Below are 72,089 nucleotides of genomic sequence, written 5' to 3' on the forward strand. Positions count from 1 at the left end.
GCTTGGCTTTTGCTTCCCTTAGAACCAAGAACTCAAGTGCAACATGGTCGCTTTCCCCCAGAGTTCCTGTAACTGCTGCTGTATCCACTAAGTCATCTCTGTTGGCTAGGATCAAGTCAAGGATAGCCGATCCTCTAGTTCCTTCCTCCACTTTTTGTACACAAGAGATGGTTTGTTAACCATGCCAAAAGCCTACCCTGGCTAGGTGCATGTGACATGACAAGCTGTGGTGCGCCCTGGCCTTGGCTTGCATTTTAACAGTGTTGCCCAGTGCATGACGATAAGCCCCGTGGGTAGATTAAGCCAGGGTGGCTTGACATCATGTGCAAACAACTCCATTGTGTGAGAAGAACTGGCTAAGACAACTCTCTGCTGCCCTCCCCTGAAACTTCAAGCAGCTTGGCCTTTCAGTCCCATGGGAGTGTGTGTGTTTGTCTGCACGTGTGCGTGTGTGTAATCTCTCTTGTTCTAATACCCCCCTTTGCATCACTCTGCCCTTGATAGGCAGGTGGACAGGCCACTGCCGGTTCAGCTCAGTCAGCTGGGGTGGGCGGAGGGACAGCCCTCAGCTTCCTCCACATGGCCTCTGTCAAGGATTCTCTGCTTTTTTACGAGATCTCTCAAGGTGAAAAAGCAGCTTCAGTCAATCGACGTTCAGATGACTTTCATCCCACTGAATGGGTTTTTTTTTGCATCAGAACATCTGTCTCCTCCACAAACTCCAAGATTCTCTAAAAATAGGCAGCAAGTATTTAATTGACGATCTTGGAAGAAATATGGGTTTTGCGCTAAAATACCAGGTTTGGGTTAGGGCTGAGCCACAACATCCCCTTCCTCTGCAGCCCTGTTGTGACTTTGAATAACGGGGAAATGCCAGCTCAGCTGTGGCCACTGGTCCCTCTGCTCCGGCTGGGCACCGTTTCACCCCTTCAGTACACGTTGCCAGAGGGAAAGGGCAAAGTGCTCCCCGCTTTCATCAGGCTTCCTTCCTTCCAACGTCGTGCAGCAGCCAGTCTGGTCTGGCCTCATACTGGCACAGGTGAACGGCAAAAGCGAGCCAAGTTCAGGGCTGGGGGGCTGGTTGGGCTGTCACTGCTGCTGAGACCATGAATAGGCAGTGGAAAAGGGGGCAAGTCTGGAGGGAGTGTCCTGGGTGAAATGTATTTTAAGATTTAGAGCCCATCCCATCTGGAAGGTCCAGGCCAGGACAAAATTAAAAATCCAGGAGAGCAAAATGAGACCAAACTGAAATTCCTGGAGGATTCCCCACCCTTTATCAGCTTACCCCGGCACCCCAAAGTAGACTCAAGCAGCTTAGGCCTTATTGCACTTAAGGATGGGGTTTGGCTAGTCTGCAGTGGAGGGGGGGATTCCACTGTTGGGGAGGGGGCACACAGGGGATGCATGTTCTCTGTGTGTTCACTCCTTCCCTGAGAATGGGTGTGGTGGGGCAGGGGGCCGAGCCCAGCGGCAGAGCCCTGCTCTGCCTGCCAAAGGTCCCAGGCTCTATCCCCGGCAGCATCTCCAGGCAGGGCCAGGAAGGGCTCCGGCCTGAAACCCTGGGGAGACACGGCGGCCAGTCCATGTTGACAGTGCTGGTCTAGGTGGGCCCAGGGTCTGGCTCCGAACAAGGTGGCTTCCGATGCTTCTCTGTGTTTTGACGCCCTTGCGGGCGAACCCTGATGGACAGAGGGCGGAAGGGAGACGCACTGCAAAGCAGCCCATGGTTGTTTGGCCCACAGCCCTGGGAGGGGAGTGCCGTGCAACAGCGCTGGCCCCCAACTGCAGTCCAGTCTGCTGGCTTGTGTGTGCGTCTTCTAAGAGAAACGCAGGCGGGGCAGGGGGAGGCACCGTGGAGGATATTTTCCTTCAACAAGTATTTCCTGCATTTATAGAATCATAGAATCATAGATCATAGAATAGTAGGGTTGGAAGGGGCCTACAAGGCCATCGAGTCCAACCCCCTGCTCAATGCAGGAATCCAAATCAGAGCATCCCTGACAAATGGCTGTCCAGCCTCGTCTTGAAGGCCTCCAGTGTGGGAGAGCCCACCACCTCCCCAGGTAATTGGTTCCATTGCCTTTTAATTTCCTTTTGACCTCACTGTTCATAATCCCACCACCCCCAACCCCCACAACACAAACCCCACATGTGCTGTATGTGTGCCTGAAAATCCCTATAATACTCCATGCATCTGATGATGTGGGCGAGCACAGTCCACGAAAGCTTATGCCAGACTCTTTATTGTTAGTCTTCGGGGCGCCACAAGACTCTTGGTTGTTTTTGCTGTTGAAGTTCTTTGAGTGGATGCTCATGCAGTCAGCGGAGGCATGTGAGAAGGCGCATGGGTCAGGCACGTGACAAGCAAGGGGATGGGTGTGTTTTCTTCTCTTCTTCGAACGTTGAGCATCTAATAGATGAGAGTTGGTGTCAGTTTTCAGGCTGCCTCCCCAGGGTCTCTATAAGATCCATTTCCAAGGGGGGTGCTGGATGCATTTCTTTTCTTGTGCACATGCCAGTAAAGAAGTGCACAGGGTAATGTGATGCACAAATGCCCATTTACGCTCTAGGGAGGCTTATTATGAACATTTGTTGTTCAGTCGCTAAGTCGTGACCCCATGGACCAGAGCACGCCAGGCCTTCCTGTCCTCCGCTCTCTCCCAGAGCGTGCTCAAGTTCATCTTCATTGCATCGGTGATGCTATCTAGCCATCTCATCCTCTGCCGTCCCCTTCTCCTTTTGCCTTCAGTCTTTCCCAGCATCAGGGTCTTTTCCAGGGAGTTTTCTCTTTGTATTAGGTGGCCAAAATATTTGAGCTTCAGCTTCAGTATCTGTCCTTCCAATGAGCACTCAGGGTTGATTTCCTTTAGGATGGACTGATCTGACCTCCTTGCAGTCCAGGGGACTCGTAACAGTCTTCTCCAGCACCACAGTTCGAAAGCATCGATTCTTCGGCGCTCAGCCTTCCTTATAGTACAGCTCTCACAGCCATACGTTACTACTGGGAAAACCATAGCTTTGATTAGACGGACCTTTGTCGGCAAGGTGATGTCTCTGCTTCTTACTATGCTGTCTAGGTTTGCCATAGCTTTCCTCCCAAGGAGCAAGCGTCTTTTAATTCCATGGCTACAGTCACCGTCTGCAGTGATCTTGGAGCCCAAGAAAATAAAATCTGTCACTGCTTCCATTTCTTCCCCTTCTATATGTCAGGAAGTGATGGGGCCAGATGCCATGATCTTCGTTTTTTTAATGTTGGGTTTCAGACCAGCTTTTGCACTCTCCTCTTTCACCCTCAACAAGAGGCTCTTTAGATCCTCTTCGCTTTCTGCCATGAGGGTGGTATCGTCTGCGTATCTGAGGTTGTTGATAATTCTCCCGGCAATCTTAATTCCAACCTGTGATTCATCCAAGCCGGCGTTCCTCATGATGTACTCTGCATATAAGTTAAATAAGCAGGGTGACAATATGCAGCCTTGTCGTACTCCTTTCCCAATTTGGAACCACTCGGTTGTTCCATGTCTGGTTCTTACTGTTGCTTCTTGACCCTCGTACAGTTTTCTCAGGAGGCAGGTAAGGTGGTCTGGTACTCCCATCTCTTTAAGAATTTGCCAGAGGTTGTTGTGATCCACACAATCAAAGGCTTTATTATTATTATTATTATTATTATTATTATTATTATTATATTTATATCCCGCCTTTTTCCCAATACTAGGACTCAAGGCGGTCTTACAACGTTAAAACTGCTACAATTAAAACCTATAAATAGAAATATAAATACAACTGTATAAAAGTTAAAAATATAATTAAATCATCAATATTAAAATTGTAAAGATATTAAAACATTAAAAGACAACCAGAACAACAAAAATGGTATCCATACGTTGCATTTTCCCAGGTCCAGATTAGTTATCCCCAAAGGCCTGCTGGAACAAAAAAGTTTTTGCATGCCTGCGAAAACATATCAAGGAGGGTGCCACTCTTGCCTCCCTGGGAAGGGAGTTCCAGAGCCTTGGGGCAGCCACCGAGAAGGCCCTCTCCCACGTTCCCACCAGGTGTGCCTGTGATGATGGCGGGATGGCGAGAAGGGCTTCCCCTGAAGATCTCAGGGCACGAGTAGGCTCATAAGGGAGAATACGGTCTTTCAGATAACCAGGACCCAAGCCGTATAGGGCTTTATAGGACATAACCAGCTCTTTGAATTGTGCCCGGAAACAGACTGGGAGCCAGTGAAGCTGTTTTAGCAGGGGAGTGGTATGCTCCCTGTACACAGTCCCAGTCAGCAGTCTGGCAGCAGCTCTTTGAACCAGCTGAAGTTTCCGAGCACTCTTTGGAGGCAGCCCCATGTAGAGCGCATTACAGTAATCCAAACGGGACGTAACTAAGGCATGTATCACTGGGGGCAAGTCAGACATCTCAAGGAACGGGCGCAGCTGGCGCACTCGCTTTAACTGTGCAAATGCACTCCTGGCCACCGCTGAAGTCTGGGCATTCAGGCTCAGGGCTGAATCCAGAAATACACCCAAGCTGCGAACCTGTGTCTTCACGGGGAGTGCAACCCCATCCAGCACAAGCTGTATCCCTATTCCCTGATCTACCTTTCGACTGACCAGGAGCACCTCTGTCTTGTCTGGATTAAGCTTCAATTTGTTTGCCCTCATCCAGTCCATTACTGCCGACAGACATCGGGTCAGCACCCCAACAGCTTCCTTGGAATTAGATGGAAAGGAAAAGTAGAGTTGGGTGTCATCAGCCAATGATGACAGCCCCACAAGCCAATGGCCAGGGAGTCGAACATGAGTCCCCCAGCACCACCTTCTGGGTCCGCCCCTCCAAGAAGGAATGGAGCCACTGTAAAACAGTGCTTCCAAATCCCATCCCAGCGAGGTGGCCCAGAAGGATACCATGGTCGATGGTATCGAAAGCCGCTGAGAGGTCCAGCAGAACCAACAAGGACACATTCCCCCTGTCTAGTTCCTGGCGTAGGTCATCCATCAAGGTGACCAAAGCTGTTTCTGTCCCATAACCGGGTCTGAAGCCAGATTGAAATGGATCTAGATAATCTGTCTCATCCAGGAATCTCCGGAGTTGGGAGGCCACCACGCACTCCAATATCTTGCCCAGAAATGTAATATTGGAGACTGGCCGATAATTATCAAATATAGTGGGGTTCAGGGAGGGCTTTTTAAACAAAGGTCTCACCACCGCCTCCTTCAAGCAGGCTGGAATTCTGCCTTGCCTAAGGGAGGCATTAGCCACTCCCCTTACCCACTTGGCCAGTCCACCTCTGGCTGCTTTTATGAGCCAGGAAGGGCAAGGATCTAGCGCAGTCAATGAAGCAGAAATAGACATTTTTCTGGAATTCTCTTGCTTTCTCCATGATCCAGCAAATGTTGGCGATTTGATCTCGAGTTCCTCTGCCTCTTTGAAACCCAGCTTGTACTTCCGGTAGTTCTCGGTTCACATGCTGCTGAAGCCTAGCTTGTAGGATTTTGAGCATCACCTTGCTGGCATGTGAAATGAGCGCAATGGTGCGGTAGTTTGAACACTCTTTGGCGTTGCCCTTCTTTGGAATTGGAATGTAAACGGACCTTTTCCAGTCTTGTGGCCACTGTTGAGTGTTCCAAATTTGTTGGCATATTGAGTGCAGCACTTTAACAGCATCATCTTTTAGGATCTTAAATAGCTCAGCTGGAAGACTGTCATCTCCGCTAGCATTGTTGTTAGCAATGCTTCCTACGGCCCACTTGACTTCACTCTCTAGGATGTCCGGCTCAAGTTCAGTGACCGCACTATCATGGCTATCAGGCACATTCAAATCTTTCCTGTATACTTCTTCTGTGTATTCTTTCCACCTCTTCTTAATCTCATCTGCTTCTGTTAGGTCCCTGCCTTCTTTGTCCTTTATCATGCCCGTCTTTGCACAAAATGTTCCCTTGAGATCTCCGATTTTCTTGAAAAGATCTCTAGTCTTTCCCATTCTATTGTTTTCTTCGATTTCTTTGCATTGTTCATTGAAGAAGGCCTTCTTGTCTCTCCTTGCTATTCTCTGGAACTCTGCATTCAGTTGGATATAACTTCCCCTTTCTCCCTTGCTTTTTGCTTCCCTTCTTTCCTTAGCTACTTGTAAAGCCTCATCAGACAGCCACTTTGCTTTCTTGCATTTCTTTTGCTTTGGGATGGATTGGGTTGCTTCCTCTTGAACAATGTTACGGACCTCCGTCCATAGTTCCTCAGGCACTCTGTCTATCAGGTCTAATCCCTGAAACCTATTCCTCACCTCCACTGTATATTCATAAGGGATATGATTTAGGTCATACCTGAATGGTTTAGTGGCTTTCCCTACGTTCTTCAATTTAAGCCGAAATTTTGCAAGAAGCAGCTCATGATCTGAGCCACAGTCAGCTCCAGGTCTTGTTTTTACTGACTGTATAGAGCTTCTCCATCTTTGGCTGCAAAGGACATAATCAATCTGATTTCGATATTGACCATCTGGTGATGTCCATGTGTAGAGTCGCCTCTTGTGCTGTTGGAAAAGAGTGTTTGCTATGATCAGCGTGTTCTCTTGGCAAAACTCTATTAGCTTTTGTCCTGCTTCATTTTGTACACCAAGGCCATGCTTGCCTGTTATCCCAGTGATTTCTTTCAGTGATTTCAACCTTTCAAGTACTTGAAGAGTGCTATCATATCTCCCCTCAGTCTTCTCTTCTCAAGGCTAAACATGCCCAGTTCTTTCAGTCTCTCTTCATAGGGCTTTGTTTCCAGTCCCCTGATCATCTTTGTTGCCCTCCTCTGAACCCTCTCCAGTTTGTCTGCATCCTTCTTAAAGTGTGGTGCCCAGAACTGGACACAGTACTCCAGATGAGGCCTAACCAGTGCTGAGTAGAGGGGAACTTGTACTTCCCGGGATTTGGAAGCTATGCTTCTATGAATGCAGCCCAAAATAGCATTGGCCTTTTTTGCAGCCACATCACATTGTTGGCTCATATTCAGCTTGTGATCGACAACAATTCCAAGATCCTTCTTGCTTGTAGTGTGGTTGAGCCACGTATCCCCCATCTTGTAACTGTGCATTTGGTTTCTTTTTCCTAGGTGCAGAACTTGGCATTTGTCCCTATTAAATGTCATTCTGTTGTTTTCTGCCCAGCACTCCAGTCTATCCAGATCACTTTGAATTTTGTTTCTGTCTTCCAAAGTATTAGCTATCCCTCCCAATTTGGTGTCATCTGCAAATTTGATCAGCATTCCCTGCACCTCCTCCTCCAAGTCATTAATACAAATGTGGAAGAGCACTGGGCCCAGGACTGAGCCCTGCGGTACCCCACTCGTTACCTCTCCCCAGTTGGAGAAGGTCCCATTGAGAAGCACTCTTTCAGTCCGATTCTGTAGCCAACTGTGGATCCACCGGATCGTTGTTTCATCTAGCCCACTTTGAGCTAGTTTGCTCATCAGGATATCATGGGGCACTTTGTCGAAAGCTTTGCTGAAGTCGAGGTATATGATGTCTACAGCATTCCCACCGTCTACAAGGGAGGTTACTTGATCAAAAAATGAGATCAGATTTGTCTGGCAGGACTTGTTTTTGACAAATCCATGTTGGCTCTGAGTAATCATGGCATTGTTGTCAAGGTGCTTCCAGATGGATTGCTTTATGATCTGCTCCAGAATTTTCCCAGGGATTGATGTCAGACTGACTGGTCTGTAGTTCCCAGGTTCCTCCTTTTTGCCCTTTTTGAAGATAGGGACAACATTAGCCCTCCTCCAGTCATCTGGCACTTCCCCCGTCCTCCATGATTTCTCAAAGAGAATAGACAGCGGTTCTGAGAGTTCTTCTGCCAGTTCCTTTATGACTCTAGGATGGAGTTCATCTGGCCCTGGAGATTTGAACTCATTCAAAGTAATGAGGTATTTCTTGACCATATGCCTGTCGATCTCCAGCTGCAATCCTGCCCCTTCAGCCTGTACTTCACCTTTGCCAGGGGGGTCATAGACCCTCTTTTGGGAGAAGACTGAGCCAAAGTAGGAATTGAGCACCTCTGCCTTTTCTTTGTCATCTGTTATCGTTTTGCCATCCTTATTTAATAGCTGAACCACCATTTCTTTCCTCTGCCTTTTACTATGCACATAGCTGAAGAAAGCCTTTTTGTTGTTTTTAACATCCCTTGCTAACCTCAGCTCATTCTCAGCTTTAGCCTTCCTGACGCCATCCCTGCAATTCTGTGCTATCTGCCTGTACTCTTCCTTTGTTACTTGGCCTTCCTTCCACTTCCTATATGTGTCCTTTTTTGTTTTCAGGTCATCCCTAAGCTTTTTGTGAAGCCACATTGGCTTCTTCTGTTGTCTTCCACCTTTTCTTCTTGTTGGAATTGCTTATGATTGTGCCTTGAGAATTTCCTTTTTTAAAAGCTCCCACCCATCTTGGACTCCTTTTCTTGCTAGCATTGCTTGCCATGGGACCTTACTGATCATTGTTCTGAGTTTATGAAAATCAGCTTTCCTAAAATCCAGGGTTCGCGTTTGACTACACTCGGCTTTTGCTTCCCTTAGAACCAAGAACTCAAGTACAACATGGTCACTTTCCCCCAGAGTTCCTGTAACTGCTACTTTATCCACTAAGTCATCTCTGTTGGTTAGGATCAAGTCAAGGATAGCCGATCCTCTAGTTCCTTCCTCTACTTTCTGTAGGAGGAAGTTATCCGCCACACAAGTCAGGAATTTCCTGGAGGGGCCATGTTTTGCAGAATTTGTCTCCCAACAAATATTGGGGAAATTGAAGTCCCCCATTACTACTACATCATGCTTCCTTAAAACATTGGCTATTTGCTTTTCAAAAGTTTCATCCTTGTCATCTCCTTGATTGGGTGGCCAGCAGTAGACTCCGACCACCAGGTTCCTTTTATTCTTTGCTCCATTAATTTCAACCCAGATGCTGTCGATGGGGCTACCAAGCTCCTCCTCCTGTATTTCTGTGCAGAGAGATGTATTTTTCACATACAGTGCAACCCCACCTCCCTTTCTGTTCCTCCTGTTCTTTTTGAACAAGTTATATCCTTCAATTGCTGTATTCCAGTCATGAGAGTCATCCCACCAAGTCTCAGTTATACCTTGTTGTTGTTGTTCAGTCGTTCAGTCGTGTCCGACTCTTCGTGACCCCATGGACCATAGCACGCCAGGCCTTCCTGTCCTGCGCTCTCTCCCGGAGCGTGCTCAAGTTCATATTCATTGCATCCGTGATGCTATCTAGCCATCTCATCCTCTGCCGTCCCCTTCTCCTTTTGCCTTCAGTCTTTCCCAGCATCAGGGTCTTTTCTAGGGAGTTTTCTCTTCGCATTAGGTGGCCAAAATATTGGAGCTTCAGCTTCATTATCTGTCCTTCCAATGAGCACTCAAGGTTGATTTCCTTTAGGATGGACTGATTTGACCTCCTTGCAGTCCAGGGGACTCGTAAGAGTCTTCTCCAGCACCACAGTTCGAAAGCATCAATTCTTCGGCGCTCAGCCTTCCTTATAGTCCAGCTCTCACAGCCATACATTACTACTGGGAAAACCATAGCTTTGATTAGACGGACCTTTGTCGGCAAGGTGATGCCTCTGCTTCTTACTATGCTGTCTAGGTTGGCCATAGCTTTCCTCCCAAGGAGCAAGCGTCTTTTAATTTCATGGCTACAGTCACCATCTGCGGTGATCTTGGAGCCCAAGAAAATAAAATCTGTCACTGCTTCCATTTCTTCCCCTTCTATATGCCAGGAAGTGAGTGGGCCAGATGCCATGATCTTCGTTTTTTTAATGTTGAGTTTCAAACCAGCTTTTGCACTCTCCTCTTTCACCCTCAACAAGAGGCTCTTGAGATCCTCTTCGCTTTCTGCCATTAGGGTGGTATCGTCTGCATATCGGAGGTTGTTGATAATTCTCCCAGCAATCTTAATTCCGACCTCTGATTCATCCAACCCGGCATTTCTCATGATGTACTCTGCATATAAGTTAAATAAGCAGGGTGACAATATGCAGCCTTGTCGTACTCCTTTCCCAATTTGGAACCAATCGGTTGTTCCATCTCTGGTTCTTACTGTTGCTTCTTGACCCTCGTACAGGTTTCTCAGGAGACAGGTAAGGTGGTCTGGTACTCCCATCTCTTTCAGAATTTGCCAGAGTTTGTTGTGATCCACACAATCAAAGGCTTTAGCGTAGTCAATGAAGCAGAAATAGACGTTTTTCTGGAATTCTCTTGCTTTCTCCATGATGCAGCGAATGTTGGCGATTTGATCTCTAGTTCCTCTGCCTCTTCTAAACCCAGCTTGTACTTCCGGTAGTTCTCGGTTCACATACTGCTGAAGCCTAGCTTGTAGGATTTTGAGCATCACCATGCTGGCATGTGAAATGAGCGCAATTGTGCGGTAGTTTGAATACTCTTTGGTGTTGCCCTTCTTTGGAATTGAAATGTAAACTGACCTTTTCCAGTCTTGTGGCCACTGTTGAGTGTTCCAGATTTGTTGGCATATTGAATGCAGCACTTTAACAGCATCATCTTTTAGGATTTTAAATAGCTCGGCTGGAATACTGTCATCTCCGCTAGCTTTGTTATTACTAATGCTTCCTAAGGCCCACTTGACTTCACTCTCGAGGATGTCCGGCTCAAGTTCAGTGACCGCACTATCATGGCTATCAGGGACATTCAGATCTTTCCTGTATAGTTCTTCTGTGTATTCTTGCCACCTCTTCTTAATCTCATCTGCTTCTGTTAGGTCCCTGCCTTCTTTGTCCTTTATCATGCCCGTCTTTGCACAAAACGTTCCCTTGATATCTCCGATTTTCTTGAAGAGATCTCTAGTCTTTCCCATTCTGTTGTTTTCCTCGATTTCTTTGCATTGTTCATTTAAGAAGGCCTTCTTGTCTCTCCTTGCTATTCTCTGGAACTCTGCATTCAGTTGGGTATATCTTCCCCTTTCTCCCTTGCTTTTCGCTTCCCTTCTTTCGTGAGCTACTTGTAAAGCCTCATCAGACAGCCACTTTGCTTTCTTGCATTTCTTTTTCTTTGGGATGGATTTCGTTGCTGCCTCCTGAACAATGTTACGGACCTCCGTCCATAGTTCCTCAGGCACTCTGTCTATCAGGTCTAATCCCTGAAATCTATTCCTCACCTCCACTGTATATTCATCAGGGATATGATTTAGGTCATACCTGAACGGTTTAGTGGTTTTCCCGACGTTCTTCAATTTCAGCCGAAATTTTGCAAGAAGCAGCTCATGATCTGAGCCACAGTCAGCTCCAGGTCTTGTTTTTACTGACTGTATGGAGCTTCTCCATCTTTGGCTGCAAAGGACATAATCAATCTGATTTCGATATTGACCATCTGGTGACGTCCATGTGTAGAGTCGCCTCTTGTGCTGTTGGAAAAGAGTGTTTGCTATGATCAGCATGTTCTCTTGGCAAAACTCTATTAGCTTTTGTCCTGCTTCATTTTGTACACCAAGGCCATGCCTGCCTGTTATCCCGGTGATTTCTTGACTTCCTACTGTAGCATTCCAATCCCCTATGATGAAGGGGACATCTTTTTTTGGTGTTAGTTCTAGAAGGTGTTGGAGGTCTTCATAGAACCGATCAACCTCAGCTTCTTCGGCCTCAGTGGTTGGGGCATAGACTTGAATTACTGTGATGTTGAATGGTTTGCCTTGGATTCGTACTGAGATCATTCTATCATTTTTAAGATTGTACCCCAGTACTGCTTTTCCCACCCTTTTGTTGACTATGAGTGCTACTCCATTTCTTCTAAGGGATTCTTGGCCACAATAGTAGATATGATGGTCACCTGAATTAAATTCGCCCGTGCTTGTCCATTTTAGTTCGCTGATTCCCAAGATGTCGATGTTCAATCTTGCCATCTCATGTTTGACCACCTCCAGCTTACCTTGATTCATTGATCTGACATTCCAGGTTCCTAAACAATATTGTTCTTTACAGCATCGGATTTTCTTTTCACCACCAGACACATCCACAGCTGAGTGTCCTTTCGGGTTTGGCCCAGCCGCTTCACTCTTTCTGGCGCTACTTGGAGATACCCTCTGCTCTTCCCCAGTAGCATATTGGACACCTTCCGACCTGAGGGGCTCATCTTCCGGCGTCATCTCTTTTAGCCTTGTGATACTTTCCATGGGGTTTTCTTGGCAAGAATACTGGAGTGGGTTGCCATTTCCTTCTCCAGTGGACCACATTTTGTCAGAACTCTCTGCCATGACCTGTCTGTCTTGGGTGGCCCTGCACGGCATAGCTTATGGCTTCACTGAGTTAAGCAAGCCCCTTCGCCACAACAAGGCAGTGATCCATGAAGGGGCAGTTATACCTATCAGGTCATAATTTCCCTCCTGTATTAAGAGTTCAAGTTCGTTCTGTTTGTTTCCCATACTCTGGGCATTAGTATATAGACATCGAAGACCATGTGCTTCATAGTCTGGCTTTCTTCCTACATGTGTCTGAAGACTATTACTGGGCGCTATCAGAGCTGTTCTCTCCATTGCAGTGCATGCGCCTATGTCCATTGTTAGCCCCAACGTTACATCTCCCTTCCCCGTAGGATTCAGTTTAAAGCCCTCCAGATGAAGTTCTTCATGCTGTGGCCAAACACATTCTTCCCATCCTTTGTGAGGTGCAACCCATCCCTAGCCAACAGCCCATCTTCCAGGAAGTATAGGCCGTGGTCCCAGAATCCAAATCTCTCTCGTCGGCACCACCTTCGTAGCCAGTCATTCACCCGGAGTATTTTTCGTTCCCTTTCTATCCCTCTTCTAACTACAGAGTGCAGGACACGAAGTAATGGGCTCAAGTTACAGGAAGCCAGATTCCGGCTGAACATCAGGAAAAACTTCCTGAGTGTAAGAGCAATACGACAATGGAACCAATTACCTGGGGAGGTGGTGGGCTCTCCCACACTGGAGGCCTTCAAGACAAGGCTGGACAGCCATCTGTCAGGGATGCTCTGACTTGGATTCCTGCCTTGAGCAGGGGGTTGGACTCAATGGCCTTGTAGGCCCCTTCCAACCCTACTATTCTATGATTCTATGATTCTATGATTCTATGATTCTATGATTCTATGATTCTATGATTCTATGATTCTATGATTCTTGACTTTCTACTTTAGCATTCCAATCCCCTATGATGAAGAGGACATCTTTTTTTGGTGTTAGTTCTAGAAGGTGTTGTAGGTCTTCACAAAACCAATCACCCCAGCTTCTTCGGCATCAGTGGTTGGGGCATAGACTTGAATTACTGTGATGTGGAATGGTTTGCCTTGGATTCGTACTGAGATCATTCTATCATTTTTGAGATTGTACCCCAGTACTGCTTTTCCCACCCTTTTGTTGACTATGAGTGCTACTCCATTTTTTCTAAGGGATTCTTGCCCACAGTAGTAAGATATGATGATCACCTGAATTAAATTCGCTCATGCCTGTCCATTTTAGTTCACTGATTCCCAAGATGTCGATGTTCAATCTTGCCATCTCATGTTTGACCACCTCCAGCTTACCTTGATTCAATGATCTTACATTCCAGGTTCCTAAACAATATTGTTATTTTCAGCATCGGACTTTGTTTTCACCACCAGACACATCCACAGCTGAGTGTCCTTTCGGCTTTGGCCCAGCCACTTCACTCTTTCTGGCACTACTGGGAAATTCCCTCTGCTCTTCCCCAGTAGTATATTGGACACCTTCCAACCTGAGGGGCTCATCTTCCGGCGTCATCTCTTTTAGCCTTGTGATACGTTCCGTGGGGTTTTCTTGGCAAGAATACTGGAGTGGGTTGCCATTTCCTCCTCCAGTGGACCACATTTTGTCAGAACTCTCCGCCATGACCTTTCCGTCTTGGGTGGCCCTGCACGGCATAGCTTATGGCTTCACTGAGTTACACAAGCCCCTTCGCCACAACAAGGCAGTGATCCATGAAGGGGTATTATGAACATAGTGTAAGACAATTATGTCTGTTTATGTTTCGCCTTTCCTCAAGGAACTGAAGCTCTCCCCATTTTTACCCTCACAACAACCACGTGAGGTAGGCTAGGCTGAGAGATAGCGGCTGGCTCAGATCATCCAGTGAGAAATGGGAGGCACTCATTTCCTGCTCCGCCTCCGGCAACAAAATGTCTTGGGGCGCTGCTGGCCGCGAATGCGTGTGTCTTGCTTGGCTGCTGTGTCAGTGAGTCAGTGAGTCCTTCAGCATCAGTGAGTCTCTCTCTTTCTCTCTCTCTCTCTCTCTCTCTCTCGAGTGTGTGTGAGAGCACCACAGATGTGTGTTCATGTTTCTGTGTCTGTGTGCTGTATGGTGTAAAAGGGGAAGTTGGTGCTGGTATTTGAATGCTCTGTCATGGAAAGTGTATTAGTCTTTTGCTTCCAGGAAAGCATGGAAGATGATTTCCACTGAAATATGTAGAGAAAAAAGTTTTTGCATTTTTACTGTATGTTGTTGTCTGTGTGTGTGTACGTGCACAAATGTTGGGGTGCTGGGGCAAAGTGAGGGACCCACTACAGATGGCTAGCGTCAGGGCCCATCATGGCCTTGATGCAGCCCTGGTACTGATGTGGATGACAAAGGCACTCTGCAAACCTCACGTCTGCAGACGCAGGCATCAGCTTCAAAGCAGCACAGGGGCTGCCTAATGCCTGGTCCGTTGGAGCACTGGCCGGCCACAGTTCTCCAGAGTCTCAGGCACAGACATTTCCCATCCCCAGCTACCTGAAGCCCTTTGCATTCATGGTCGCTGCTGGGGCTTGATCCTGGCCCCTGGTACAGGCAGAGCATGTGCTCTGACCCTGAGCTTCAGTCCCCTCTCCTCTGCCACCACCCCACTCTCCTTCTCCTTCTCATGATCCTTGTGGAGCTCTCTACATTTACCCCCTTTTGAAAGATGGGGTTGGATGCTGTTTCCTCTCGTTGGTGGTCAACTCACCTTGGCCCCAAAGGCTGAATGTCCCAGCAGCTGATTCCTTCCAGGCATGTGCACATGTGTGGAGAGGGGGCACTGGCTGCTCCGTGGTGGACAGAAATCCATCTGTGCGCACTCAGAGCCAGTCTAGCTTCTTGGCTTGCTCTTCCCACAGATGGCCACCTTGAGAGGGTGCAGCCTGTAATGGTGGCCTAAAGATCAGTCTGAATGGAATAAATCAATCAATACGTCTATCCCCGCCTTCTCATCCCCCCCCTCCCCCTCACACACATAGACACTCTCCCTTGCAGCTTGTTTCTTCCTGGAAGGAAGTCGTGGTCTTGAGGGGGCAGAATGGGGTAGCCACTGTGGCCAGACGGAAGAGCCAAGCTCCTCCAAGAGGCTCCCGCCTAACTAGAAGAAGCATTTCATTGCTTTCAGCTCGTTTGACTCCTGCTTCTATCACAGAATATAACTCTTCGTTCTTAATAAACACTCCTTTGATTTTGTCTGAATGTCTAAATGTTCTGACATTTAGAAGCCTTCCTCAAACTCATCTCTTCACACAGGCTTTCCCTGAAGCACGAGCCAGCCAGTCATGGCTTGCAGCAGCACATGGTAGAGTGTGCGGTTTTGCTGCGTGTTAATTTTGTATTATGTTGTTTTATTGTTATATTTACTGCTCTTTTGTTGCCCTTGCATTTGTATGTTCATCATATAGTGGGGTTGTTGTTGTTGTTCAGTCGTTCAGTCGTGTCCGACTCTTCGTGACCCCATGGACCATAGCACGCCAGGCCTTCCTGTCCTGCGCTCTCTCCCGGAGCGTGCTCAAGTTCATATTCATTGCATCCGTGATGCTATCTAGCCATCTCATCCTCTGCCGTCCCCTTCTCCTTTTGCCTTCAGTCTTTCCCAGCATCAGGGTCTTTTCCAGGGAGTTTTCTCTTTGCATTAGGTGGCCAAAATATTGGAGCTTCAGCTTCATTATCTGTCCTTCCAATGAGCACTCAAGGTTGATTTCCTTTAGGATGGACTGATTTGACCTCCTTGCAGTCCAGGGCACTCGTAAGAGTCTTCTCCAGCACCACAGTTCGAAAGCATCAATTCTTCGGCGCTCAGCCTTCCTTATAGTCCAGCTCTCACAGCCATACGTTACTACTGGGAAAACCATAGCTTTGATTAGATGGACCTTTGTCGGCAAGGTGATGCCTCTGCTTCTTACTATGCTGTCTAGGTTGGCCATAGCTTTCCTCCCAAGGAGCAAGCGTCTTTTAATTTCATGGCTACAGTCACCGTCTGTGGTGATCTTGGAGCCCAAGACAGTAAAATCTGTCACTGCTTCCATTTCTTCCCCTTCTATATGCCAAGAAGTGATAGGGCCAGATGCCATGATCTTAGTTTTTTTAATGTTGAGTTTCAAACCAGCTTTTGCACTCTCCTCTTTCACCCTCAACAAGAGGCTCTTGAGATCCTCTTCACTTTCTGCCATTAGGGTGGTATCGTCTGCATATCGGAGGTTGTTGATAATTCTCCCGGCAATCTTAATTCCGACCTCTGATTCATCCAACCCAGCATTTCTCATGATGTACTCTGCATATAAGTTAAATAAGCAGGGTGACAATATGCAGCCTTGTCGTACTCCTTTCCCAATTTTGAACCACTCAGTTGTTCCATGTCCGGTTCTTACTGTTGCTTCTTGACCCTCGTACAGGTTTCTCAGGAGACAGGTAAGGTGGTCTGGTACTCCCATCACTTTAAGAATTTGCCACAGTTTGTTGTGATCCACACAATCAAAGGCTTTAGCGTAGTCAATGAAGCAGAAATAGACGTTTTTCTGGAATTCTCTTGCTTTCTCCATGATGCAGCGAATGTTGGCAATTTGATCTCTAGTTCCTCTGCCTCTTCAAAACCCAGCTTGTACTTCTGGTAGTTCTCGGTTCGCATACTGCTGAAGCCTAGCTTGTAGGATTTTGAGCATCACCTTGCTGGCATGTGAAATGAGCGCAATTGTGCGGTAGTTTGAACGCTCTTTGGCGTTGCCCTTCTTTGGAATTGGAATGTAAACTGACCTTTTCCAGTCTTGAGGCCATTGCTGGGTGTTCCAGAGTTGTTGGCATATTGAATGCAGCACTTTAACAGCATCATCTTTTAGGATTTTAAATAGCTCAGCTGGAATACTGTCATCTCCGCTAGCTTTGTTGTTACTAATGCTTCCTAAGGCCGACTTGACTTCACTCTTGAGGATGTCCGGCTCAAGTTCAGTGACCGCACTATCATGGCTATCAAGGACATTACTATCATGGCTATCAAGAACATTAAGATCTTTCCTGTATAGTTCTTCTGTGTATTCTTTCCACCTCTTCTTAATCTCATCTGCTTCTGTTAGGTCCTTGCCTTCTTTGTCCTTTATCATGCCCGTCTTTGCACAAAACGTTCCCTTGAGATCTCCAATTTTCTTGAAGAGATCTCTAGTCTTTCCCTTTCTGTTGTTTTCCTCGATTTCCTTGCATTGTTCATTTAAGAAGGCCTTCTTGTCTCTCCTTGCTATTCTCTGGAAATCTGCATTCAGTTGGATATATCTTCCCCTTTCTCCCTTGCTTTTTGCTTCCCTTCTTTCCTCAGCTACTTGTAAAGCTTCATCAGACAGCCACTTGGCTTTCTTGCATTTCTTTTTCTTTGGGATGGATTTCGTTGCTGCCTCCTGAACAATGTTACGGACCTCCGTCCATAGTTCCTCAGGACCTCTGTCTATCAGGTCTAATCCCTGAAATCTATTCCTCACCTCCACTGTATATTCATAAGGGATATGATTGAGGTCATACCTGAATGGTTTAGTGGTTTTCCCTACGTTCTTCAATTTCAGCCGAAATTTTGCAAGAAGCAGCTCATGATCTGAGCCACAGTCAGCTCCAGGTCTTGTTTTTACTGACTGTATGGAGCTTCTCCATCTTTGGCTGCAAAGGACATAATCAATCTGATTTCGATATTGACCATCTGGTGATGTCCATGTGTAGAGTCGCCTCTTGTGCTGTTGGAAAAGAGTGTTTGCTATGATCAGCGTGTTCTCTTGGGAAAACTCGATTAGCTTTTGTCCTGCTTCATTTTGTACACCAAGGCCATGCTTGCCTGTTATCCTAGTTATTTCTTGACTCCCTACTTTAGCATTCCAATCCCCTATGATGAAGAGGACGTCTTTTTTTGGTGTTAGTTCTAGAAGGTGTTGTAGGTCTTCATAGAACCAATCAACCTCAGCCTCTTCGGCATCAGTGGTTGGGGCATAGACTTGAATTACTGTGATGTTGAATGGTTTGCCTTGGATTCGTACTGAGATCATTCTATCATTTTTGAGATTGTACCCCAGTACTGCTTTTCCCACCCTTTTGTTGACTATGAGTGCTACTCCATTTCTTCTAAGGGATTCTTGGCCACAATAGTAGATATGATGGTCACCTGAATTAAATTCGCCCGTGCTTGTCCATTTTAGTTCGCTGATTCCCAAGATGTCGATGTTCAATCTTGCCATCTCATGTTTGACCACCTCCAGCTTACCTTGATTCATTGATCTGACATTCCAGGTTCCTAAACAATATTGTTCTTTACAGCATCGGATTTTCTTTTCACCACCAGACACATCCACAGCTGAGTGTCCTTTCGGGTTTGGCCCAGCCGCTTCACTCTTTCTGGCGCTACTTGGAAATATCCTCTGCTCTTCCCCAGTAGCATATTGGACACCTTCTGACCTGAGGGGCTCATCTTCCGGCGTCATCTCGTTTAGCCTTGTGATACGTTCCATGGGGTTTTCTTGGCAAGAATACTGGAGTGGGTTGCCATTTCCTTCTCCAGTGGACCACATTTTGTCAGACTCTCTGCCATGACCTGTCCGTCTTGGGTGGCCCTGCACGGCATAGCTTATGGCTTCACTGAGTTATGCAAGCCCCTTCACCACAACAAGGCAGTGATCCATGAAGGGGATATAGTGGGGTATATAATAATAATAATAATAATAATAATAATAATAATAATAATAACAATAATACAAAAAAAACCACTTGTGCTTGATGTGTTGCTGGGTTGGGGTGGTGCAGTAGGAGATGAGCCAGTCAGCTCCTGAGTCTGAACACAAGTGCCCCCCCTTTTCTAATGCTCCTCATGTCCTCTGAAAGGTTTTTGATCTGGGGCAGGCAGCCAAGAAAGGCTGGGCACAGGAGAGAATTTCGTTTGGTTCACATCTCAGTGTCAACTTTTACATCTCAGTATGAATTTACCTAATTTCACACTTTCAAACGAATACAGTGTATTGATTATGTGACACGAAACTCAATTAACTTTCAAAATTCACACTCCACCAAAGTTTGAAATGGAGTTCTCCAATCCAAAAAATGCATTTAAAATATGTATATTAGTGAAAATAGCATCAAAATGCATTATATCAGGGAACTTGCTCGCAAAAAGTGTGTATATAAGGCAAAGTTGCCTGGATAAATGGACACAAATCTGCATTAAAATATTCTCAGTGTTTGGGATGAACCAATCCTAAAATTGGGAAAACGAGAAACTGAGAGAAACTGAAACTGACATTTTTGCCCATCCCTAGTCAAGGCTTGGTAGGAACTTGCTTCAGCTTCAGAGCAGCTGCGGCCGTGACCTGATGCTCAGCGGAGTGCAGGTAGAGTCCTGAGGGGCAGTGGAGTTCTCCCGGAAGCCTCAGTGGTGCCTGGCTTGTGTCAGCTTCCTCGCAAGTGCTTTTCTGACCCTGCCCCGCACGCCTCTTGCCACAGGTCATCCCCCCCCCCCCCAAGCTACCTCTGTGCATTGCTGCCCTGGCGCTAGACTCTGTTTCCATACAGGATCCCTTCCAAGAAATTTCATTTCTTCTCCCCATTCTTTCTCCTGGCCACCATATGCTTTTGTGTTGTATTTATGTTTCTCGATAAAACTGTCACTGTAACTCTAAAAACAGAGAGCGAAAATAGAAATCCCACACACTGCTAATCTCCACATTAAAATGTCAACGCTGCTCTTCAAATAAGACGGGAGTGATAAATATTTGTAGGTGCCTCTCAGTCCCCCTTGCTTGCACCTGCAGGATTAAGATCTGGCATTTCCCAAAGAACATACGGGGGTGGGGGGTGACTAAAAAAAGATCCCTGTGTGTGTTCTCAATCCTTTCAAAATGGAGTGGATCTCTTAACAAGCCATTATGAAACAGTTCCTCTTGCATGCTGGTGACCCCCATGTTTGGACTTGGGACCTTTTGAAGCTCACCTTTTTTTCCTACAGACATTTTCCCCCTTCCTGCACACAGGCATTGCTTGTCTGGAATGCCCAAGCAGAAGTGCCATCTCCACAGCAAATCTGAATCCTGGTTATGTATATTAACGTACTATCCACAGTCACTTGAAGTGCAGGTCACACTTTGAATGCACAGTGCAATGCAAATCTGGATCCCTGTGGCACATCTGCACCACGTTATCCACCGTTAGACCGATTCATGGAGGAGGAGGAGGCCATCACTGGCTACTAGTCCTGATGGCTCCATGCTGCCTCCAGCATCAGAGGCAGCATGCTGGGCCCCCCGAGCGGGAGGGTGCTGTGGCGTTCATGTCCAGTTGTGGGCTTCCCATTTGGGCGTCTGGCAAGCCACTGTGGGAGCAGAATTCTGATCCACACAGGCCTTGGTGTGACCCAGCACAGTACCTCTTAGATTCCTAGGGCAGGGCCTTGCCTTGCCTGCATTTCTCCTTTCCTCTCCCCTAGCCAAAGAGACCTTTTATCGGGTCCTTTTTCTTCTTGTTGTTCCTGCTGCAAGGAAAGGCATCAGCTTCCGAACGAGCTGCCTGCGTCATGGCCATACTGACTGGCATGTGCGTGTGCATTTCTGTCTGCTTTGGCTCCAAAATAACACCTCATAATAAAAAAAAGAAAAGAAAGGGCTGATGTGGGAGAGGAGAAATCAGAGTGGGGACGTAGGTTGTACAGTGGCGGCTGGTCTCCTGGCCGGCCGCAGCTGGGCGCAGCATACGCAAATGGCGGCAGTACAGTGGCCGCCATTTGCGTTCGCTATTTTTAGCCGTTCTAGCCTACGTAAATATTTACGTAGGCTAGAACGGCTAAAAATAGTGAACACAAATGGCGGCCGCCATAGCCAGTGCCATTTGCGTATGCTGTTTTTTTTTACTTTGCCGTGATAGGCTACGTAAATATTTACGTAGCCTATCACGGTTAAGTACAGGGACGCAAACAGCAGCGGCTATGGCCGCTGCCATTTGCATCCCTGCTGCCCAGCGGGCAGCGGCTGGATGTCTGGCTGTGGGCAGAGCCGGCCGGCGGCTCTGCGGAATCCCTGCAGAGCGGAGCCGGTCAGGCAGGATTCCGGGGGGAGGGACGGAGCGCCTCCCCCCCCCACCGCGAAGCTGATCCGCGAAACGGTAAGTGACTTTCGTACATCCCTAATTACTACTGGGTTTCCCTGGACATCTGGAGCCCCCAGTCGAAGCTTGGTCATCAAACCCTTTCGAGTTCAATTTAAAATGTAATAAGGAGCTTTAGCATTCCATCTTCATTATGGCTGTATTCCTTCATTGTCTTGCAGGTCCTGCCATGCTCAGGACCAACTAGATTAAATGAATTTCTTCAATTAAATTGGCATTTGGTACATCAGTTGGGTTAGTCTATTTCCATCTCATAGTGTGCAGAGTAATTTGTTTAGCAATTTAAGGGTAATGGAGTAAACATGCAGAAAATGGAAACTGGATCATTTTGGAGATATTTCATAGAGCAATAATATAGCCAGAAATCTGCTGAAGGTTGAGGGGATGTGCCGTTACACAGGTGTAACTTCTACTGGATCCTATCCCCATTCAGCCGGAGGGGATGCCCCCACCCAAGAAAAAAGAAAGGCAGCAAAATGGCAACCTAGCATATCCCGAAGAGACCTCCACAGTACTTGTTGTGACTCCAGGAACATGCCAGGGCTGCGGAGATACAGTAATGTTGTGGTGATGCATCCTGGCTGGTCCAAGACTTACAGCAAATACGACACGCGTTGCATCTGTGAGTTTCTGCCCCACATTCTACCTTCTCCATTGTCCACCTGGTGAAATGAAGAAGAAAAAATTTCAGGACAGTCTGTTTCCTGTCTCCTAGCTGAGCAGAGCAGAGGAAGCTGCTCCAGCTGGTCTAGGGGCTATACAAGCAAGCAAGCTCCCAGAGAGAGAGCTATCAGAGCGAGCACACAGGAGTTGGCCAGGGGAGATCTGCAGGGGAGGTCAAGGGAGAGGCCCCTAATGGTTTTTTTTTAAAATAATTCTTTTTCTCGTAACACACTCTTCCATACCAGTGGACTCTGGTGTTAACCTCCAGTGAATAGAGGACAAAGCACAGGCTATCCAGGTACAATCAGAAAGCTAGAAACATAAAGGGAATAGAGACTATGGAAGGAAAAGACCATGGTGGTGACCTGCAAGGTCATAGAATCATAGAATAGTAGGGTTGGAAGGGCCTACAAGACCAGTGATTTTAACCCCCTGCTCAATGCAGGAATCCAAGTCAGAGCATCCCTGACAGGTGGCTGTCCAGCCTCGTCTTGAAGGCCTCCAGTGTGGAAGAGCCCACCACCTCCCTAGGTCATTGGTTCCATTATTGTATTTCTCTGAGAGTCAGGAAGTTTTCCTGATGTTCAGCTGGAATCTGGATTCCTATCACTTGAGCCCATTATTCTGTGTCCTGCACTCTGGGATGATCGAGAAGAGATCCTGGCCTTCCTCTCTGTGACAGCCTTTCAAGTACCTGAAGAGTCCTATCCTATCTCCCCTCAGTTTTCTCTTCTCAAGACTAAACATTCCCAGTTCTTTCAGTCTCATAGGTCTTTCATAGGTCTTTGTTTCCAGTCCCCTGATCATCTTTGATTACTCTAGGATGCAGTTCATCATCTGGCCCTGGAGATGTGAACTCATTCAAAGTAATTCAGTGTTCCTTGACCATGTGCCTATCGATCTCAAGCTGCAATCCTGCCCCTTCAGCCTGTACTTCGCCATTGCCAGGGGATCATAGACCCTCTTTTGGGAGAAGACTGAGCCAAAGTAGGACTTGAGCACCTCTGCCTTTTCTTTGTCATCTGTTATCGTTTTGCCATCCTTGTTTAATAGCTGAACAACCATTTCTTTCCTCTGCCTTTTACTATGCACATAGCTGAAGAAAGCCTTTTTGTTGTTTTTAGCATCCCTTGCTAACTAGGGATGTACGAAAGGGACTTACCTTGTCCCGCAGCTTGCTTTGCGGTGGGGGGGGGAGGCGTTTCTCTTCTCCCCCTGAAGTTCAGGCGAGGGGGGGAGGTGCCCTGCCTTGCCCGGCCGAAATTCAAGCCGGGGGGGAGGCGCCCCGCCCTGCCTCGCCCGGCCGAAATTCAGGCCGGGGAGAAGCGCCCCATCTCCCTGGCCGTGAAAGAAAAAGTGAAAGGGAAAAAAAACACGTGATAGGCTACGTAACGATTAACGTAGCCTATCATGGCTAGATTTCCAAAGTCAGCCGTGATAGGCTACGTTAATCGTCACGTAGCCTATCACGGGTGACTTTGGAAAAAAAAAAAGCGCGTACGCAAATGGCAGCGGCCCATGGGAATGGCGTTCCTTATTTTGGCATGTCTAGTCTACGTAAAGATTTACGTAGACTACGGCGAAAATAAGGGAACGCTATTTGCGTTCATGGTCTTCGATGTCTATATACTAATGCCCAGAGTATGGGAAACAAACAGAACGAACTTGAACTCTTAATACAGGAGGGAAACTATGACTTGATAGGTGTAACTGAGACTTGGTGGGATGACTCTCATGACTGGAATGCAGCAAGTGAAGGATATAACTTGTTCAAAAAGAACAGGAGGAACAGAAAGGGAGGTGGGGTTGCACTGTATGTGAAAAATACATATCTCTGCACAGAAATACAGGAGGAGGAGCTTGGTAGCCCCATCGAGAGCATCTGGGTCGAAATAAATGGAGCAAAGAATAAAAGGAACCTGGTGGTCGGAGTCTACTACCGGCCACCCAACCAAGGAGAAGACGAGGATGAAACTTTTGAAAAGCAAATAGCCAGCGTTTCAAGGAAGTATGGTGCAGTAGTCTTCTCAGTCTTCTCCCAAAAGAGGGTCTATGACCCCCCTGGCAAAGGCGAAGTACAGGCTGAAGGGGCAGGATTGCAGCTGGAGATCGACAGGCATATGGTCAAGGAACACCTCATTACTTTGAATGAGTTCAAATCTCCAGGGCCAGATGAACTGCATCCTAGAGTCATAAAGGAACTGGCAGAAGAACTCTCAGAACCGCTGTCTATTCTCTTTGAGAAATCATGGAGGACGGAGGAAGTGCCAGATGACTGGAGGAGGGCTAACGTTGTCCCTCTCTTCAAAAAGGGTAAAAGGGAGGAACCTGGGAACTACAGACCAGTCAGTCTGACATCAACCCTGGGAACATTCTGGAGCAGATCATAAAGCAATCCATCTGGAAGCACCTTGAAAACAATGCCGTGATTACTCGAAGCCAACATGGATTTGTCAAGAACAAATCCTGCCAGACGAATCTGATCTCATTCTTTGATTGAGTAACCTCCCTTGTAGACCGTGGGAATGCCGTAGATATCATATACCTTGACTTCAGCAAAGCTTTCGACAAAGTGCCCCATGGTATTCTGATGAGCAAACTAGCTCAAAGTGGGCTAGATGAAACAATGATCCGGTGGATCCACAGTTGGCTACAGAATCGGACTCAAAGAGTGCTTCTCAATGGGACCTTCTCAAACTGGGGAGAGGTGATGAGTGGGGTACCGCAGGGCTCAGTCCTGGGCCCAGTGCTCTTCCACAGTTTTATGAATGACTTGGAGGAGGAGGTGCGGGGAATGCTGATCAAATTTGCAGATGACACAAAATTGGGCGGGATAGCTAATACTTTGGAAGACAGAAACAAAATTCAAAGTGATCTTGACAGACTGGAGCGCTGGGCAGAAAACAACAGAATGGCATTCCATAGGGATAAATGCCAAGTTCTGCACCTAGGAAAAAGAAACCAAATGTACAGTTACAAGATGGGGGATACGTGGCTCAACAACACTACAAGTGAGAAGGATCTTGGAATTGTTGTCGATCACAAGCTGAATATGAGCCAACAATGTGATGTGGCTGCAGAAAAGGCCAATGCTCTTTTGGGCTGCATTAATAGAAGCATAGCTTCCAAATCCTGGGAAGTACTAGTTCCCCTCTACTCATCACTGGTTAGGCCTCATCTGGAGTACTGTGTCCAGTTCTGGGCACCACACTTTAAGAAGGATGCAGACAAACTGGAGAGGGGACTGGATCAGGGGACTGGAAACAATGCCCTGTGAGGAGAGACTGAAAGAACTGGGCATGTTTAGCCTTGAGAAGAGAAGATTGAGGGGAGATATGATTGCTCTCTTCAAGTACTTGAAAAGCAAGAGTATTGGACTAGGAGCTGGGAGATCCGGGTTCTAGTCCCCACTCGGCCATGGAAGCTCACTGGGTGACTTTGGGCCAGTCACAGACTCTCAGCCCAACCCACCTCACAGGGTTGTTGTTGTGAGGATAAAATGGAGAGGAGGAGGATAATGTAAGCCGCCTTGGGTTCCTTGCAAGAGGGAAAAAGGCAGGGTATAAATGCAATCAATCAATCAATCAATCAATCATCCCAGATTACAGGACACAGAATAATGGGCTCAAGTGACAGGAAGCCAGATTCTGGCTGAACATCAGGGAAAACTTCCTGACTGTCAGAGCAATACGCCAATGGAACCAATGACCTAGGGAGGTGGTGGGCTCTCCCACACTGGAGGCGTTCAAGACGAGGGAAACAGCTGGATTGGGGGAGAATCTCCCCGCACACACATACACACATACGCACACATAATGGAAGAATGCAGTTCTTCATATTCCCTGGTATGTGTATTCCTTATTTTGTCCATTCCCTGAGTATGTGCAGAGTGTGCTTTTTATTCAAACAAAGAGAAGCTTGCTAATCTTTCCCTTCATGCTGCAATCATACAAGTGTGATTACTTCAGAAAGAACTTTCCATTATACTGTCTCTTTTTCATTAGTTTCATAACAGAAGTGTGGTCTAGTGGTTAGAGTCCAGCCCAAAGGGACCCAGTGGAATAACTAACAGGAGATTTGATCATGAGCTGGATGTGGCCTTGATGTTGTTAGCGATATGCTCTCCGAAATGCTTTTTTGCATTTCTTATTGTCTGCTTGCATCTCCTTTGTGCAAGCTTGTGCTCCCTTTTGTTCTCCTCACTTGGGCAAGACTTCCACTTTCTGAAAGAAGCTCTGTTTCCTCCAATAGCTTCCTTGATGCTGCTCGTTAACCATGCCGGAGACCTCTTGGACTTGGTGCTGCCTTTCCTAACCTGTGTTATACATTTTAGCTGGGCTTCTATTCTTGTGGTTTTGAGTAGGGCTGTGCACCACCTTGTTACGAAGCCTGAATAACAAGGCCAAGTGGGCTGTTTCGGAGCAAAAGCCTTGTGATACGAGGCAGTTCAGAGCAGTACCGAGGCGCCCCAGGGCGAAGCACCCCCCTGACGATGCACCTCCACTGCCTCATGTATTTGGAGCTATACTGAATGCCTCAACAGTCCAAAATGTATCAGCTTCTCAACACTCATGTGGAGGGGCATGAGGAGGAGGAGGAGGGAGGGAAGGACAGAGGGAAGGAGGGGGAAATCAAGAGGAGGCAGGAAGGTGAGCGCAGGAAGAGGAGGAGGGAGTATGCTTTTGCAAATAGGAACCCTCAGCCAGAACTGACGCTAGTAGTAGTCTCCAATCCAAGAGAGCAGTGGGGGAAGGGGGTATATATACTTCAGCGAAAGGCTGCGTTCAGTCACTGCACTAGCTAGGGATGTCAGAGAATTCTGCCACAGATCTCAGTGAGGCTGAATTCCAGTGCATTTGGCCCCCCGAAATCCGTGGCAGAAAGAAGCCCCCTGTCCCACCACCCCTCAAGAGGCACGCAAAAGGGAGCACTTACCTGGTGCTGTTCATGCTGCTTTGCGAATGGCGGCCGCGTCTGCGGCCGCCATTCACTTCCCCATTTTTGCCATGATAGGCTACGTAAATACTTACATAGCCTATCATGGCTAACGCAGGGATGCCATTTGATTTGACGTGAAAGGCTACGTAAATATCTAGGGATGTCGGAGAATTTCTCCACGAATCTCTGGGAGGCTGAATGCCAACGCATTCGGCCCCCCGAAATTGGTGGAGAAACGGTCCGCCCCCCCGCCCCCCCCAGATGGGACTTACCTTTGGCGAATGTCCCTGGCGGTGGCAGCTCCCGGCGGCGGTTCGGCAGCGGTTCGGCGGCAGCGGCAGCTGGTCTTCTGACCGGCCACCACCGCCGCCATTTCCAAGTAAAAACAACAACAACAAACGTGATAGGCTACGTAAAGATTTACGTAGCCTATCACGGCTAGATTTTCAAAAAACACCGTGATAGGCTACATAAATGTTTACGTAGCCTATCACGGCTGACTTTGTGGGGAAAAAAAAAAGCGTGTACGCAAATGGCGGTGCCCATGGGCGCCGCCATTTGCGTACACGCTTCCCCCCCCAAAGTCATCCATGATAGGCTACTTAAAGTTTTATGTAGCCTATCACGGCTGACTGCAGGCCAGGGACGCAAACGGCGGCGGCTACGGCCACCGCCATTCGCGTCCCGGCAGGAGAAGAACTTTCGTGGCTGGAGAGGTGGGGCACTCCCCCCCGGCCAGAATTTCGGCAGGGAGGGATGGGGCGCCTCCCCCCCGGCCAGAATTTCGGTGGGGAGGGACGCCCCCCCCTGCCCAGAATTTCGGGGGGAGGGACGGAGCGCCTCCCCCCCACCGCGAAGCAAGCTTCGGGATCAGGTAAGTGACTTTCGTCCATCCCTGAATTATGTAGCCTACCATGGCAAAAAAACAGGAACGCAAATGGCAGCTGCCGTAGCCACCGCCATTGGCTTCCGCAGGCTCCGCACGCCTGCAGATGCACCCAGCCGGCGGCTCCACGGAGTTGGAGCCAGCCAGGTTAGGATTTCGGGGGGAGGCGCTCCGCACTGCGAATCACCCCCATCTAAAAGGTAAGTGACTTTTGCACATCCCTAACGCTAGCTGTGTCTTTGGGAGAGAGTACTGGTGTGGGTGGATGATCGTTTGTGCGTGTGCGCATGTATTCCTAGGAGTTATTCCTTTAACTTATTCAATTTTGATTGCGATTAGGCTCTCCTCAGAACTGAAATTAAAAGGAAACAGCTTGGTTGTACTGGGAGTGTTCCCTTCCCTCACTCCTTGATTGCCCGTCCCCATTGGGACGGTGTCTTTTGCAGCACCTTGTCCAGCTGCTTTCTCCTATATCTTTGTACCTCCAATTTGTTTGTTATTTGTATTTGATTAGATTCATCTCTCCTTTCCATATTTTTTCAAACTAACATAGCTTTTCCTTGCAAGTTGCTGCTATGCCCCCCCCCCCATTCCTGTGTTTGTTTGTTTATCTCAATTTTGGACTCCAGAAAAGGCTGCGTTCATTGTGTAATGTCGACCCTCACTTCTGTTTTTGCCGTTCTATTTCCTCGTCATTTTTGTCAGTCAACTCTGTCTCTTTTAGATTTTTACAAACCCAGTCTTATTTTGATTCTAAAAACAAACACTGACTTCTGGGCATGTTTCTCCCCCCCCCCCCCTTTAGGTCATATTCAAGCATTTAGTTTTTTCTTGCTCTCTTAATTCCTAAAGAAAGGCAAATTATAACAGCCTATGTGTGTAGTGTTTGGTGTCTCCCCACCCCCCCATGCTGAAGTGAACCATCCATGTCTTCTCTCTGTGTTGATCCTCCCACAACAGAAATTAAAGAAGGGTTTAAAAAAAATAAAAATAAAAAATAGGGTTTGATTTGGCTGTTATCTAATCACCTGCGCTATCGCCCCGTATTTCTTGAAGTTATCCTGCCTTCTGTACAAGAGCATGACATATAAAACAATGAATTAAAGACACCCGTCATTTGCTTAGGTAGTTCTGCTTTTCTTTAGGTCTTGTATGTATTTGCCCGTGTGTGTGTGTGTGTGCTAGGTTGTAGTTTCACCAACACTGTACGTCTAAATTTCAAGGCAGTGTCGAAAAAGCATGAGACACATAGTATTTATATTAATTACCTTCTTATTCCACTAACAGTCTGCTGTGTGGCAAAGCAATTCAGCACAATATGAGGCATCTTTGAGGTGTGGGCAGGGGCAGAGGTGGGGAGAAGTTACAACTCTTTGCTTGGGGAGTTTTCCTGGAAAAAAATCATAGAATCATAGAACAGTAGAGTTGGAAGGGGCCTATAAGACCGTCCTGCTCAATGGAGGAAATTCAAATCAAATTTCACCTGTGCCTTGCAAACAAGCCAGTGGCCAAAGTGCCTGGAATTTGGCAAGTGGGATGCCCTCAAGGGGTGCTGTAAATGGCCCAGGTTTCACACACATCCATGGAAACAGGGAGAGGTTACGGCTCTTATTTATTATTTATATTTATTTATTACATTTATATCCTGCCATTCTTCCTCCTTAAGAAACCCAAGGCGGCGTACATAATTCTCTTCCTCTCCATTTTAGCCTTAAAACAACAACCCTGTGAGGTAGGTTGGGCTGAGAGTCTGTGACTGGCCCAAAGTCACCCAGTGAACCATGGCCAAGTGGGGATTAGAACCCGGATCTCCCGGCTCCCAGTCCAACACTCTAGCTGCCACACCATACTTGATCTTGGCTTTGGGATTTTTCTTGGAAAAACTCAAATTTCACCAGTGCGTAGCACTAGGGGTGTACAAACGCCACTCACCATTCCAGCTGGCAGCATTCATGCGGGGCGGGGGGGAGGTGAGCTGTCCCTTCCCCTGGAATCCTGCCTGGCTGGCTCCGCTCCATGGCAAGTCCGTGGAGCCACCGGCCGGGCCCATCCGCAGCCGGACTGCTCTCCGCTGCCAGGCTGCTGCGGCTGCAAATGGTGGCTGTTGTAGTGGCTGCCATTTGCGTCCCTGCCCGTGGCCGTGATTGGCTACGTATATATTTACGTAGCCTATCATGGCAAAGAGCAAGGACGCAAATGGTGGCCATTACGCCATTTGCGTCCCTGCTCTTTTCGTGATAGGCTATGTAAATATATACGTAGCCAATCACAAGCAGGGACACAAATGGCAGCTGCTACGACGGCTGCCCTTTCATTCTGCAGCCTGGCTGTGGAAGGAAGATGACGACGCAACCCGGAGCAGCAGCCGCCACCAGGTAAGGTCAGTCCTGGGGGGATTCCAGGGGGTGGCGATGGGGGGGTATTCCATTCCGCCACAGACTCACTGGAGTCCATGGCGGATTTCTCTGCCATCCCTACCTAGCACACAAGCCAGAGGGCCAAACTGCCTGGGCTTTGGGGGTTGCAATGCTCTGGACGGGGGGCTGGGAGAGGCCAAGGTGTCACGCACGTGTGTGGAATCAAGAAGAAGTTATAGCTCTTTGCTTGAAGAGTTTCTTTGGAAAACTTCAGATTTTAACTCCGCCTGGAAAAAACAACAAAACACTGGGCCAATGTGTCTGAAATTTTGCAGGTGGCCTCCTCTCCAGTGGGGTGGAGTGGTCCCTACTTTTCATGCCTGTATCTAGGGGTGGAAGAAAGTCCCTTACCTTTTGTCGAAGGACGTTCGCGGTGGGGGGGAGGCGCTTCGCTGCTCCCCCCACGAAGTTCAGGCCGGGGGGGGGAGGCTTCCCGCCTCGCCCCGGCCGAAATTCAGGCCGGGGAGGAGGCTTCCCGCCTCGCCCGGCCGCGAACGCGTTAAAAAAAAAAAAAAAGCCCCCTGATAGGCTACGTGACGATTCACGTAGCCTATCACGGCTAGATCTGCAAAGTCAGCCGTGATAGGCTACGTCAATCGTCATGTAGCCTATCACGGGTGACTTTGAAAAAAAAAAAAAAGCGCGTACACTAATGGCAGCCCCCATAGGGAGCCGCCATTCGCGTTCCTTATTTAGTCGCCGTAGTCTACGTAAATCTTTACGTAGACTACAGCGACCAAATAAGGAACGGGAATGGCGGCTCCCTATGGGGGCCGCCATTATCCGTACGCACTTTTTTTTTTTTTTAAAGTCACCCGTGATAGGCTACGTGACGATTGACGTAGCCTATCATGGCTGACTTTGCAAATCTAGCCGTGATAGGCTACGTGAATTGTCACGTAGCCTATCAGGGGGCGTTTTTTTTTTTTTCTTTGATTGCAATGGCGGCTGCAGCAGCCGGTCGAAAGACCGGCTGCCGCTCCCGCCCCGCTTGAACACCCGCCGAACCACCGGCCGGACCCGCCGCCGGGAGGGACATTCGGCGAAGGTAAGTCCCGTCCCGGGGGGGGTGCGGGGGGCGGGGGGGGGTTCGGAGGATTTCTCCCCGAAACTTGTTCGGGGGGCCGAACACGTTGGCGCTCGGCCCCCCGAAGTTTCGGGGAGAAATTCTCCGCCAACCCTACCTGTATCTTAAAAACTGGAAAGGTTATGACCATTTGTGTTTTCCCATGCAAGTCAATGGTAAAACACCCAAAATGTGCGATCCGGATTTCCAAATCCCGCTTCAGATTCGGATCCGAGTTGGATCAGAGGGGGTCCGAATTGGTCCAAGGCGGATCAGGGTCACTTCGGATGATCTGAAACGGGATCCGAAGTGGATCCAGGGGTCCATGCCCAGCCCTAGTTTTGAGTAAACTCCAAGCATTTTGGAGAGATTTAATCCCCTGGACACCCCCTTTTAACCTCCTTTTCACCAGTTCCCTCATTTTAGAGAAGTTTCCTCTTTTGAAGTCAGATGTGACTGTGCCGGACTTCCTGGAATCTGATAGCACTGTGGTCGCTGTTTCCAAGTGGTTCAACAACATTTGCATCTCATACTGCGTCTTGGGTGACACCACTCAGGATTAAATCCAAGGTTGCCTCCCCTCTGGTCAGTTCCTTGACCAACTGTTCCAGGGCACAATAATTTAGGGCGTCAAGAAATTTAACCACTTGGTTGTGACTGGAACATGCATGTATCCAGTCAATGTGGGGGTAACTGAAGTCACCCATTATTGCAACACTTCCTCGTTTGGAGGCTTCCCTGGTTTCGTTTTCCATCTCAAGGTCACCCTGAGCATTCTGGTCTGGGGGTTGATAGGACATTCTTAGCACTATACTGGTTTGGGAGCCCAGTATTGTCACCCACAGCGCTTCTGTGGAAGAGCCCACCTCTTTCAGGTGTTCTAGTCTGCTCTACACTCTGCCCTCTTTGATGTACAGGGCACCCACCCACCCCAGTACGCCCTTCCCTGTCCTTCCTGTAGATTTCATATCTAGAGGGATGTACGAAACTCACTTACCTTTTCGCGGAATCTTTTGCGGGGGGGGAGGTGCTCCGTCCCTCCATCCGGAATCCTTGATGGGGTGGGAGGCGATCCAGTCCTCCCCCCTGGAATCCTCGATGGCCGGCAGTTCCGGCGGCGGCAGCAGCAGTAATGGTGGCGGCGGTGGCGGCGGCGGCTGGTCTCCTGGCCAGCTGTGGCCGGGCTGCTGCCGCCGACATTGCCATCCTGGCTTGCAGCCGTGATAGGGTACATAAGAATTTACGTAGCCTATCACGGCTGGGTAAAACAAAAAAACACGCAACGTACGCAAATGGTGGCGGCTATGGCTGCCGCCATTTGCGTTCCCTATTTTTCGCCGATTTATCTTACGTAAATATTTACGTAAGATAAAACGGCAAAAAAAAGGGGAACGCAAATAGCGTAGTGGGCGCTATTTGCATTCTCCTTTTTTCACCGTTTTATCTTATGTAAATATTTACATAAGATAAATCGGCAAAAAATAGGGAATGCAAATGGCGGCCGCCATAGCCGCTGCCATTTGCGCACACTGGGTTTTTTGTTTTTTTACCCAGCCGTGATAGGCTACGTAAATTCTTACGTACCCTATCATGGCTGCAAGCCAGGACGGCAATGCTCCCTGCTTTGGCCGACAGGGAGCATCACCCTCCTTTGGCCTGCGATGGGATGGGGGGCTGGGTGGAGCCAGGCTCTCGAGCCCAGGCTTCCCGTGGCAGGACTGGGTTCTAGATCACTCTGCTCCAAGCCTGGATCAGAGTCTGACCCCAAGACTGCAGGCCCACAGCTGCGCCGGAGCAAGGCCTGGCACTAACTAAGATGTTTAAAATTGAGGAGGGAGGCGCTGTGGCCCTGGCGGGCCCCTGCTGGCCCAAGCGCTGACGCAGCGCCTCCTCGCCGCAGCCGCCATCCTGGCTGCTCTCTGGACGGCCATTTCTCTGGCAAAAGGGGCCCTGCACGTCATCCCTGAGGCCCAGCCCTGGCTGCACGGCTGGCAGTAGCCTCGGCTGAGGCTGGGTGACTCTCCCTGACACCTGAGCAGGTCCAAGGCTGAGCAAAGCATTGAAACTGGGTCTCAGTCTCCACCTCCTGGGTGCCCCGCGGCCCCACACTGGGTGGAACCACGGTGACTCTGTGCAGCCAGAACAGAGAATCTGCAAACCACTGAGCCGTGGCAGAAAGCAACAGGCTTCTCTAAGACTGCAGACTATCATTATTTTTGATGACAATTTTTGCATTCATTCTGCAACATATAATTAGAGCTGAAATCTCTTGCAAAGTCCTCCTCCATTTCTGTCTCATGCTCTTTCTTTCTTTCTTTCTTTCTTTCCTTTGTCAAGCAAAATGTTCCAATTTCCATAGCTAAGCTAACATTAAAGGCGGCATTGACAGGTGTGTGTCTTTCCTCAGGCAATGAGATTCATCCGGGATACTCCTAATGTGTTCAGTTCTCATAATACAGAAATTTCCCTCATTCTTTCCTTCCTGTTAATGATATGTATTGACTTTTTCAGTATATTGTAAATTATGCATAAAATGACTAGTTTCTGTCCAAGCAACAGAACAAATGCGGGCAGCAATGCTATGGAATTACTAGAACGCAATGCAGAACTATGCGCAGAAGATACAGAGTGGGCTGCCTGGGGGAGGCGGGGGAGAAAATAGAAAGAAAAGAGAGGCCAATTTCTCTAAATAACATGCTATGACTTAAAATGTGCATGGACAAGTTATCTTTTTTCACCATTAGGCCAAACATGTTTGCTTTTGAATGTTCAAAACCAGGGGGCAGAACTGAATAAAGGAAGTTGCATTTCATGAAGGGCGGGGGGGAGTGGAATGCTTCTCCATCTTTGCTCAGCAGGGAAAGAGACTCATTCCTATGCAAAATTAGAAGACAAAGCCAAGCATTTTGCCTTCAGTGTTACCTGCTAGCTTTGGGGAATGGTGTTTATCTCAGTAAGGGCATTTTCACCTGAGACTCGCCTGCAGCGCAGGAAGGGCTTTTGTTTTTTTTAAAAGTGCTTTGATAATCTTCAGAAGCTTTTATTTGGCAACCACAGTCATGAGAAACAATATTCTGAAGGTCCCCATTTTAATATAGGCTTTTTGCAAAAAGTTATTTGCAGTGAATTGCATTTCCACAAAGAATCATAGAATAGTGGGGTTGGAAGGGGCCTACAAGTTCATCGAGTCCAACCCCCTGCTCAGTGCAGGAATCCAAGTCAGAGCATCCCTGACAGGTGGCTGTCCAGTAGGGATGGGGGAGAATTTCTCCCCGAAACTTTGGAGGGCCGAGTGCCAACGTATTCGGCCCCCCGAAGTAGTTTCGGGGAGAAATTCTCCGCCCCCCCGCCCCCCGCCCCCCCCCCCGGGACAGGACTTACCTTTCCCGAATGTCGCTCCCGGTGGCGGGTCGCAGCGGCGGTTTGGCAGGGCTTCGACAGGGGCAGGGGCGGCAGCCGGTCTTTTGACTGGCTGCCGCCGCCGCCATTCCAAGAAAAGTAAAAAAAAAACAAACGCCCCCGTGATAGGCTACGTGACGATTAACGTAGCCTATCACGGCTAGATTTGCAAAGTCAGCCGTGATAGGCTACGTAAATCATCACGTAGCCTATCACGGGTGACTTAAAAAAAAGAAAGAAAAAAAGCGCGTACGGCTAATGGCGGCCTCCTTAGGGAGCCGCCATTCGCGTTCCTTATTTGGTCGCTGTAGTCTACGTAAAGATTACGTAGACTACGGCGAAAATAAGGGCAACGCTATTTGCGTTGCCCTTATTTTCGCTGTAGTCTACGTAAAGATTTACGTAGACTACAGCGACCAAATAAGGAACGCGAATGGCGGCTCCCTAAGGGGGCCGCCATTTGCGTACGCGCTTTTTTTTTTTCAAAGTCACCCGTGATAGGCTACATGATGATTTACGTAGCCTATCACGGCTGACTTTGTAGATCTAGCTGTGATAGGCTACGTAAATCATTACGTAGCCTATCACGGGGGTGTTTTTTTTTTTACTTTTTATTTCGTGGCCAGGCGAGGCAAGGCGCCTCCTCCCCAGCCTGAATTTCGGCCGGGCGAGGCGGGAAGCCTCCCCCCTGGCCTGAATTTCGGCCGGGCGAGGAGGGAAGCCTCCCCCCCCGGCCTGAACTTCGGGGTGAGCAGCGAAGCACCTCCCCCCCACTGCGAAGCAAGCTGCGAGACCAGGTAAGTGACTTTCGTGCACCCCTACTGTCCAGCCTCGTCTTGAAGGCCTCCAGTGTGGGAGAGCCCACCACTTCCCTAGGGAATGGGTTCCATTGTCGTATTGCTCTGACAGTAAGGACGTTTTTCCTGATGTTCAGCCGGAATCTGGCTTCCTGTAACTTGAGCTTATTATTCCATGTCCTGCACTCTGGGATGATCAAGAAGAGATCCTGGCCTTCCTCTCTCTGACAGCCTTTCAAGGACTTGAAGAGCGCGATCCTATCTCCACTCAGTCTTCTCTTCTCAAGGCAAAACATGCCCAGTTCTTTCAGTCTCTCTTCATAGGGCTTTGTTTCCAGTCCCCTGATCATCTTCGTTGCCTTCCTCTGAACCCTCTCCAGTTTGTCTGCAGCCTTCTTAAAATGTGGTGCCCAGAACTGGACACAGCACTCCAGATGAGGCCTAACCAGTGCTGACCAGAGGGGAACTAGTACTTCCCGGGATTTGGAAGCTGTGCTATTAATGCAGCCCAAAATAGCATTGGCCTTTTTTTGCAGCCACATCACATTGTTGGCTCATATTCAGCTTGTGATCGACAACAATTCCAAGATCGTTCTTGCTTGTCGTGTTGTTGAGCCATCCCCCATCTTGTAACTGTGCACATTTGGTTTCTTTTTCCTAGGTGCAGAACTTGGCATTTATCCCTATTAAATGTCATTCTGTTGTTTTCTGCCCAGTGCTCTTTGATCCAGATCACTTTGAATTTTGTTTCTGTCTTCCAAAGTATTAGCTATCCTGCCCAATTTTGTGTCATCTGCAAATTTAGGGATGGCGGAGAATTCCACCACAGATCTCAGTGAAGCTGAATGCCAGTGCATTCGGCCCCCCAAAATCCATGGCAGAACGAAGCCCCCCTGCCCCCCCGCGAAATGCGCGCGAAACGGAGCACCTACTTGGTGCCATTCGCTTCACAATTTTTCCTGTGATAGGCTATGTAAATACTTACGTAGCCTATCATGGCTAACGCAGGGATGCCATCTGCTTCCCTACAGAGGCCATGATAGACTATGTAAATATTTACGTAGCCTATCACGGCAAAAAAAGGGATCGCAAATGGCGGCGGCTATTGGTGCAGAACTTGGCATTTATCCCTATTAAATGTCATTCTGTTGTTTTCTGCCCAGCGCTCCAGTCTATCCAGATCACTTTGAATTTTGTTTCTGTCTTCCAAAGTATTAGCTATCCCTCCCAATTTGGTGTCATCTGCAAATTTGATCAGCATTCCCTGCACCTCCTCCTCCAAGTCATTCATACAAATGCGGGAGAGCACTGGGCCCAGGACTGAGCCCTGCGGTACCCCACTCGTTACCTCTCCCCAGTTTGAGAAGATCCCACTGATAAGCACTCTCTGAGTCCGATTCTGCAGCCAACTGTGGATCCACCTGATGGTTGTTTCATCTAGCCCACTTTGTGCTAGTTTGCTCATCAGGAGATCATGGGGCACTTTGTCAAAAGCTTTGCTGAAGTCAAGGTATATGATGTCTACAGCATTCCCACGGTCCACAAGGGAGGTGACCTGATCAAAAAATGAGATCAGATTTGTCTGGCAGGATTTGTTTTTGACAAATCCTGTGCTGCCCCAGCACTGCTCAGACTCCCTCTCCTCCCTTTCCTGTCTCCCACACCCCTCGCCACACACTCTGGCTTAACAGATTTTAACTGCCTAGAATGCATCTAAAGCAGCGGCATCTTTCTCCCTGCCCTCCGCCCCCCTTTAAAGACCAGGGCGTCACCTTGGTGCATATGCACCTGGAAGTCCCTGGGCTCAAGTCCCATCCTCTAATGGCCATGAAAGAACATCAACGGCCCCCTTGGGTGATATCCCCGTTCCAGGGAGAAGCCGGTGCCGTCAGGTCCTTTCCCCTGACGATCCCATCAAGAAGGCAGCCACCCTGCCCCAGCCCTCCCCTCCCCTTTGAGACGCAAGTGTCGCCAGCCCCCGGCACGGCTCGCAGAAGTGAGAACTCAGCAGCCCCCGACCTGACCTTGCTTTCCCACCGAGGCCCGGGTCTCCGTCTCCTGTTCACCTTTGTGCTTCTTGGCAGGAACATTATTAAACGTGGTTGTCAGCATAAGTGTCTATGAATCTGTTTGATATCATTTTCACGCTGGCATGACCTAAGCTGTTTTAGGCCTCAAATGATTCAACAAAACTGTCAGTTTGCTGGAAAAGCAACTCTGAGCAGTTTCCGGGAATGAAAAACCCTTGACCCTTTAAGATACTCTTCCTAGCCCTCTTTGGGCAGTCGCTGGCATCGAAAGAGAACATGTACACTCATGGGGGGAGGGGCACAGGGAGACGGGCACTGCAGCAGGAGGGACTGCCCAGCCAAGCCACATTCACTGCCACACGCACACAGCAGCTTCTCCATGCCTCTGCAGAGGGACGTCACCCACGTTATACCAAATGCCTACTGCCATGGGTCAGCCACCCCTTGTAATTTTTTTAAAATTATTATATGCAGTTGGATGTCTGAAGAGGACTAGGATGTTGACTTAATCTATATTTACACATGCAACTTTCTTTTTAGCATTATCTAGGGAGTGTGAATGCAAAACTCGAGCTTGCCAGAGTTCTCTCAACAGCATCTGAAAGCTTGTTCTGATTCAAGCCTGTATCAGATTGCTAGCCTTGTTTGTTTGTTTGTTTGTTTTTGCATGAAAATCCATGTGTGTTTTCATGGATATTTTTCCAAATGTACACATCAGTTGTGTGCATCTTTGATATGTACACATCGCTCTCTCATTGATTAAAGTGTATTTGTATGCTTTTTTCAAATGTACGCATTTTTCACGCACATTTTTCGAACGTACATATGCTGTAGAATGTTTTTTGGTTTTGGGGGTTTGTGAATCATGGTGCAAGCTCAGAAATGTACGGACTTTGACCGCAGTTTCCATTTGAGTCTGTTTTGGTATGGAAAGTGGGAACTGGGTCAACCCTGATCAAATTTCTCGTACTTCCCTAGAACTGCCAAGCTATGTTCCCTGCGGGTAGGGATGGACGAAAGTCACTTACCTGTCCTCGAAGCTTGTTCGCGGTGGGGGGGAGGCGCTTCGCTGCTCCCCCCGTGAAGTTCAGGCCGGGGGGGGAGGCTTCCCGCCTCGCCCGGCCGAAATTCAGGCCGGGGAGGAGGCGCCTCGCCTCGCCCGGCCGCAAACTAAAAAGTTTTAAAAAACAACAAACGCCCCCGTGATAGGCTACGTGACGATTAACGTAGCGTATCACGGCTAGATTTGCAAAGTCAGCCGTGATAGGCTACGTAAATCGACACGTAGCCTATCACGGGTGACTTTAAAAAAAAAAAAACGCGTACGGGTAATGGCGGCCCCCATAGGGAGCCGCCATTCCCGTTCCTTATTTGGTCGCTGTAGTCTACGTAAAGATTTACGTAGACTACGGCAAAAATAAGGGCAACGCAAATAGCGTTGCCCTTATTTTCGCCGTAGTCTACGTAAATCTTTACGTAGACTACAGCGACCAAATAAGGAACGCGAATGGCGGCTCCCTATGGGGGCCGCCATTATCTGTACGCGCTTTTTTTTTTTTTTTAAGTCACCCGTGATAGGCTACGTGACGATTTACGTAGCCTATCACGGCTGACTTTGCAAATCTAGCCGTGATACGCTACGTTAATCGTCACGTAGCCTATCACGGGGGCGTTTTTTTTTTCTTTTATTGGAATGGCGGCGGCTGCCGCTCCCGCCCCGGGCGAACACCCACCGAACCGCCGGCTGGACCCGCCGCCGGGAGGGACATTCGCCAAAGGTAAGTCCCGTCCCGGGGGGGGTGCGGGGGGTGGGGGGGTGCGGAGAATTTCTCCCCGAAACTTGTTCGGGGGGCCGAACACGTTGGCGCTCGGCCCCCCGAAGTTTCGGGGAGAAATTCTCCGCCAACCCTACCTGCGGGGCGGGGGCGGCGGAGGTCCTTTTTCTTGAAAGCACAGCTAAAGACATGTGCGCATTGCATGAGGCAAACGGCGTGCTCTTAGAACCAGAGACAGCTGAACAAGCTTCTTCTTTGGGGGAAGTACAGTATAATGTCATTCCGAGAGTGTTTTCTTTTCACTCCTGTCTCTCCATTGGATTTTGAACACAAACCTGGTGTTCCTGGCCCTTGCACCTTATGCTGGGATGCTCTTTGCCAGCCTGTCTCTCCATCTTTCTGTCCTGTCTCTTGGACTGAGAGCTACGGGGCTGTGTCAGCAATCCGAAACCGCCTAGAGTTGGTGGTGGTTGAGCCCGAGGACTGAGGGTGAGACAGACGCCCCGCCATGCTGCTGCTGCTGCCCAAAGTCCAGCCTGGCCCCCACAGGGCAGCAGCAGTTCCCTTCACAAGGGGCCATTTCAGCTGAGGCAGCAGAGAAGGTGCCGAAGAAAGGATTCCTGCAAGCGAAAATATAAAAGCAGCCTTCTGAAGAAGTTCGCCAGACAGAATGAGAGGTGGGAATCCATGAAGCGCCGAGTGGAAATGGAGATGAATTCACCTTTATTTGTTTGATAAAGCCTGAGCTGCTTCCCTCATCTCTCTGTGTAAAGAGAAAGGAGCAGAGGCACATGGAATGAATGCAGAATGAGGGGGGGGGAGCAAGCGAGCAAGAGAGTGCTATGACAACAGCAAAAAGTGCAATTCACAGGAAAAGAACAGATGCAAGATGAATATCAAAGCCCATCCATTCTGCCTTCCCTGGCAGGGCCTGATAAATGGCATGCAAGATCCCCACCTTGTGAGAGTAATCGGGCATATTTTGTAGGACGCTGCAGCTGTAGGAAGGGAATGCACCCCCCCTGCACCCCCTAGTTCTGAGTGCTTCCTCAGCAAGAGACCAGACTGAAAAGTGCCAGGCTTCTACCCCTTTCCAAGATCTCGGAGCCTCCCGGGAAGTGCATTCCAATGTGCAGCTCCATAGATGGCTATGGGAGGACCACACTTGGGAGGACCACACCGCAGGTTGGGTTTGCAGCTCACTACAACGTGGGGACATTTGGAGAAGGATTTGAGTTTGGTTTGATCTCACTACACTTGGCAGACATGCCAGGGGGTGCAAGAGGGCACCACTCAAATCACCTGAAGACAAACCTACTAGTTCACAGACACCTAAAAACTTTTGTCCGAAACTGCCTTGAGCCTCTGGACTTGTTTCAAGCCCCCGATCATCACAGGTGGCTTTCTTATGTGTCTGTTGCCGAAGAACTCACTTCTCAAGTGCTGAAGACGGCGTCGGCCCTCAATGCCAGGCAACGTTGCCTGTCAGAGAAGCAGGTGTGATGGCGGGCGCTGCGGAGCAATCGGGGCGAGGTTTGATCGGCCCTGTCCCCGTACAACGCAGCAACAGCAGCAGCAGCGGGGCGGCGCAGGCTTCCGCAGCAGGCGTGCAGCTCAGCTGCTTCCCTTGGCAGGAGGGCACGTTTGGGGCCAACTGCTTTGCACTGAGGTCGCCGTCTTCGTACGTTTGAGCTGCCCGTTCCCTCTGTGGTGGCTGGCTGGCCGTTAGCCAAGAATGGATGGAGCTGTCACTTCCTCTTCCTCCCACGTTCATTTTGTTTTTAATCTCAAGTTCTTTCCATCCTGGGCATGAGGGAACTGGACAGGTTGGGTAAGTTCTTATCAGACAATGAACTCAACAAAATTCCTACCCCACTGCAGTGGCCACAATTCATAGGTGCAGCTATTCCCAGCCTGGAGTGGGCCGAGATGGGCCTGCCTGCCATGTAGCTGTCAAGGGTGAGGAGCCTGCCAGGAAAAGGGGGTCGAGTCTTTTCTTTTTCTTTTTTCTTTGAATATATTTTTATTTTATCTTTATAAATGAAATAAACAATACCAAAAATACCAACAACCTGAGCAATACTACAATTTCCCAGCAATACAATATTCTAATGAGGACACCACATTAACAAAAGAAAAGGAAATGGGGAAAAGAAAGGAAAAGAAAGGAGGAAAGGAAGGAGAGAAAAAGAAAAGAAAATTCTTTCCCCTCCCCTCCCCCTCCCCTTTAAAGCATTAAGTTTAAACTCCAATACCCCCCCCCCCCCCGGGCCTCCGATGCCATTCTATTTTAAAAACTTTATCTATAACCTTAACAATCTTACAGTTTAATAAACAACCTTACATTTCAATATCATATCATCAATCTTATGTCAAAGAAACAGGTCTACAGTTCATTCCCAGTAGCCTATATTATTATTATTATTATTATTATTATTATTAATAAAGAAATATAGTGTTATATAATAATAAAGCTTAAAATAAACCTTCAACAATTAGTACTATATTTCATACTAGATATATAAATGCATATGCACAATACACCCCCAAACAATAAATTTAAATACAGCATATCATATCTATTTTGAAATAAAAAGAAAAAGAAAAGCAAGAACAAAAAGAAAAGCAAGAAAAGAAGACAAAAGAGAATAAACAAATATATGTATAATCATTTATCTTCTGACCTAGCCTGGACCATGTAGACTAAACACAAACAGTTAACAAAGCTTGTTTAAAGATTCCAGTTCATGGGGTTGTAACAGAAATCTCACGCATTTTTATGTTCAGCCATGCCTCCGCCATTTCATGATTTAGAAACTTCTTCATCTGACCTTCAGACACGATACACAGTAGATATTTTAGGGGTTGAGTCATTTCCATGGTGGAATCCCTGGGGATTCACACCCGGACTTCTAAGAGTTAAGCTCTGAGAGCCCTGGGCCTGAATGGACAAATCCCCCCATTCTGCTCTCTCCTGCATTTCATTTTTTTAAAAATCTCAGTTTCTTTTTGTCCTGAATATGTAGAACTGTGCAGATTTTTGCAAATTTTCGTCAAAGGGACTGAAACAAAATGCTCACCCATCCCCACTCTTAGCCTCCCATTTGTCTTACCCTTTAGAAAGGATTAGGTAGGATTTGATTAAGAAGGGGGGGTAGGGGTCTCCCAAGTCATGGAAAGCATTTGCACTTATTGACCTGGTGAATAGCAAGGCATGGACCATGTCTCACAGAGGCTGAGCAGTGCCAGCCAGCCAGCCAGGGGGCCACCATGGTTGCCCCTTCCCATTGGACCTGAGCCTGAAGCCTAACCCAGCGAAGCACCCTCAGCCACTGAACACCACGTTTTATGATGGCCTCTATTTCCCAGCTTCATAGGGTGAGTCCCCAGGTTTATGTAGCTAAAACAGCACCACGCCCACCCAACAGGGTGGCTTCAGCAGGATCACTGTAACCTTGAGATGTGCAAAATGTAGGGAAAACCCCAAAGCAGATGAACTTCCCACCCCTGAAGGCTAAAACAGAACTATCCGTGTATGCAGCACAGGCCGAGGGATGTGTGAATCAGCAAAATGCAAAGTTGCTGAAGTTCTCTGAATTCAGTGTCCAAGCTCATTCCCAACTTGTCTGTATGAAATTATGAGCTTTGTTTTTCTTTTCTTTTTTCATGAAAATCCATGCATGCTTTTGTGCATATTTCTCCAAATGTACACATCAATTGTGTAAATCTTTGAAATGTACACATTCTTGTCCCATTGATTAAGTTGTATCTGTGAGCATTTTTCAAAAATATGCATTTTTTCATGTGCATTTTTCAAACGTATGCATGGTGTCAAGTGCATTTTGTGTGTGTCCACGAATCACATTGCAGCTCAGAAATGTATGAACTTTATTCCGGAAGGTGCAAATTGTATAAATCCTGATCAAAAATGAACTGAATCGTATTTCTCATGCATCCTTGCACAGGCCTAGTTCGCCCAGGTCTGTTCCCATAAAAGCCCGTTGGAGCCAAGGCTCACCCAGCAGATTTCCAAAAGCTGTTGTGCAGGCTCAGTGTGATGAGAGGCAGAAGCAGCAATAGGATAAATGGGGAAGTGTGGCGAATAAATGAGCAAAGAGGCATGAGAGGAAGTGGGCTGGAGCAGAAACAGCTTAGAGGAGGGGGAGGCAGAGGAGAGTCGAAGGAAGCAGAAGCTGGTACAGGGGAGGAGGAGATGAACAAGCAAATGAGCAAGGGGTGGTACAAGACGCAACTGGAAACAGGGAGCGGGGGGGAGGGGATGATGGAGGAGGGATGACACAGGCCAAAACAGAAACAAGAGATGATGGGGAGAGGGAGAGAAGGATGAGCAAAGCCATGGACACGGGGGAGGGGGGAGGGGGGGGGACGCAGGACAGCAGACTGAGCAGAGGCAGCAGGGTGGGGGACGGGCAGGAGAGGCGCTAAACAGGAGATGAAGCGGGGGGAGAGGGGAGAGGAATGGCGTGGTGGGGGACGGAGGAGGCAGAGAAGTGTGGGGTTGTCTGGGGCACTAAACACGTGGATTAACGCTGTGTTGTTGCCTCCTCTGCTTGTAGACTGCACAGCTAAAACACCTCTTGTTGAAGGGAGAGTGACTGTCTCAGTGCCCGAGCATTTCCAGACGCCAGCCTGTGGTTGCTTTCAGTTTAACTGAAGCATCTCTGCCGGCATCCTTGCTTGCATTGCTCTTCCACAAATTTCACCCTCTCCTAATATCTGTTTCCCATATTTCATTATCCGTGTGCTTTATTAAAATCATTGTGCAGTGATTAATTTTAAATGCATATTTGAAGAGACCCCAAAGAGATGAACTGAATGTTAATAGAATTTAAGACACTCCATTAGCAACTTTATGCCGTATTTATAAAATTCACAGACGAAAGCATTTAATTATATATGCTGATGAAATGTGAGTGTACGAGTCCATCAGCGAATTAGCATCAACATTACAATATTTAGTTTTAAGGTCAAACGCGGTATCAGCCTCCATGTCTGCTGGAACAACTCATTTGTTAAAGCTGTCAAATGCCTGCAGTGCCATTCATCCCGATGAGGCTGGCAGTGCGCAAGGGAGGCGCATCACAGAGAAGAGACGGATTCGGAGCTCATTGGCTGTTCTCAAGCATCTGGAGGCCTGTGCCAAGCCAGGGCTCCGCTCCGCTCCAGAGCGCTCTGGCCAAGCGTAGCAGGGAGCACAGGCTGTGCAGGCGTTCCTGCGCCACGGACACAACCGGGGGGGGGGGGCTGCCGTGCCGAGTCCCCTCGCTGGCCCAGCTGCCCTTCTCCTGTTGGAGGGGGCTTCTGGAGAGGGCTGCGTGCCCGGGCCTGGAGGCACCAGCGCTCCCAGCCCTGGTCCTCGGGGGCCTCCTCAGACTGAGCAGCTGCGCACCACAGAAGTGCAGCACCGGAGTGTGGGGAAGGCAGCAGGGCTGAGCTGGGGGCTGCAGCCACAGAGGACTGGGGCAGCCCCTGCCCCACAGTGAGTCCCCCAGGGCTTTGACATCACATCACATTCTTGCCCCCCTCTTGAGATCAGATATCCTGGAACTGGTTTGGGAACAACAACAGAGCCAGGCCGGGAGGGGCAAGGTGGGGCTCACATCTTCATGGAGAAGAACAGCACTGCCGGGGGGGGGGGGTTCAAGGAGGACAGCGAGTGCCAGGCCGAAGGAGCCTGTCAGCAGCCCCCTTGAGGCACTCTGCCAGCACCGAGGCAGCGGCTTCCCCCCACCCCCGCACGAGGTGTGGGGCCCAGCTCCACCAAGGAGCCTGGCCCTCCTGCCCAGCCAGAGAGGAGGGCAGCTGTTGGCCCAGGCAGGCCTGGGGGCTGGGGGCGGGCCCTCCTGGGGCCTCTGCCGCTGCTGGCAATGCTGCCCCTGCTGCGGTTGCCCACTCCCTGAGACCAGAGGGCTTGCGAGGGCTTCGGGGGGGCTGTTTTTGCCAAGTGCTGCTGGCCGCGTTTGAGAGTGCTGGCCATCTCTGACAGGCCACAGACACCAAGCAAAGCACAGGAGCTGTGGGGTGGGGTGGGGATGTCTGGATTGTGTGAAGTCTGCTCTGTCTGTGTTTCATGGGCTGTCAGCCACCTTTCATTCCATCATCTGCCCATCAGCGGAACTGGAGGGTTTTTTCAGTTTCCAAATCTGTGCAAATTCAGACGTGCAAAAATGCAGAAATTCCCACAAAATGTGCAAATACACACACACACACACACCGATGTGCATTTTCATGCTTTAGCCTATGGGGGAAATGCACATTTTCAGCCAGATTGTTTAAAATTTTTGAGTATTTTTCTATGATGAAATTTGTGCAAAATTCTCAAAGGTTAGAAAAACGGTCTGCAAGTCTGCAGAATCTGCTTGACGGGAAAAACCAGTCCGTTGCAGAATCTGCCAGTCAGATCTTATATATATAATTCAAAGTCGGGACTTAGTTGGTCATCGCCTTTTGACTGCCTTGCTGCTGACTGATTCTCATGAGACAGAATTCATTGCAAAGCTCTTGACACGCAGATTCCACGAGTAACAATGGTTTTCACTAGAATTCAAAGTTGGGAGTTTATGTCCATAAAGCTTTTTTTTTTTTTTTTTTAAAGAATTAAGCTATCTTCTATAACAATGTACTATAACATTTTATTTTTAATATAAGTGTAAACAAATATAATTAACTGCAAACTGGAGCAAAATGAAATATGAACACAAAAAAGGCTCTGGACACCTTTATAAATAGAGGTGTAGGCCAAAGAAAAATGATGTGCCTGTAATGTACAAAGCCAGTAAACAAATCATGAAGGGATTAAGAGACACATACAGTTGAAAGTAACCCAGTCAAAGTTTAGTTATTGCTCAGAAATAGCTCAGTGGTTCTCAATTGGTGGTCCATAGTGACTTTTTCAGTGGTCCACATGACTATATAACTGTATAAAATTAGCTATAGATAACATTGTCAGACAAAGTTTGTGGGTATCTATATTTATATAGGTCAAATAAAAATGTTTTAGAGTCAATGTGTTTACACAACTTAACCTTCTTTACAGGAGGGAAACAGCACAATAAAACCCATTATTTACATTTGTACACTTTTGTACAACAGAAGCGCCACTTAATGTCTGGGCCACAACTAAAACCTTGTTTTTGGTGGGAAGGTGGGAGTGACCTGTCTAGGTATATGTGGTTTGTGAGGGTAGATCCCTCTGTCATGCTGAGAGGTTATCATGTCGTTTGTTCCGTGCTAAATGTGCTGTTTTAGTTTCTTTATGATTTCTATTGTAAAATGTAAGTTTGCACACAATTTTCAACTCTATGTTCATTAGTTTATTACACACTTTTTTATTTTGTTTATGATTTTTTTGCATGGGGATTTTACATCTGTTGAATTTATCAGGTTGGCATGATTTTGCGACCCAAGACGGGTACAAGCAGTTGACCATAGAGAAATTTTGGGCCAGCATGACTGGAAATTACCCAAATCTGTCAGCACACACAATCAGATTGCTTTTGCCATTTGCATCAACTTATATGTGTGAGATGGGATTTTCATGTTTGTTGCATGTTAAGTCCAAACAGAGGAATAAGCTTGCAGTGGAAAAAATGATATTTGTTGTGCACTATCAAGTACCACAATTGCGCTCATTTCACATGCCAGCAAGGTGATGCTCAAAATCCTACAAGCTAGGCTTCAGCAGTATGCGAACCGAGAACTACCGGAAGTACAAGCTGGGTTTCGAAGAGGCAGAGGAACTAGAGATCAAATCGCCAACATTCGCTGCATCATGGAGAAAGCAAGAGAATTCCAGAAAAACATCTATTTCTGCTTCATTGACTACGCTAAAGCCTTTGATTGTGTGGATCACAACAAACTGTGGCAAATTCTTAAAGTGATGGGAGTACCAGACCACCTTACCTGTCTCCTGAGAAACCTGTACGAGGGTCAAGAAGCAACAGTAAGAACCAGACATGGAACAACCGAGTGGTTCAAAATTGGGAAAGGAGTACGACAAGGCTGCATATTGTCACCCTGCTTATTTAACTTATATGCAGAGTACATCATGAGAAATGCCGGGTTGGATGAATCAGAGGTCGGAATTAAGATTGCTGGGAGAATTATCAACAACCTCCGATATGCAGACGATACCACCCTAATGGCAGAAAGCAAAGAGGATCTAAAGAGCCTCTTGTTGAGGGTGAAAGAGGAGAGTGCAAAAGCTGGTTTGAAACTCAACATTAAAAAAACTAAGATCATGGCATCTGGCCCCATCACTTCCTGGCATATAGAAGGGGAAGAAATGGAAGCAGTGACAGATTTTACTTTCTTGGGCTCCAAGATCACCGCAGACAGTGACTGTAGCCATGAAATTAAAAGACGCTTGCTCCTTGGGAGGAAAGCTATGGCAAACCTAGACAGCACAGTAAGAAGCAGAGACATCACCTTGCCGACAAAGGTCCGTCTAATCAAAGCTATGGTTTTCCCAGTAGTAATGTATGGCTGTGAGAGCTGGACTATAAGGAAGGCTGAGCGCCGAAGCATTGATGCTTTCGAACTGTGGTGCTGGAGAAGACTCTTACGAGTGCCCTGGACTGCAAGGAGGTCAAATCAGTCCATCCTAAAGGAAATCAACCCTGAGTGCTCATTGGAAGGACAGATAATGAAGCTGAAGCTCCAATATTTTGGCCACCTAATGCGAAGAGAAAACTCCCTGGAAAAGACCCTGATGCTGGGAAAGACTGAAGGCAAAAGGAGAAGGGGACGGCAGAGGATGAGATGGCTAGATAGCATCACGGATGCAATGAATATGAACTTGAGCACGCTCCGGGAGAGAGCGCAGGACAGGAAGGCCTGGCGTGCTATGGTCCATGGGGTCACGAAGAGTCGGACACGACTGAACGACTGAACAACAACATCAAGTACCACTCCAAATACTGAAAAGCTTGTCAGTGAGAAGAGAATCCAAACATCTAAGAAATAAATAAATTTCATACCAAAATGTGTTTGCTCTTTTTAATCATGTCTCAGCCAAAATGATGATGATATAAAAAGGAGGTGGTCCACAAAAATGTTTTGATTGTCCTGGTGGTCCATGGACTGAAAGGAGTTGAGAACCAGTGCTCTAGCTGTTAAATTTAACAGAATAACATTCAAAGGTCTCTGTACACCTTTATAAACAGAGGTGCAGGCCAAAGTACAATGATATGCCAGTAAGATACAGCCTGTAAACAAATCATGAAGGGATTAAGAGACACCTGCAGTTAAAAGTAACCCAGTCAAAGTTATTGCTCAGAAAGGAAGTCTCTGGCTGTTAAATTTAACAAAATAACATTTAAAGGGCTCCGTGCACCTGTATAAACAACAGGTGTGGTACAGTGATATGCCAGTAACATACAGCCTGTAAACAAACCACAAAGGGATCCACGTTGCCAAGAGTCGTGTGTGCTCATTGGCAAACCTCAAGACTGAAGTTGTTGATGGACCACAACAGGGACGCTACAGTGGCCGCTCTGGACTTTTCACCAAGAACATTGCATTTAGGGAAGTTTTGTAAAGATAAAAGATGTAACACTTCGAATGTTTCAATAAATGCAGTTAGTTAAGTTAAATGTTTTGTTAGATTGGATTTTTCTCCGCTGTGTTTGTGGGTAACCAACTGGTTCATAAAAATCCAAGCTCATTTGGTTCCATTGCATATTTCTCCAACATCCCTAGGTATGGGCAGCAGGCCACGTGTTCTGCTTTCCACCCTCTCTCAATTTACACAGCAGTGTTTGTTCTAATTCTGCTCTGAAATTATGATGTCTTGGACCCCGTTGATTTGGAGCAATATCTACCCATGTGCTCGCCTGCTGCTGCGCCTCTCGGTGGTCTGGTCAGCTGGGGCACTTGCCAGGAAACACAATTCTTATCAAGGCACCCTCTCTTCCCAAGGCTGCTTCTGACTGCAGCCCTGAAGGTCATTCGGAGGCAGCCCATCCCTGATTTAGAGGACAGTGTCCGGGTGACGAGGGGGATAGAGTGCGTTTGGGCGTCCTGCTATGATAACATGGCCATGACAATCTAGATTGGGGAGGGGGAATGTGCAGCCCAGATGTTGCATGTGGCCCCTCATACTTATGCACACCCTCCAGTGTACCCCATGTAGCTTGTTTGCAAACTAAATTTGGACCTGTGGCTGCTCCATAGCCCCTGTGGAATGCCAAAAGCTTACAGTTAACTTACAAACAAGCTAAATGTAACCACTGCAGTGCTCTGTAATGCTGTAGAGTGGTTTGTTGCCAAATTTTGCTGGTAAATGCCAAACAGGCAATTTTGGCCGGGGGGGGGTATTTTTTCTTGGGGGATGCCCCATGGACTGCATGGTATGCTGTGGACTGTGGTCCACAGTAGGGGTTCTGGGTTAAAAATGCCCCCCGGACCTCTGGAAGTTGCCCATCCCTGGTGCAGATGGTAAGCAACCCCAGTGTGTGTAAACATACAATCAAATAACGGCTGGATTCAGCTTTGATGGGCTGTGCTTTCTGGGAAGTAGTTTCGGGCCACACACGGCTTCTGGCCTGAGGAGAGTGGCCACAGTCTTGAGAGAGCTCTGTAGAGGACACTTTGTTTAAATAATGCTTGCAAGTTTGTTTGGAAGCAGAGCCTGTTTGAATTTGTGGGGTGCTGTCCACCAAGTTTGAAACAAAGAGGCGCTCACTGTTTCTTTGATGGCGGGCTCCCCAACTTCTGTTCCCAATGCAAAGCATTATCATGTCTTCTTGCTGCATCTGGGTGGGTGCTTTGGCCTTGAAGGAAGTGCAACGGCTGAGTTGCTTCACGCAAGCCATGCTTTGGGATTTTCCAAGACTGCTGCTGGCAACTGAGTGACTCTGGAGAAGCTCTGACACCTGGAATGCGGCACTCTGCAAGCCTGCTTCCACCATCCTGGGCTAAAGAAATGCTGCCCCCCCTTCCTGGCGGCAAGGTGCCCATCTCCTGGCCTGCCCCCCCCCGCTGCTGCCCATCTGCTTCTCTATTGTTTGCTTTCACAAGCCAATGGCAAGCAGGGAACTCTTTCCCCTGCCAGACAAGGAACGCTCTGACCGGCAGCAGAACACCAGGAATGGGTTGCCGATGAGGTGGTCAATATCCAGGCCTATCTTCTGTGCCCTCCACTGAAGGTGGAGACGTGGGGAGAGGAAGTGGGGGGGGGAGCAGCTGTCATGATCCTCCTTGCGCCTCGCCCTTCTGTGCTGATGGGGAAGGAGGTAAAGGCCCTGTGCCCTGACAGAGAAGCAGGGGAGATCGCCTCGCCTTATGGAGTGATTTGTTTATTTACTCAGCCTTAGCAGTGCCAAGTGCTGGGGAGGGGGAATTCAGCAGGGGGGGTCAGGGGGGATGACACCCTTCCCCACAAAACAAGAGACACACCATCTTCCTGGTCCAGTTGTTTCAGGCCAAAGAGATGATGATGGCAAAGCAAAGTCACTGGATGCAGCCTCCCAGGGAGTCCCGGTGACTTCTCCCATCTTTGTCATGTGGCACCCAGCCAGGCCCAAAAACTCCCTCCTGCCCTGGAAGGAGCATTCATCAGCACCACCGCACACACACTTTCCCCGTTGCCAGGGGGCACTTGGCACAGCCAGTGACATCTGCACATCACCACCCTCGCGACATGCGGGTGCTCAGGAGAATGGCAGCCGCTGCTCTGTGCAAGGGAGGCCCCTTGCTGGCCTTCCGGGGGTCTCTGATAGTCCACTCCGGAAAACAGGATGCTCGCCCTCACGGACCGCTGGCCTCCCCTCACATACACCAGGACAAGGGGTCCGGACAAGGATGAGAGCATGTGCTGTGGGAACCTGCTTATAATGGGTGCAGGAAAGTGCTGCATCCACAAACTGAAACAGAATCTGCCAGTGAGGCCTCTGTGTCTCGCTTGTTGCCGAGGGGGGGTGTGAGGAGGAGCTCTGCGGAATGCTGGCGCCGCCAACCCCACTGGAAGTCCTCCCGCGGCTCCGCCTCCTCCTTGCCCGCCACTGCATTTTTGGGTGGCCGCGGGAGGAGGGCTTCTGGAGGTGGGTGGGCCATTTCCTGCCACACACGTCCCCGGGTCACTTCGCTTGCTGCCTGTTTGGTTGTTTGCTTATTGTTAACTTGGGTTTAACTGCTGGTGTCTCTTCTTTTAGAGGATGCGTATTGATTAATTGTATTGTTTTTACATCTTTTGTTAGCTGCCCTGGGAAAATGTATGCTGAAGGTTGCGGGATATAGTTTAAATAAATAAACCAACAAATGAATGAATGAATGAATAAATGAATAACACTGCCTGCAGCATCAGTCCCGGGAAAATCGTTTGGATTTGGTCATGCTCCTTATCCAAATGTTAATGTAGAACTTTCTCCAAAGAAGGCGAGCCCTTTCTTGTCAGGGGGAGCCCGTCGGTGCCCTTTCCCTCTCTCACAGCATTGTTGCTAAGCCGTGTCACTGTCGCCCCAGCCCTCCTGCAAGCTGCAGCATAGTCTTTTCGGCAAATTGGCCCCAAAGCCCTTTGGCAAAGCAGCAAAGATGGTGCTGATGTCACATCTGGGGAATGAGAAACAAACGTCTCTCAGACTCTCAGCCAACTCATTTCAACACTTCCTCCCTGTGTTGAACCTGAAATGGAGGCATTAAGAACTCCCGGGGATGGAAAGCAAGAATTCTGCGTATTAATTACCAATCCAAAATCAATGAGAGCAGCTTTGCTGGAAGCCACTTTCAATTAATTAATAAATCTAAACTGGAAAGAATAAAATCGGCTTGGCCAAGCGGGAAAGCAGGCAACGGCTGCACAAGCGCTGGGAGAAGGAAAGAGCACGAGTTGCGTTGAGGGGCGAGCGTTGCCTTTGCTTGCCTCGATGTTTTGTTCCAAAGTGCAGTTATGTGGAAGAGGATTGCGAGATCCTTCAAAAGCCTTCAGATCGGCAGAGCTGGCATGACAACGTGTTGCAGAGCTGTTTGCCAGCCGCATCCTGGTGATGAAAGCGTTTTATGAAGCCTTCTTTGTTAGGAGTGTGACATTCCTGGTCAGAGATGGGGGGCACCCACCAAAGGAAGTGAGAGCATGTGTCTGTGAATGGTGTAGGACCCCCCATCAGCCCTCCTCCAGGAGGAGGCTTCCAGAGACACACCGTGGCACAAGAGGCAGCAGTAGAAAACCAGCTGCGGAAAGCCCTGTGCTTGAAGGGCAGGTGGGCTTCTCTGCGCTGACCTTCTGGGTACAGGGAGGTCTCACCTCAGGGCGGGACTTGTTACTCTGAAGAGTGACCATGTTTGTTTGTTTTTCTCGCATCCAGGGAATGGCTCCCCCCCCGGTTGCCCAGAAATCAGTGCCAATTCCCCGAGATTCGTGGCGAAATTCTCTGACATCCTTAACTACGGCAGCAGAGCAGCAACGAGCTGCTCACCCTCGAGAAGCAGCAGCAGCAGACTGGACCACTCCAGCCACCCAGGAGGGGAGCTGCTCCCAGGAAGCATGTGCCGCTCAAAGAGACAGGCCACACCCACCACCCTGGGGGGTCACAGGGCCCCCACGGCAGGCAGGCGGGCAGGCTGATGACAGAGGGTGCAGCGCGACGCTGTCTCAGCAAATGGCTTCCCGCTGCGGATTTTGCAGGGGAGCACAGAGGCCGGGGAACATGAATGGGCAAACGGAAGGGGCTGAACCCTTAGCCCCTATCCCATCCCACAAATGCCACTGTGCTTTGGAGGGGGAAAGACACAAATAAATGGAAGGGGCAGAAAGCCACGGCAAATGGCATGTGCAGTACAGAATTCAGAAGTGAAAATATCTAGGTGCCCCCAACGAAACGGCTGCCACTGCCAAGGAATAGAAGATGATATGTGTGAATTATTTATTTATGTGTTTAATTGATTAATTTCTCACCTTTCTGCCAAAGAAGGGTGCTCAAGGCAGCTAACAATGAAATCTGGATTGAAAACAAAATCTTAATTAAAACAAAAACAAATAAATTAAAGACAGAATTAAAAACATAAGAATAAAAGAAATAAGCAAGTGTATCATCTGGAGAGAGGCAATGACAAGCTGCAGACCTCTGTTTAATATGAGAGAGAGAGAGAGAGAGGAGGGGGAGGAGGCCAGCGGAGCTACGAAGAAATCACATCAGACTTTGAAGCTTTGGGAAGGAAACTTTGGGGCCCAGATAGTTTTCTCATCTATCCTTCCAGTAGTTAGAAGAGGGATAGAAAGGGAGTGAAAAATATTCTGGTTGAATGACTGGCTACGAAGGTGGTGCTGACGTGAGAGATTTGGATTCTGGGAACACGGGCTATACTTCCTGGAAGATGGGCTGTTGGCAAGGGACGGGTTGCACCTCACAAAGGATGGGAAGAATGTGTTTGGCCACAGCATGAAGAACTTCATCAGGAGGGCTTTACACTGAATCCTACGGGGAAGGGAGATGTAATGTTGGGGGTAACAACGGACATAGGCGCATGCACTGCAACGGAGAGAACAGCTCTGATAGCGCCCAATCATAGTCTTCAGACACATGTAGGAAGAAAGCCAGACTATGAAGCACATGGTCTTCGATGTCTGTACACTAATGCCCAGAGTATGGGAAACAAACAGAACAAACTTGAACTCTTAATACAGGAGGGAAATTATGACTTGATAGTAGGGATGTCAGAGAATTTCTCCACGAATCTCCGGGAGGCCGAATGCAAACGCAAAAACGCAATTCCCCAAAATTGGTGGAGAAATGGTCCGGGATGGGACTTAACTTGATCGAATGTCCCTGGTGGCGACGGCCCCTGGCAGCGGTGCGGCGGCAGTGGTGGTGGTGCGGTGGCAGCAAATTTCCAAGTAAAAAAAAACCAAACACAACAAACGTGATAGGCTATGCATTTACGTAGCCTACGTAGTATTTACATAGCCTATCAGGGCTAGATTTTAAAAAAATACCGTGATAGGCTACGTAAATGTTTACGTAGCCTATCACGGCTGACTTTGGGGGGAAAAAAAAAGTGCGTATGCAAATGGCGGCGCCCATGGGCGCCGCCATTTGCAGTCCTTATTTTGGCCCAGGTAGTCTACGTAAATATTTACGTAGACTATGGTGAAAATAAGGACAACGCTATTTGCATTCCTTATTTTGGCCCGGGTAGTCTACGTAAACATTTATGTAGCCTGTCACGGCTGACTGAAGGCCAGGGACGCAGACGGTGGCGGCTACGCCCGCCGCCATTTGCGTCCCGGCAGGAGAAGGGGTTTCGCAGCCGGAGAGACGGGACGCTCCCCCCCAGCCAGAATTTCGGCAGGGAGGGACGGGGCGCCTCCCCCCCGCCGCGAAGTAAGCTTCGGGATCAGGTAAGTGACTTTCGTCCATCCCTACTTGATAGGTGTAACTGAGACTTGGTGGGATGAATCTCATGACTGGAATGCAGCAATTGAAGGATATTTGTTCAAAAAGAACAGGAGGAACAGAAAGGGAGGTGGGGTTGCACTGTATGTGAAAAATACATATCTCTGCACAGAAGTGCAGGAGGATGAACTTGGTAGCCCCATCGAGAGCATCTGAATCAAAATAAATGGAGCAAAGAATAAAAAGACCCTGGTGGTCGGAGTCTACTATCGGCCATCCAATCAAGGAGAAGACAAGGATGAAACTTTTGAAAAGCAAATATCCAATGTTTCAAGGAAGCATGATGTAGTAGTAATGGGGGACTTAAATTTCCCCGATATTTGTTGGGAGACAAATTCTGCAAAACATGGTCCCTCAAGGAAATTCCTGACTTGTGTGGCGGATAACGTCCTCCTACAGAAAGTAGAGGAAGGAATTAGAGGATCGGCTATCCTTGACTTGATCCTAACCAACAGAGATGACTTAGTGGATCAAGTAGCAGTTACAGGAACTGTGGGGGAAAGCGACCATGTTGTACTTGAGTTCTTGGTTCTAAGGGAAGCAAAAGCCGAGTGTAGTCAGACGTGTACCCTGGATTTAGGAAAGCTGATTTTAATAAACTCAGAACAATGATCAGTAAGGTCCCATAGCATGCGACGCTAACGAGAAAAGGAGTCCAAGATGGGTGGGAGCTTTTAAAAAAGGAAATTCTCACGGCACAATTACAAACCATTCCAACAAGAAGAAAAGGTGGAAGACAACAGAAGAAGCCAATGTGGCTTCACAAAAAGCTTAGAGATGACCTGAAAACAAAAAAGGACACATATAGGAAGTGCAAGGAAGGCCAAGCAACAAAGGAAGAGTACAGGCAGGTAGCACAGAATTGCAGGGATGGCGGCAGGAAGGCGAAAGCTGAGAACGAGCTGAGGTTAGCGAGGGATGCTAAAAGCCGCAAAAAGGCTTTCTTCAGCTATGTGCATAGTAAAAGGCAGAGGGAAGTAATGGTGGTTCAGCTATTAAATAAGGATGGAAAAATTATAACAGATGACAAAGAAAGGGCAGAGGTGCTCAATTCCTACTTTGGCTCAGTCTTCTCCAAAAGAGGGTCTATGACCCCCCTGGCAAAGGCGAAGTACAGGCTGAAGGGGCAGGATTGCAGCTTGAGATTGACAGGCATATGGTCAAGGAACACCTCATTACTTTGAATGAGTTCAAATCTCCAGGGCCAGATGAGCTGCATCCTAGAGTCATAAAGGAACTTGCAGAAGAACTCTCGGAACTGCTGTCTTTTATCTTTCAGAAATCATGGAGGATGGGGGAAGCGCCAGAAGACTGGAGGAGGGCTAATGTCCCTGTCTTCAAAAAGGGTGAAAAGGAGGAACCTGGGAACTACAGACCAGTCAGTCTGACATCAATCCCTGGGAACATTCTGGAGCAGATGATAAAGCAATCCATCTGTAAGCACCTTGAAAACAATGCAGTGATTACTCGAAGCCAACATGGATTTGTCAAGAACAAGTCCTGCCAGGCGAATCTGATCTCATTTTTTGATCAAGTCACCTCCCTTGTAGACCGTGGGAACGCTGTAGACATCATATACCTCGACTTCAGCAAAGCTTTCGAGAAAGTGCCCCATGATATCCTGATGAGCGAACGACCTCAAAGTGGGCTAGATGAAACAACGATCTGGTGGATCCACAGTTGGCTACAGAATTGGACTCAAAGAGTGCTTAACAATGGGACCTTCTCAAACTGGGCAAAGCGTAACGAGTGGGGTACTGCAGGGCTCAGTCCTGGGCCCAGTGCTCTTCAACATTTTTATTAATGACTTGGAGGAGGAGGTGCAGGGAATGCTGATCAAATTTGCAAATGACACCAAATTGGGCGGGATAGCTAATACTTAGGAAGACAGAAACAAAATTCAAAGTGATCTGGATAGACTGGAGCGCTGGGCAGAAAACAACAAATGGCATTTAATAGGGACAAATGCCAAGTTCTGCACCTAGGAAAAAGAAACCAAATGCACAATTACAAGATGGGGGATACGTGGCTCAACCACACTACGAGCGAGAAGGATCTTGGAATTGTTGTCGATCACAAGCTGAATATGAGCCAACAATGTGATGTGGCTGCAAAAAAGGCAAATGCTCTTTTGAGCTGCATTACTAGAAGAATAGCTTCCAAATCCTGGGAAGTACTAGTTCCCCTCTACTCAGCACTGGTTAGGCCTCATCTGGAGTACTGTGTCCAGTTCTGGGCACCACACTTTAAGAAGGATGCAGACAAACTGGAGAGGGTTCAGAGGAGGGCAACAAAGATGATCAGGGGACTGGAAACAAAGCCCTGTGAGGAGAGACTGAAAGAACTGGGCATGTTGAGCCTTGAGAAGAGAAGACTGATGGGATAGTGCTCTTCAAGCACTTGAAAGGTTGTCACAGAGAAGAAGGCCAGGATCTCTTCTCCATCATCCCAGAGTGCAGGACACGGAAGAATGGGCTCAAGTTACAGGAAGCCAGATTCTGGCTGAACATCAGGAGAAACTGCCTGACTGTTAAGAGCAATACGACAATGGAACCAATGACCTGGGGAGGCGGTGGGCTCTCCCACACTGGAGGCCTTCAAGACGAGGCTGGACAGCCATCTGTCAGGGATGCTCTGACCTGGATTCCTGCATTGAGCAGGGAGTTGGACTCGATGGCCTTTTAGGCCCCTTCCAACCCTACTATTCTATGATTCTGTGATTCTATGATTCTATGATTCTATGAGGAGTGGTCACGGTATGTTGGTCTTGGGCCTGGCTAACGGCCAAGCTGAGCCTAGGGGTCACTGTGACATCCCATCCCACCAACCACACCCCCCTGACCCACAGGGGTGTTTCCTCGTGGGCTCCTTCTGAATGTCAGCTAGATGGGAACCTGGAGGCAGTGTTAGTGGTGCCAGGCTGACCCATCACAGAATCATAGAATAGCAGGGTTGGGAGGGGGCTACAAGGCCATCGAGTCCAACCCCCTGCTCAATGCAGGAATCCAAGTCAGGATTCCGAGACGGAGGTGTTGATGGCCAAAGGGACATCACGGAGGCCTGAGGGTCCTACCCAGAGTGACTCCCGGCTCCAGCCGCGCTTCCCGTAGCTCCCGACCTGCCCAGCCCCGGCCTGCGGGGTGGTGGCTCCAGGTCTCAGCGAGAGCGGAGAGCAGCTGGCTGGAGCTGGTGCGCTGACTGTGACAGTCTCTGTGGGAGATCAGCTGGCAGAGGGGGAACTGCTGTCTGTTCTCCTTGAAGGGCACAATCCCCCTGCCTCACCACCAACAACGCTTGCCCAGGGGTTCAGGCTGGAAGTCGTCTTGGCTCTCCGGCAGCAGGACTTGGCTGCTGACCGACCCAGCCACTTTCTGCCACTGGCGGGCTACCCAGACTGGGAACCCACTAGCAAACTTCCCCCTGAAAACACAGAGCAAGGAAACCGACAACCAGAGATCCATCTGGCCCTCGTCTCCCTCCAGAGGGAAGGACGCAGCGCCATGGCCCACCCCTGCAGAAAGGCCCCCTTTCCAGAGAGCCTTCTGAAGCAGCCCTTGTTCCCCATCAGCGATGGCAGATATACTGGCCAACGCTGGACCTACGCAGAAGAAGTGATGAGTGTTCAGAGACTTGACCAGCTTTGTTAGCTGGCTGGCACCTGTTAGATCTCTTTCTGCTTCCCTGGATGCTCTCAGTGGCTTCGCTTGTAAAGGCTTCTTACCAGATTCCAATAAAACGATAACACATTTCTCCTTTCCCTTCTAGAGGAGCAATTTAAAAGTAAATGAGCATCTCAGCCAGGTGGGGGAAAACATACATTTGGCTGCATGCACTTCGCTGCGCTGAAGTCTCGCTTCTTCTTTTCTTCCTCCTCCCTCTGATGTGCCATGAAAAGACCCTCGCTCCTCCTTATCTGAGGCAATGGAAGGTTTTAACAATGCTCCAGACTGCATGGAAATATTTCAGCAGCCACACAGCAGGTTAGAGGAATATTTATAGGAATAATTGGCTCTCTGTAGGGCCAGTATCCAATCAAACAGGCAACCCAGCTCAGATTTCGCTAGCGCCTTGCGCGGGGGGGGGGGGAGCTATATCTGCATTCCATGTTTCTTGCCACTCCAGGAGGGGATATAATGAGTCAGGGGGGAGATGCTAGCACCAGGCCATCCTCTGACACCAATCAGATCCCAAGAGATGGCCACTGTGAGATAAGCCAAAGCCAGGGAGGGCCAGGGGCTGGATGACGGAAAGGCCGGATCATTCTCAAGCAAATGCCACCTTTGGGACTCGGGTCAGGAGGCTGCTTCCCCCCATTCATAACGCATATTTTGAAGACCAATCAGCCTTCCTCCAGTGGGGAGGTGACCTCCTGCCCTTGCCCAAACACCCGCACATGCTCAGTTGGCACTCTGGGATCCAGAGGGATCCCTCTCAACCAAGATGTGGTCATGGAATATATTTAGTCAGTCACTTTTGTGACAGAACCAGGAAAGGTCAGATTTTGCAGGAATTTGAGAACACGGCATTGCTGTAGGGGAACACAGAGCTGGAGAGAGCCTGGTCACAGGTATTCTGTTCACACCCTGACACTGTCCTATTTAAACTATTGCACTGCATGGTGTACATGGGACTGCCCTTGAAGACAGTTCAGAAAATACCATTAGTCTAAAATATAGCACCAAGCTTACTCACTGGGACTGGATGTATGGAGGGCATTAATGACTACTAGTCATGATGACTATATGCTTCCTCCAGTATCAGAGGCAGTATGCCAATGTACACCAGTAGCTGGGAATGTGGGCGGGAGGGTGCTGTGGCACCCGTGTCCTGCTTGTGGGTCTCCCATCAACAGCTGGCCAGCCTCTGTTTGAACAGAATGCTGAGCTAGCTGGACCTCGCTCTCATCCAGCAGGGCTCTTCTGATGTTCTTACATCTGGCTAGTTCTGAAACAGCTGCACTGGCTCCTGGGCCATTTCTGGACCCCATTCAAGGTGCTGATTTTAAAAGCTTTGAAATGTGATCAGACAGCAGGGCATTACAGGGAGGGGGTCCCTCTCAAGGGGGGATTTCCCTCCTGGTCTACGGGGACCCAGATACACCTCTGCCCCCCCCCCCCCCGTTGATGGATTTTTCTTCCCGTTAGCCGTTGTCTTCCTCCTCCGGCAGCTGCTGAGCTGTCCGGGGCTATGAGCCGCAACGGCTGCCTGTTGCAGCCAGGATCGAGGGCTATACACCAGCTGCTGGGACAGGGCAGGGGGGTGCTGTTGCGCTCGTGCTCTGTGGCAGGACGTCTGGTTGGCAGCGGTGCAACCTGGACTAATGCTGGGCTCCTGCTCTGCTCCAGGCCGGCTCCCTTCGTGTTCTTAGGACTGGAGGGCAGTGCCAGTGAGTGCCTTCTCTCAGCTGGCCTCGCCTGCCCCGTCCTCTCCACGATGAGCCCCCCCCGCCCTGCGCTCGCTTTCTCGCCCCTTGGGCCTCTCCTGCCACGCTGGCCTCTGAGTGCTGGCACCTGCGGCTGGCTGTGTGATGGGACTGGATCAGGCCGGCTTCCTTCCCAGCTTGCCAATGGGGAAGGGAAGGAATGCTGAGGGCATTCTGAGGGGAGAGCTGAGCTCAGGGAGCCTGGCCAAAGCTCCTCACGGGGGGCTGGGTGTGGGGTGCCCCAGCTCACTGAGGAGGTCTGCACAGCCTCCTCGTTCTCCACAGAGTCAGAGCTGAGCTCCCCAACAAAGGGAAGGGGATGAAGTCAGGGTGGTAGATTCATAACTGAGCCCATTAGAGAAGAACCTGGCCTCTAAGCATTTCCATGTCGAAGGCAAAGCCCCCCCAAGCCCCCCAGCCAGCCAGCAACCCTAATTTGTAAAGATAACACGAGATTGAATCATTTCTGCAGGAATGTCTCCTTAACGGCCGCTGTGATTCATGTTGGTTGTTAGAGCGTCTTCTCCTTGCTCTTTATAACCTGTGATTTGATTCCAAGAATAGGTCAAGATAGGTAAAAAGCCATTACAGGGAATGTGATATAAAGCAGTTAAACAGAAAATCTGTGCAAGTGCTCCAGGGGATGGGTGAGCACAGGAACGGCATGCAGCCAAAACAGGGAGAGAAACTGAGATGTTCTATGAGAATCTTGCATTTTTTAAAAAATGCCTACTTTAAAAAATGGATGCTGAAATAAGCCATAAAATGACATTTGCTTTTTTAAGGCACAGAGTCACATTTCCTTCCGAATGGAGTACAATGCATGATTTGTATGCAGAGTATTAAATGCGCCATCCCTGTATTTGTCCTCACAGTTTCCTGTGGGGTAGCAAGTCACTCTTTTTACAGAGGGGAAACTGAGTGGCAGATAATGGGCCCTAGGTCATGCAGCTGAGCCCCTGGCTGGTCTGCAAGGAACAAGCCCGTGGGACTCCCACATCCTTAGCCAGGGCATCTGAGGAGGCCCCGATCTCGGCTCTTGACACCTGGAGCACGGCTCGTGATTCCCAGGGGCCGCGCTCTGTCTTCCACAGTGGCCTGCGCCTCAGACAGGCCCACCAGGCAGGGTGCCTCGAACCACATCGTAAGTAAGTGGAGGAGCGTTTTTTCTTTTCTTTTTCATAAGTGAGCTGTTTGCAGTTGATGCATTTTATAGGTGTGGTTTGTTTTAGGCTGGTTGGGGTGAATCTTCATGGCTATTTGGGTTTAACAGATGGTTACTTTTAAAGTGGAATTGTCTGTTTCTATTGTCAGTTTGATGTTGTATTGGGTGGACCTCTTTGTGGGCTTTATCATAGAATCATAGAATCATAGAATAGTAGGGTTGGAAGGGGCCTACAAGGCCATCGAGTCCAACCCCCTGCTCAATGCAGGAATCCAAGTCAGAGCATCCCTGACAAATGGCTGTCCAGCCTCGTCTTAAAGGCCTCCAGTGTGGGAGAGCCCACCACCTCCCCAGGTAATTGGTTCCATTGCCGTATTGCTCTGACACTCAGGAAGTTTTTCCTGATGTTCAGCCGGAATCTGGCTTCCTGTAACTTGAGCCCATTATTCCGTGATTTCTTGTCAAGTTGTTTCAGTGAGGAATCCCTGCTGAAGCCTGTAGGAACAGCTCTCTCTCTCCTAAGCACTTGATTATGTCAGACTCCACATGTAATGCCATCCTCGGGGTAGCAGTTTGCTTGCCTTGAGCCTGATATGGAAGGAGCATATATTATGTGTTGACAGATAACACAATATACATTTAAAAGTAAATGGCACAGGAATACCTAGAATGATGGAATGTTAGAGTGGGCAGGGATCTTGGAGGTCATCTAGTCCACCCCCTGCTCAATGCAGGCATCTTGCAACTAGTCCAGCACTGCCCAGAGTCTGCTTAATAATGTCCGGCAAAGGAGAGCTCACCTTCTCCAAGGCAATTGGTTCTGCTCTCAAGCAGCTGGTACATAATACTCTTTAATGGAGATGTGTGTCTAGTGGAGCAGGGAAAAGCAAGCAATAAAATAAAAATAAGGTCCAAGCCGCCCAGCCTGCAGGTTTGTTGAGGGCTGCTCCTTCCATATCGGGCTCAAGGCAAGCAAACTGCTACCCCGAGGATGGCATTACATGTGGAGTCTGACATAATCAAGTGCTTAGGAGAGAGAGAGCTGTTCCTACAGGCTTCAGCAGGGATTCCTCACTGAAACAACTTGACAAGAAATCCAAGACTAATTGAATAATCACACGCAGCAGTTGGAAAAGAAGAGGATTAATTATGGAGCAGCTGAAATGAATATTTCACCCATCATTTGCATCCCATTTGTGTAGCTGACTGACATAGCCAGTACATGGGATGCATCCCGCCCTCTCAGGCTGTATGAGCTTCAGCAGCGGATCCCTGCTGGATCCCTGCAGCAGAAGAAAGAAGCGGCACTCAGGGGTGCTGGCCCAAGCCAAGCTGCCTGCACAGCCCTGCATGGAGCTCCATGGGCGAGGAGCTTTGTGAGGAGGAGGACTACGTCAGGGAGACTCTGGGCTTGCTTTGGAGGAGGGATGGGGTGCGCCAGTGCCTCCAGTCCCTGGCAGCCCACTGGTGTCGAGTGCTCGGGCCATGCTGCTCCCCATGCCCTCCCCCCGGTCCATGCGGACTTGTACGGGCGGGGGGGGGGCTGTGGAGGCCACGCAGCTGGCTTCCCTCGCTCACTGGGGGTGCGTCTTGCGGGGAACTGTGCCACCGCACTCAGTTCTGCAGTCAGGAAGGCAGGGAGCGCCTCTCTTCTCAGTTCTAGAGGAACTACCTGGAGACTGAAAAGTCACCTGGAACAACTTGTGCCTACTTGAAAGTGGGAGCTTCGGGGCCAACCTGCACTCGTAGAGCCAAGGAAAGCCTGACACCACAGGAGACAGAGGAGGGTGCTGTCGGCCCGCTCTGTGCTGCTCCTCAGCACCCCCATGGCGGGTGGCCCAAGGGTGGTATTGCAGGAATGAGCTCAGCAGGGGCCAGGTGGCACAAAGGACCAATGGGGTCCCTACAACTCTTGGGAGTCTGGCCGGGCTCCTTCCCCTTTCGGTGCAAACAGAGCTTATCTTGGACTCCCTGTTCACAGATCATAGGATCATAGGACAGTAGGGCTGGAAGGGGCCTACAAGACCATCGAGTCCAACCCCCTGCTCCATGCAGGACGCCTGATTCCCAGGCAGTCTCCCATCCAAGCACTAACCAGGGCTGACCCTGCTTAGCTTCCGAGAACAGATGAGATCAGTCTGGAGCACCAGCCCTGCAGCTAAGCCCTCCAGCGGACTAGGGATGTCAGAGAATTTCTCCATGAATCTCGGGGAGGCCGAATGCCAGCGCATTCGGCCCCCCGAAATTGGTGGCGAAACGGTCTGCCCCCCCCCACCCTCCCGGGACGGGACTTACCTTGTGTGAATGTCCCTGGTGGCGGCTCCGGCGGCAGTTCAGTGGCGGCGGTTGCGGCGGCCGGTCTTCTGACCGGCTGCCGCCGCCGCCATTTCCAAGTTAAAAAAACCCCAACAACAACGTGATAGGCTACGTAAAGATTTACGTAGCCTATCACGGCTAGATTTTTAAAAAACACCGTGATAGGCTACGTAAATGTTTACGTAGCCTATCACTGCTGAGTGAAAAACAACAACAACAAACCGCGCGTACGCAAATGGTGGCGCCCATGGGCGTTGCCATATGTGTACATGCAGTTTTTTTTTTCTTCACTCAGCCGTGATATGCTACATAAACATTTATGTAGCCTATCACGGCTGACAGCAGGGACGCAAACGGCGGCGGCTACGGCCACCGCCATTTGCGTCCCGGCTGGACAGGATTCGTGGTGGGAGGGACAGGGCGCCTCTCCCCCGGCCAGAATTTCGGGCGGAGGGATGGAGCACCTCCCCCGCACCGCGAATCAAGTTTCGGGTTCAGGTAAGGGACTTTCGTACATCCCTACTGCGGACACTCCTGCACAACGAGCTGAGGCACAGGGCTGCGAGAGAGCCGCCTTGCACCCCGACCCTCATTTATGTATTTATTACTTTTCAAGACCCCCCAATAGGCAAAGCTCAGTTAAAACCATAAAATGCAAGACAATAAAATACAATATTAAAATTTAAAAGTATAAAACTACAGCATACAAATAAAAATATTACCCAGATAGAATCTAGCCACAGTGCAAAGATTTAAAATACAATACCAGATATAGAACAGAAAGTGAATAACTAAAATGCTGGGGGAAATAAGAAAGTGCATTTTTAAAAGTGTGCCTTTTAACAAAATGCACGCATTTACAAACACACTCTTCTCAGTGTGCATTTTTAAAACTCTCTGTTTTAAAATAATAATATTCATTTATTTATATCCCGCCTTTTCTCCGAATACTGGGACTGAAGGTGGCTTTACAACATTAAAACTTGTTGTGAGTTGTATGTTTCTTAATGTATGCATTTTTAGAAAAAAAATGTGCACATTTTTAAAAAGTGTGCATTTTGCAAACACATGTTTGGGAATTTGCAAAGATTTCCAGAGAACATGCGCTCACGTTCAGGCTTGGGGTTGTGAACGGGGCATTTTCAAGCAATTTGAAAACTGAAATGAAATTCTCATGCATCTGTAGAAATGCAAGACTTCACACCCTAGTGTGGAAGACTAGGACCAGACGGCCTGCATGCCTTGTGCCGTCTGCTGATGATGGGCCCCTTCGAGGCCCATGCTTCACCTTGCATGCTTCTTGATCTCTCTTCTGGACTTGGACCGGGCAGCCCTTCACAGAGATGATTGTCCTCTGTAAAAGAGGCCAGGTGGCCACCCGAGGAGGCAGCGGACTGGGAGAGGAGCCAGAGCCCCCAGCCTGCAAAAGCAGGTGATGACTGCAGCAGGGCACAAAAGGAGCATGCAGGCCACGCAGTGCGCACGCGCTCCATGTGCACGCGATGTGCACATGCACGCGCGCACACACTGCAAGGACAAACAAACAAGGGAATTAAAAATACATTGAATTTAAATCTAGTTACTGACAGAGGGTAGAACATGTAGCGTTTCCCCCCCTTCACTTTACAGACAAAAAAATAGGTGGAATCCATGGGCGGCTTCGAGGTTTCCCTTCTGATTCTTCATAATAACAAATTATACTTTGTCTCTTTCCCATAAACTGTGGAAAGGATCTGACGGACATTGCTGCGTATGTCCCCGATTTGTACATGAAATAAAATCATGCCATGTTTTATATTTTAAAACCAGGCATCTTGACTTTGCCTTCAGCTGGTTTCAGCTGGTATGTCAACTCTTCTGCCATGGCTAGAGCAGTTCCCAGGGCTACGTTCAGCTCGGAGCCAAGAACAACTCCTGGCTGGTTCTCACCCGAAATGCCGAGGGCACTACTCCGGACCGCGGGTGGTGGGAAGATCGAGGGTGGCCCCGTCCGGAGCCTGCGGCCACGCGTGCGGCGAGACAGAGGGATGGACTTCGGGGCACTGGCGGTTCTCCACAGACCTTGACAGCTGACAAGAACACTGCGTGGTGACATCTCACTGGAAGTCCCTGCTGTGTTCTCAGCACCTGGGAAACAGTCAGCAGGTTCCAGATCGGGATGGGAGGTTTCGGCCAGTCGAGCCAGCCCCGGGAGTGTGTGGCGAGATGACCCATGGCCCTGAGTGGGCACGGCGAAGGCGGAACCCCAAGACTTTCTCGGCACATGCCTAGAATGCAGCTCGGAGGCAGAGCCAATGTCGCAAGTCCCCCCCCCCAATGGATGGTGGGTCTCTGAGGCGAGCCAGGGGCGTGCCTGTGATGCTTGATGCCGGAAGGCTCTTTCGTGCACCCAGGTTGCCAAGTGGGGAACATACTGGAGCAAACTGCCTCTGCCTCATGGCGGAAGTGCTGCCACGACCCGTGTTTGTCACTGCACGGCTACTTTTCTGCAATTCACTGGCATGGATTTAAGGAAACACAACTGGAAATGTTATCGGCAAGTCTTTGGCTAGTTGTCAGCAGAACATCTCCTTCAGTCTGACAAGGATGCTCTCTCTGAAGGCTGCTGTCACTGACCCTGGTGCCACCGGCCAGCTCCCTCACCCCACCCGCCGGGTGCCAACCGCCTGCAGCTCATGTTTCCTTGGTGAACAACACCCCTGGTGCTTGCTTCTGCCTTTGGAGTCTCCTGTTGACAAAGCTTTCTCCTTCCTTGACCCAGCAGCAGCACCGTTTTCCTCCTTGTCACAGGCCACTAAACCAACAGCCTAATCCTGAAAAGTACCAGTTTAACAAGTGTTCAGTGCTCTGTTTAGCTTGTCTGGAAGATGTTACCAAATAACTTTCCCTGGCTGGTATTAAAACCACACAGATATGCTGATGCTGGGGGTGGGGCGGGGCAGGGAGCGTGCGAGACACTCAGTGTGCAAATAGTATATTAGCAGATTTGCAAGCAGCTATGTGGTCAGACACGAATGCTAGCGTAATGCTTTGTGGTGCCCGGGGGGCTGGATGATGTCCTCCTCTCCAAGCACATTTTCCAGTGGCTTCTGAGAAGTGAATGAACTATGTGAATTACTATACTCCTCTGTCAGTCCTAAACTTACTTTGCCAAGTGACAGCAATGACCCCAGACTCTATTGCTTGCCACATCATACTCTCTGTTGTGACTTTCTGTAGTGACAAAATTATGCCACTTTTGCTGTCTCCACATTGACATCACTGAAGATGCCATAAGGTTCTGCCACTGGCATTGCTGTTTGTGATGCAACAGCAGCTCTTTTGAGAAGGGCAATGGGCAAGAAGTCCTGGACTCTGCTGAGAACCTTTCCTGTGGTTCCAGGCCAGCTTTATTTGTAAATCTATCATTATATAAAAGGTAAAGGTGTCCCCAACCAGTCGTGTCCGACTCTAGGGTGCGGTGCTCATCCCCGTTTCTAAGCCGAAGAGCCAGCGCTGTCCGAAGACGCTTCCGTGGCCATGTGGCCGGCATGACTGAACACCGAGGTGCACGGAACGCTGTTACCTTTCCCGCCGAGGCAGTACCTATTTATCTACTTGCAATTTCTTGCTTTCGAACTGCTAGGTTGGCAGAAGCTGGGACTGAAGACGGGAGCTCACTCCATCACGCAGCACTCGGGTCTCGAACTGCTGACCTGCCGACCTTCCAGTCTGCAGTTCAGCGTCTTAACCACTAAGCCACCGCGGCCCCCGGTGTATCATTATATAGCAATACTTTGTTTTAGCTATAATGCATACTTATACTGTAGTTTTGTTGTTGTGCACTGCCTGGATATGCTGTACATGACAACCAGAATAGAAATATTTTAAATAAATAAATATTTTAAAATAAAGACCTTACAGAAATAAAGTCAGAGCTGGGCAGAAGGAGCTGTCGCACTAGCAACATCCAGGCAGCCAGGACAACAGTTTAAAGGTGCTCCAGCCCATCCTGGGGGCTTCTGTACGACAACGGAATGAGAAGCGCTTTGGAGTGTTATCCGGAGTTTAATGGAACTGGCTTTTGTCCATCAGGGACACACGAAGCAAGAAAAGCTGAGTGAACCTTACCTTAAAAATTTGCTTTTCGTGGGTCACACTGCGCTCGAAAGCAACATACTTCTGGGTTGGGTGGGGGGAGTAGAAGCGAATGTCTGCAATCCAGCAGGTGCTGCTCAACCAACGAGAGAGGCTTGTTTCCTGCCCCTGTCCAGGCTGCCCCCAGCTACCACATTGTGGTTGTTATTATATTCATACCCCGCCTTTTCCCCAATACTGGGACACAAGGCGGCTTACAAAAATTAAAACATATACAATTAAAACATATGAAAATGTACAAAAGTTAAAATATAATTAAACAGCAATACAATTAAAATTATATTAAAACATTAAAACAGCATTTTAAAACAGCATTTTAGCAGCTTACCCCCGGGTTCCAACTATGTCTAAAGGCCTGCTGGAACAAGACTGTTTTAGCCTGCCTCTGGAAATACGTCAAGGAGGGAGCCATCCCAGCCTCCCTGGGAAGGGCGTTCCACAGCTGTGGAGCAGCCACCGAGAAGGCCTTCTCCTGGGTTCCCACCAAACGTGCCTGTGGCAGTGGTGGGACTGAGAGAAGGGCCTCCCCAGAGGATCTCAGGACATGGGCAGATTCATAAGGGAGGATACGGTCTCTCAGATAACCTAGACCGGAGCCATATAGGGCATTATAGGTCATAGCCAGCACTTTGAATTGTGCCCGGAAACAGACTGGAAGCCAGTGAAGCTGTTTTAACAAGGGAGTTGTATGCTCCCTGTAGCCAGCCCCAGTCACCACTCTGGCAGCAGCTCTTTGGACCAACTGCAGTTTCTGAACACTCTTCAGAGGCAGCCCCACGCAGAGCGCGTTGCAGTAATCCACACGGGATATAACTAAGGCATGTGTCACTGTGGCCAGATCAGACATCTCCAGGAACGGGCGCAGTCGGCACACTAGTTTTAACTGTGCAAAGGCACTCCTGGCCACTGCTGAAACCTGGGCATCCAGGCTCAGGGCTGAATCCGGGTGCACCCCCAAACAGCGAACCTGAGTCTTCAGGGGGAGTGCAACCCCATCCAACACAGGCTGAATCCCTATTCCCTGATCTGCCTTTTGACTGATCAGGAGCACCTCTGTCTTGTCTGGATTAAGTTTCAATTTGTTCTCCCTCATCCAGTCCATTACTGATGCCAAACAGTGGGGGGACTGGGTGGGGTCACTCTCTCCCAGCTGTGCCCTCCTGGGTACTCAGTGCAGCACCAACACCGACTCGAGGGTCGGGAAGGGGGGGGGTTGCCATGGCCTATAGGAATTCAATCTCCCTCTCCAGGCTTCCTGCTCATTCGAGTGCAGATCTTGAGTGCTTGTACCTTGTGTTGGGTACCTGGGACAGATTGGGATTCTGTTGGTGTACCACCCACCCCACTGCCCATCAGACTCCCTGCCTGAGCTGACAGAGGTGGTCTCGGACTTGGTGTTGAGGACCCCTAGGATGATGGTCCTGGGGGATCTCAACTTCCATGCCGAGGCCGCTGTATCCAGGGCGGCTCAGCAGCCTTTCCCCTCTGTAAGGGTGGGGGACCTATTAAAATGGTCTGCCCTGGAGGCTAATGGATTCTGATGGATTCCAGAGGGCTCTGGGGGATTTTCCTGCAGTTGAAGCCCAGGTTGCTCTGTGGAATGCAGAGATGACTTGGGTTGTTGACACGATTGCGCCCACGCGCCCTCTCCCGCTGAGCAGAGCCTGGCCAGCTCCTTGGTATATACCTGAGCTGAGGGCAATGAAGCAAGAGGGGGGACGGCTAGAGCGCAGACAGCTAGAGCGCAGGTGGAGGAAAACTCGTGCTGAGTCTGACCGAACACAGGTTAGAGCTCATTATCGAGCCTACTCTGTGGCGGTGAGGGTGGCAAAGAGACAGTTCTTTTCCAGCTGGCAATGACCTATAAAGCCCTATATGGCTCTGGTCCAGGTTATCTGAAAGACCGTATCCTCCCTTATGAACCTGCCCGTGTCCTGAGATCCTTTGGGGAGGCCCTTCTCTCAGTTCTGAGAAGATGCAACCAGTGTTGCATCTTCTCAGTGTTGTCCAGCAGAGATTTTCTGAGTGGTTCACGGCCTGTTACATTCTGGGCCAAGGAGAGAGACGGTGGAACCCTTGGTGGTACACTGTGATGAGTTTGCAAGGCACTTTGAAGATAATGTCGCTCAGATTTGTCATGAATTGGACACCACGATTAATGCAGTTCCATTGGTAGAGGTGTTCAGAGCACCGTCTGGTCCAGTTTTATTGGATGAGTTTCAGTTACTGAGGCCTGAGGATGCGGACAAGGTGCTTGGCCAAGTCCGATCAACCACTTGTGTGCTCGACCCTTGCCCTTCATGGCTTATTAAATCAAACAAGGAGGGGATGTCTGGCTGGGTCCAGGAGGTTGTAAATTCCTCCTTGAGAGAGGGAGTGGTGCTGGCCACTTTATTTATTTATTTATTTATTTATTTATTTATTTATTTATTTATTATTGCATTTATATCCCGCCTTTTTTCCTCTTGCAAGGAACCCAAGGCGGCTTACATTATCCTCCTCCTTTCCGTTGTATCCTCACAACAACAACCCTGCCGGAGGATGTTAACAATTATAGGCCAGTGGCCAACATCCCCTTCTTGGGCAAGGTGCTTCAGCGGGTGGTTGTAGGACAGCTCCAGGCACTCTTGAATGAAACGGATTATCTAGATCCATTTCATTCGGGCTTCAGGCCTGGTTTTGGAATGGAAACTGCCTTGGTCACCCTGTGGGATGACCTCTGCTGGGAGAGGGACAGGGGGAGTGTGACTCTGTTGATTCTCCTGGACCTCTCAGCGACTTTCGATACCATCAACCATGGTATCCTTCTGGATAGGTTGTCTGGGTTGGGAGTTGGAGGCACTGCACCGCAGGGGTTCCGCTGCTACTTGGACGGCCGACTCCAGAAGGTGATGCTGGGGGATTATTGCTCTGTGCCATGGCAATTGTGCCATGGGGTTCCACAGGGCTCTATTTTATCCCCCATGTTGTTTAACATCTGCATGAAACCACTGGGGGAGGTTATCCAGAGGTGTGGGCTGAGGTGCCATCAATATGCGGATGACACCCAGCTCTACCTCTCTTTCTCATCAAACCCAGGTGAGGCAGTGGCTGTTCTGAATCAGGGCCTGGGCACAGTAATGGACTGGATGAGGGCCAATAAACTGAGACTCAATCCAGATGAGACGGAGGTACTGTTAGTGGGTGGTTCGTCTGCCCGGCTAGGTGATGTTCAACCTGTTCTGGAAGGCGTTGCACTCCCCCTAAAGGATCAAGTTCGTAGTTTGGGGGTGCTCTTGGATCCAGAACTGTCACTTGACTTGAGGCTAGGGATGTACGAAAGTCACTTACCGTTTTGCGGATCTGCTTCGCGGTGGGGGGGAGGCGCTCTGTCCCTCCCCCTGGAATCCTGCCTGGCCGGCTCCGCTCCGCAGGGATTCCACAGAGCCACCGGCCGGATCCGCCTGCAGCCAGACATCCGGCCGCTGGGCAGCAGGGACGCAAATGGCGGCGGCCATAGCCACCGCCATTTGCGTCCCTGTACTTAACCGTGATAGGCTACGTAAATATTTAGGTAGCCTGTCACAGCAAAATAAAAATAACGCATATGCAACTGGCCGCGGCTACGGCGGCTGCCATTTGCATTCACTATTTTTCGCCATTCTAGCCTACGTAAATATTTACGTAGGCTAGAACGGCTAAAAATAGCGAACACAAATGGCGGCCGCTGTAGCCACCGCCATTTGCATATGCTGCGCCCAGCCATAGCTGGCCAGGAGACCAGCCGCCATCGCCCCCACCACAACTGCTGCCCCTGCCGCCACCCCCGCCGCCGCTCCTGCCGCCCCCGCCGCTGCCGATCTTGCCGCCCCTGCCGCCGCATCTTCCGCTGCCGCCGCCCCTTCCGCCGCCCCTGCTGCCGCTGCAATTTCCACCGCCGCCGCACTGCTGCCTCATCCGCCGCTGCATCCGCCACTGCATCCGGCCTCACTGGAATCTGTGGTGGAAGTCTCCGCCATCCCTACTTGAGGCACAGGTGAACTAGGGATGTCAGAGAATTCCATGACGGATCTCAGTCAGACCGAATGCCAGTGCATTCGGCCCCCCAAAATGCATTGCAGAATTAAGGCCCCGCCCCCCAACCCACGAAAGGCGTGCGAAACGGAGCACTTACCTGTGAATGGCGGTCATCCTGTGGCTGCCATTTGCTTCCTCCTCTTCATAGCCGTGATAGGCTACATAAATACTTACGTAGTCTATCATGGCTAATGCAGGGATGCCATTTGCGTCCCTGTGGAGGCTGTGATAGGCTACGTAAGTATTTACTTACTTACTTACTGGGGTTTTC

The sequence above is a fragment of the Heloderma suspectum genome, chromosome 1 (genome assembly GCF_057233095.1).
Source record: "Heloderma suspectum isolate Gila_16-S chromosome 1, 16-S_ref, whole genome shotgun sequence".
Lineage (NCBI taxonomy): Eukaryota > Metazoa > Chordata > Lepidosauria > Squamata > Helodermatidae > Heloderma > Heloderma suspectum.